This window comes from Chamaea fasciata, unplaced genomic scaffold (assembly GCF_029207755.1).
Source record: "Chamaea fasciata isolate MVZ Bird 193981 ecotype frontalis unplaced genomic scaffold, bChaFas1.0.hap1 SCAF_34, whole genome shotgun sequence".
In the NCBI taxonomy this organism is placed as follows: domain Eukaryota; kingdom Metazoa; phylum Chordata; class Aves; order Passeriformes; family Sylviidae; genus Chamaea; species Chamaea fasciata.
In genome coordinates, this window is record NW_027094119.1 from 932,458 (window position 1) to 1,002,500 (window position 70,043).

The following is a 70,043-nucleotide window of genomic DNA, read 5'->3' on the forward strand; positions in this document are numbered from 1 at the left end:
TATTGGTAGTCATCTGTACTACAATCATTGATCTTAACTTTAATTATTATTAATGCAAAAATATTTATGAACCAAAGCTATTCCCTTCCATTTCTCTGTCCCTTTCAAAGCTGCTAAGAGCTGGATAACTAAGCAAAGGAGTGCCCTCTGGGAAGTCAGCGGTGATTGCCTCATCCTCAAAGGGGAAATTGGAAATTCAGAGTAGGGCAAGAAGCTTAACTCCAGCTATTGAACAGCTGCCATAAAAGAAAGAGTTAAGTAGACAAGGGCACTTGTGTGGAGAAGAGGCAGCTGAAGAAAAGGTAAAAACCAGACAGCTGTGAATGCAGGCACTGAACAGAAAGCAATTATTCTTTTTTAGAAGAATATGGAAACATCAAACTAAACCAGCAGAATGAAGACCAGGATTCCTCGCAATGTGCAATGGGGACACTTTTGGACAATCCTATGTCCCAGGTGCACAGTTAGGGACTCTTCCAGAGCCAAAAGACTAGACTGGAAATCTCCTTAACCGGATTTAGCACACGCCTGCAGCTTCATTGTGTTCAGAGGAACACTCACCGTAAAGGTAAAATCCCCAGGAAGCCACACACAGCACACTGTGGAACAAGCAATTTCCTCTTAACCCATTTTAGTTCCTTTGCCAAGACCCAAAACCAGAAGAATGCCAGCAAAGTGGATTTTTCCCCTGATATACCTAATCTTTCTATCAATTAAATGTATTCCCAAATGCTTTAATGGACGGGTTTTAATTATTACTTCTACCACTTAAAAACCAGTCTCAATAATTTCCTTAAAAATCGCTGAAGCAAGGCACCGTTCAAATGAAGGATACAATTAAATGGGGCTATTGATAAAAATTTTCTCCATATTCAGAATTTTTCCTGTGATTTACATGCATTAGCAAAAGCAGTATCAACTCTTCCCTGCCAGAGTAGTTGAGCATCTTCCTGCTACTAATTCAGCACACATATTTCAGCCATTACCCAGGGAATGCAGTGATTAGGCAGCTTTCCAGTAAGCAGTCCTTAAAACAGTTCATAAAAATTCCATTTAGAAAAAGGTTTGTTTCCTGCTCGAGAATTTGATAAGATGTTGCAATTACTGCTTAGGGATATATTTCAAGTCCGCCAAGTGAGGTAAATTCCATTTCCACACACGCTATCATAGCGTTTGCAGGTTAAAATGCCATAAAGTAGTTCTTATGTACTCAGAAGATGGAATTAATTTGGGTGCTGCTCTTTTAGAAACACACGCTTAGAAAATCCTAAAAACTTGCAATGAAAAAAGTGAAAATACCCATAAAACAGGCCACAAAAGGCAGATTCTCAAGTAGAAATCTAGTGGCATTGTCTGAATCCCAACTTGCCCAGATCAAAAACTGTTCCTAGTAATGGAGAGAAAACAGCATCACAATCTATATATTCTTTTGACATCCCACCTGAGGTAAGACCCCTAGTTCAAAGGTCCCAGAATAACCAGAAACAGTCAGTTTTACAGGCTACAAGGAAATCAAAGAAATACTCAAATTTTGGCACAGTAATTCCTAAACTTAGAGCATCAGTTTGTTATCCATAAATGGAAAGCATTTAGCTTGTTTTAACAACTTCCTAAAAAAAACAAGATTCAATTGCAACATTTATTATCTAAAAGCGTTCTGGTCAAAATAAAAATGAAACTCAAAATTATGAACCCTTTTTATGAAAATAGCTGATACTTATTAAGCAATAAACTCTTGCTCTCTCCTGTTCTTATTTCCTCAAAAAAGCAACATAAACTAAAAGAATGTAATCTCATGTGTTCAGGCTCCATATATGTTGTTTTGAGAAAAGGCTTTATAACAGCTTCATTGAAGGCTCTTTAAGAAACTAAATCTTTCTAGTTTAATAGAGTGACAAGGTGTATATGAGGGCATCAAATGAAAAGGAAAATGAGCTGTCACAATAAAGTACTACTGAAAGCCTCAGCACAAACTGCATGACAAGCTAAAAGAAAAAGAATTATTTTGTTCCTTTTGCTTTAACCAAAGTCCTAACACATAGGACCTGCAAACCGCTGCCATTTTAGAGCCAATCTGTATTTTAAGTGGATGTAACTAGCCCTAGCAAACGTAGCAAAAAGTGAAATGTTCTCAAATTGGTCTTAGCATGTGCACTAATCCATCCACACCACATCAGACGTATCTTGTAGTTGATAATATTTTACATGCTTACAATAATTACTGTAATTCAGAACCTTGACACCCATTTTCCTAAGATAAATCAACGTAAGAAAAATTATTCAACCTCCCTTTTCTTCTAAGGGTAAATGCAAAGCAGTTTGAAGCTCACTGTAGGTTTAAATTTTAATCCAAGGGCTGATGGTCTGCAATATGATTACAGTCCTTCCAATGTCAAAAGTTAACAGAGGAGTGGAGTCTATTTCAAATGACTGGCTCTAAACATCTCATAATTACATTAGATAAATTACACTTTACACATAATTGCAACAAGTTTTTGCCGTATTAGGCACCGGTCTGAAACACTTGGCAGTTACACAGTGAAACACTATTCCTCTTGATGCATTTGGATGAGGTCCTTACCCTTCTACCATCACAGTCAGGGATCTGCCACTGGCATAAAATTCCAGATGGATAATGCCAGCAATCCTAACTACTTCACAAAACAACAGGTAAGGAGGGAAATTGATTAATATGCTGTTCTTATCCCCTTTCAACTGACAGAAGTTTTGCATGCTTAAAAAAAACAATCCGGTTTTTCCATGACATCATTCGGCTTGAATACTAATGCTTTTCCTTAATGCAACTACATGTACATGGATGTACAACTTCTCTTCACACAGAAGCAATGCCCAACTTTACATGTTTTTCTTTACTCTGTTTCCCCTGATTATAATTCTAAGATCCTTTCTGATTTTTACGCCATTTCCCTGTCTTAATTCTTCAGTGTTGTTAAATGAAGTGCCCCTCTCCATTCTGTGAAGATAGAGTGATTTACAGCAGCTGAGAATCAGGGGATTGTCCAGTAATTACAGCTTTTCTCAGTAAAGTAGTAGTATTGGATTCATTAACAGTGTTTGGATTCATTAACAATTAAAGTTTATTTCACTGAACAACAAGAACAAAGCTGGGTCAAGCTCCCTTGTTAGGCTTTGACACTTCCTTCAGGAAGACTACAATTCAACCCAGGGTTTCATTTTCTGTTTGGCTGCTTGTAAAATAGAAGGCATCTTGAAAACGATACTTCCATTTAGGGCTCTTACTGTGGACCTAACAGGCACTGTAAATGTGGAGTGGCTTTGTCTTAAACAGCCTAATCCTGCCCATTCCACAGAACAGGCATTTGGAGTACAGCGACGATGGGAGCATGAAAACGCAGCATTAACAACTTCTTCATTGCAAAGAGTAAGCGCAATCCAAGTCTTGCTGTTTCCTTGGTAAGACCATAAGAAATGAGGCAGGGAAAGTGAATGTTTTGGGCTTGCAAGCCATTTTCCTTGAGCTGGGACATCTGCTGATTGCAAGGGTGTTGGGGGTTAGGTTTGTTCTTTTTTTCTCTAAAGAATTTTTTCCCCACAAGTTACCAAGGAGACCAAGTGTTGGATACTTGAGAGTACTTAACCGAAACAAAGAGGTGGACAAAAAGTGGAAGGGGGAGATAACGCAGGTAAAAGACAAAGCTTGAGGCAGCTGCGTGCTTTTCTTCTTCCGGCGTTCAGGGAGACGCGTGTCTGCCGCTCCTCGAGGATCTCAGCTGCCGCAAAGCACGCCGAGCGGAGAACGGCTGTTGCTGGCTGGAGGAGTTTCACTGTGGCCAAAGGGATCCAGTCCTGGGAAATCTACTATCACCGGTTCGACCTGAATCCTGAGTTTTTCTCTGCCACTCGCGGAAGCTGGGCCGCTTTCTGCCTCGCCTTCGGCTTCTTCGGCGCTGCTCCTCTTGCTGCAGCGTGACCCTGCACCCCCTGCGCTGCCGGGACATCCTGCCCCTGCCTGCCGGGACACCCTGCCATCCCAGCTACCAGCCCGGGACTTTTCCACTGTTTCAGCTTGGTGCTCTGAGGATCCTGCAGAGACACCGAAACCAAACTGCCCTGGGTTTTGTGAAACAAAGCCCTCAAGGTTCTTGGTACTGTTGTCGTTTGTCATTAATGCTGTAGTTGTTTGGTGGGGGGGGAGGTTTTTTTTTTGTTTGTGTTTGTTTGCTTTGTATTACATACTAGTAAAGAACTGCTATTCCTATTTCCCAAATTTTTGCCAAAGAGCCTCTGATTGTAATTTTACCTAGCAGATACCTGTCTTCCTAAACCAAGACAGATTTTGGCGCCCAAGTGTGGGGCTTGAGGGCACTGAGAAAAGAAAAGGGAAGAGAAATAGCAGTTCTTAACTAACCTAGTACTTTCTTTTGTGTGCGTTGGATATAAAAACCTCATTAGGCTGCATCATGTGGTCTAACTTAGCCTGGTTTGGGTGGCATGTGGTTGTGGCTGTATTCCTTCCATTTGCAGGCCCTTATCTAAACATGGGCCCTATAACTAAGGCTACTGTGACTGTCATCCAGTTTATTTTATGGCTTAATAAGGTGAAGAACTCATGGATTTTTAATTTCCTCTGGAAGGCAGGCACATGGATTCAGGGCTATCGTACACTAACTGTGTGTTTTTGGAGTTACTTTAACAATGGTACCTACTGTGAGGAAATGACACCGGGGGAAGTTTCTTTTTCCCAACCCTTTACCCATCTCTTTGGGTCTGCCCCACCAGTTTTTGAAAGGTTTAAATCCTCTCTGAATGCTAATGATATCATACAATGGCTGGTGCTGCTAATATGCGTATTCTATTTAGCATTCAGAGATAAGGGAAGACTGACCTGGATAACCACCCTGATACCTACCCCACAGAACAGGGATGATACCCCAGAGCCTGACTCTGCCCCACAGCCTGCCTCAGAAAGGACCCACCCGGATTTGGTTGAGGTTCTGGTAAAAGAGATGGATGAGATGGGCCAAATGCTGAAGGAGTACATTTCCCCAGCTCATGAAAAACCCTCCCCCTGCCCCGAGAAGGCAGAGACTGATGGTGCAGCAGTGGAACCCACAGATGTTACAACTGTCCAGGTTCCAGCTGAACCACAAGGGCAGCCACAGCCAGCAGCAGTCGCCCCTGTGGAAACAAGGAAGTGTAAAGTGAAATCGTCAGATCCTGGTATTAAGGATAAGAAAGGAGGGTCCTCACAGTCCACAGAAGAGCCACAGGTTGAGATCATCACTGAGTCCCTGACATATGAAAGTCTACGTAATCTGCAAAAAGATATTGCACGACGAGGACGTGAGGCTTATACAGCCTGGCTACTTCGAGTCTGGGACCTTATGGGTACAGGTGTGCAACTGGATAGTGCTGAAGCAAGGAATTTGGGACCCTTGACCCAGGACTCAGGTATAAATCAGATATTTGTAAGAGAGCAAAGGCCCCTTCCCCTTTGGGAACGACTTCTAATGAGTGTGAGAGAGAGATTTGTCCACAAAGACAGAATGCAAGAGCACAACAATAGAATGCGATGGAAGACCCTTGAGGAAGGAATCCAACAGTTGAGAGAAGTGGCAGTATTGGAAGTACTTTTTGGGAGGACCGGACAGCATGATAATGACCCCGACAAGGTTAAATGCACAGGGCACATGTTGTGGAATCTGGCAACTCATGGACCATCCCAATACGCCACATTCATTGCAACAATTAATGCCGAGGATAACCGAGAGACAGTGGGTTCTGTTGCCAACAAGCTCAGAAATTATGAAAGTATGATCAGTGGCCCAATGCAGGCTCATGTCTCTGCAGGGGTGAAGGAACTCAAAGAGGAGATGAGGGAAATGAGAGAGGAGATGAGAAGGAACAGTTCCCATGTAGCATCGGTGCGAGTCACAGGCCCCAGAATCAGAGCCCAACATCCCCCAGGGAGAGAGAGAGGGTACACCCCTCGAGCTGACCTGTGGTTTTATTTGCGAGACCACGAGGAGGACATGGGAGCGTGGCATGGGAAACCTACTTCTGTCCTGGCAGCACGGGTACGTGAGCTCAAGGAGAGAAACGCTAACAGAGGGAGTTCCACTAGAATGAAGGTAGCCTCAGCCTCCCATGAGCAAGCTGCCAGGTATTATGGAGGTGGGAATGCTGTGTCAGATTCCCTCGAAGGAACCTCTACCATGTATGTCCAAGAAGGGAATAATAACCAGTGCTAGAGGGGCCCTGCCTCTAGCCAGGAAGAGGCACGGGAAAATCGGGTTTTTTGGACTGTGTGGATTCGATGGCCTGGCACATCAGAGCCACAAAAATATGAAGCTTTGGTAGATACTGGGTCGCAGTGTACTCTAATGCCATCGGGACATGTGGGGGCAGAACCGATTTCCATTGCCGGGGTGACGGGGGGATCACAGGAATTGACTCTGGTTGAAGCCGAGGTGAGCCTGACCGGGAAGGAGTGGCAGAAACTTCCGATTGTGACCGGCCCAGAGGCTCCATGTATTCTGGGCATAGACTTCCTCAGGAATGGATATTATAAAGACCCTAAAGGACTCAGATGGGCTTTTGGAATAGCTGCTGTGGAGACAGAGAACATTAAGCAGTTGAACACCTTGCCGGGACTATCAGAGAACCCATCTGCAGTGGGACTCCTGAAGGTAGAAGAACAACAAGTACCTGTTGCCACCTCGACAGTGCACCGTCGGCAGTATCGGACAAATCGGGACGCCGTGATCCCCATTCACAAGATGATCCGTGAGCTGGAGAGCCAAGGGGTGGTCAGCAAAACCCACTCACCCTTCAACAGCCCCATCTGGCCTGTGCGCAAGTCTGATGGAGAATGGAGACTGACTGTGGACTATCGTGCATTAAATGAAGTAACTCCACCGCTGAGCGCTGCTGTGCCGGACATGCTGGAACTTCAGTACGAGCTGGAGTCCAAGGCAGCGAGGTGGTATGCCACTATTGACATTGCCAATGCATTTTTCTCCATTCCTCTGGCTGCAGAATGCAGGCCTCAGTTTGCTTTCACCTGGAGGGGTGTGCAGTACACCTGGAACCGGCTGCCCCAGGGGTGGAAACACAGCCCCACCATCTGCCATGGGCTGATCCAGGCTGCACTGGAGAAGGGTGAGGCTCCAGAACATCTACAGTACATCGATGACATCATTGTGTGGGGAAAGACTGCAGCTGAAGTGTTCGAGAAAGGAGAGAGGATCATCCAGATTTTGCTGAAAGCCGGGTTTGCCATCAAGAAGAGCAAAGTCAAGGGACCTGCCAGAGAGATCCAGTTCCTGGGAGTAAAGTGGCAAGATGGACGGCGGCAGATCCCCACTGAGGTCATTGATAAGATCACAGCAATGTCTCCACCAACCAGCAAAAAGGAAACACAAGCTTTCCTAGGAGCCATAGGTTTTTGGAGGATGCACATTCCTGAGTACAGTCAGATCGTGAGCCCTCTCTACCTAGTTACCCGCAAGAAGAACAATTTCCACTGGGGCCCTGAACAGCAACAAGCCTTTGCCCAGATCAAGCAGGAGATTGCTCATGCAGTAGCCCTTGGCCCAGTCAGGACGGGACCAGATGTGAAGAATGTGCTTTATTCTGCAGCCGGGAACAACGGTTTGTCCTGAAGCCTTTGGCAGAAGGTGCCAGGGGAGACCCGAGGCCGACCACTGGGTTTTTGGAGTCGAAGTTACAGAGGATCTGAAGCCAACTACACTCCCACAGAGAAGGAGATCTTGGCCGCCTATGATGGAGTTCAAGCCGCCTCAGAAGTGATTGGCACAGAAGCACAACTCCTCTTGGCACCCCGACTACCAGTGCTGGGGTGGATGTTTAAAGGAAAGGCTCCCTCCACGCACCATGCCACTGATGCCACATGGAGCAAATGGACTGCCCTCATCACACAGCGTGCCGGTATTGGAAACCCAAATCGCCCTGGGATTTTGGAGATAATTACAAACTGGCCGGAAGGAGAAAACTTCGGTCTCAAGGACGAAGAGGAGCAGGAACAAGTGACACGAGCTGAAGAAACTCCTCCGTACAACCAACTGCCAGCAGAAGAAACACACTACGCTCTTTTCACTGATGGTTCCTGTCGCATCGTGGGAATGAACCGTAAGTGGAAAGCAGCCGTATGGAGCCCCACATGACAGGTTGCAGAAGCCACTGAAGGAGACGGGGGATCAAGTCAGCTTGCTGAACTCAAAGCTGTTCAATTAGCCCTTGACATTGCTGAAAGAGAGAAGTGGCCAAAGCTCTACCTCTACACTGATTCGTGGATGGTAGCCAATGCTCTGTGGGGCTGGCTGGAAAGGTGGAAAAAGGCCAACTGGCAGCGTAGAGGAAAACCAATCTGGGCTGCTGATGAATGGAAGGACGTTGCCACTCGTGTAGAGAAGCTGCCTGTGAAAGTCCGCCATGTAGATGCCCATGTTCCCAAGAGTCGGGCTAATGAGGAACACCAAAACAACAAGCAGGTAGATCAGGCTGCCAAGATAGAAGTGTCAAAGATAGATTTAGATTGGCAACACAAGGGAGAGTTGTTCCTAGCCCGATGGGCCCATGATGCCTCGGGTCATCAGGGCAGAGATGCCACCTATAAGTGGGCCCGAGACCGAGGGGTGGATTTAACCATGGACAGTATTTCTCAGGTTATCCATGACTGTGAGACATGTGCTGCAATCAAACAAGCCAAGCGGGTGAAGCCCTTATGGTATGGTGGGCGGTGGTCCAAATATAAATATGGGGAAGCCTGGCAGATTGACTACATCACCCTTCCCCAAACTCGCCAGGGCAAGCGTTATGTGCTAACCATAGTGGAAGCCACCACTGGATGGTTGGAGACCTACCCTGTGCCTCATGCTACTGCCCGGAACACCATCCTGGGCCTGGAAAAACAAGTCCTGTGGAGACATGGCACCCCTGAGAGAATCGAGTCGGACAATGGGACTCATTTCAAGAATAGTCTTATAAGCACCTGGGCTAGAGAACATGGCATTGAGTGGGTGTACCATATTCCTTATCATGCACCAGCGGCCGGGAAAGTTGAACGGTGCAATGGCCTGCTTAAAACTACCTTGAAAGCACTGGGTGGGGGAACCTTTAAGAATTGGGATACTAATTTAGCAAAGGCCACCTGGTTGGTGAACACTCGAGGTTCCACCAACCGAGCAGGTCCTGCCCAATCTGAGCCCTTGCAAAAGACAGACGGAGATAAGGTTCCAGTGGTACACATGAGAGGTATGCTGGGAAAAACTGTTTGGACTAATCCTGCCTCCAGCAAAGACAATCCCATCCGTGGGGTTGTCTTCGCTCAGGGACCAGGTTGCACCTGGTGGGTGATGCAAAAGGATGGAGAGACCCGATGCATACCTCAAGGGGACCTTGTTTTGGGGTGAACTACCCATGACAATGTGGCTGTATCCATATTTGCATATATATATGTATTTTTAACAGTTAAAACTCAATGTAATATGTTGGTATGGGAAAAAAATTCGGGGTGGATAATGTTGGGGGTTAGGTTTGTTCCTTTTTTTTCTCTAAAGAATTTTTTCCCCACAAGTTACCAAGGAGACCAAGTGTTGGATACTGGAGAGTACTTAACCGAAACAAAGAGGTGGACAAAAGGTGGAAGGGGGAGATAACGCAGGTAAAAGACAAAGCTTGAGGCAGCTGCGTGCTTTTCTTCTTCCGGCGTTCGGGGAGACGCGTGTCTGCCGCTCCTCGAGGAGCTCAGCTGCCGCAAAGCACGCCGAGCGGAGAACGGCTGTTGCTGGCTGGAGGAGTTTCACTGTGGCCAAAGGGATCCAGTCCTGGGAAATCTACTATCACCGGTTCGACCTGAATCCTGAGTTTTTCTCTGCCACTCGCAGAAGCTGGGCCGCTTTCTGCCTCGCCTTCGGCTTCTTCGGCGCTGCTCCTCTTGCTGCAGCGTGACCCTGCACCCCCTGCGCTGCCGGGACATCCTGCCCCTGCCTGCCGGGACACCCTGCCATCCCAGCGACCAGCCCGGGACTTTTCCACTGTTCCAGCTTGGTGCTCTGAGGATCCTGCAGGGACACCGAAACCAAACTGCCCTGGGTTTTGTGAAACAAAGCCCTCAAGGTTCCTGGTACTGTTGTCGTTTGTCACTAATGCTGTAGTTGTTTGGTGGGGGGGGAGTTTTTTTTTTGTTTGTGTTTGTTTGCTTTGTATTACATACTAGTAAAGAACTGCTATTCCTATTTCCCAAATTTTTGCCAAAGAGCCTCTGATTGTAATTTTACCTAGCAGATACCTGTCTTCCTAAACCAAGACACCAGGGCTCCTGCAGAGTGCGCTTTGCTTTGCTTTCATTCCTCCTGGAGGTAATTGGATCAATTATCTCTGACCCGAGCTGAGCTTGCTGTAAAGGGGCAGGAGGTTTGTGGAGCCCCAGGAATGGGGAATATTCCTGGGATACTCCAGGAAATGTTCCTGGGATGGCTCCAGGGAATCCTGGTGTGCCACAAAAAGCTCAGGAGCCTTTGACGTTTGTTTGGCTGCAGGGAGAGGAGTCCGTTAGAATCAAAAATGCTGCATTTGTAGAATTTGTAGAATGTAGAATATCCTGAATTTCATCGTTTCAATCTAAGCAGAACTCCCAGTCTTAAAGCTTGGTTTTAAAAGAGATTTTTGTGCAGTGGAGATCTCTTTGACGTGCCTGGAAAATTCTCATCTTCCCGAGGGACATTTTGGGTGAAAGTTCTGGATTCTGGAGGACAATGAGGGGACCCAAAGGAGCAGTTTGGGAGCTCCCTGTCCCCCTGAGCTGTCCTGGTCCTTTCTGGGCTCCTCGGGACCAGCCCTGAGGCTTTGATTGGACGCTTTCCTTGTGAATTTGGGGTGTTTTTTAAAGAAAACCTTTCGTTGGACACTGTCACCCGTGCTTTTTGGTTGTTGAGGGTTCTGATGTTGCCTTCGGAGGCTTTGGGAAGGGAACTTTATCCCAAAAAATCCTCCCTTTTCCAGGGACCTCTCACTAGAGGTCAGCACTGCCACGTTGCCGGCTCGGGAATGTTGGATGGTTGGGATTAAAACCACCGAGGCTGCAGCTGCTGGGGCTTGTTTGGGTGCCTGATGTGCACCAGCCTTGGTCCTGGCACGAGGTGTCCATCCTGGGGTGTCCATCCCTGGCAGTGTCCAAGGCCGGGCTGGACATTGGGGTTTGGAGCAACCTGGCGTGGTGGAAGGTGATTTTGAAGGTCCTTCCAGCCCAAACCAGTCTGTGATCCCATGGAATCGAGTCCAGTCTTTGGGAAAAGCACCTCAGTGCCTTCAATCAACTTCTCTTTGAATGTTTATTAATGGAAGGCAAAGCAAAGGGATGAGCTGGGAGGGAAAAAAGGGGAGGGGCATGGTCTGAGGGCTGAAGACATGGAGCTGTCAAAAGGGAGGAAGGGTTAAGGGAAAAGGGACGGACGGTGTAGCAAGGCAGGGAGAGGGTTGAAGGCACGGGAGCTTCCCACAGGCATCAGCTGCGTCAATCATCAGCTGTGCCTGGAGCTCCGGCTCCTCCGTCTCCAGGCGGTCTCATCTTCTGTGGCCCCTGAAGGTCTTCTAAGGCCACCGGTTCTTCTGAGCTAGCAGATGACTGCAGTTCTGCAACTCGCTCCTCGAACATCAGCTGGACAAAGAGGCTTATCTGGGAGGGGCTGTCGTCGTCTCTCAGGGCCTGAAGAGCTGGAAGAGACAGGCACAGAGCCCCGGTCAGAGCCCGGATGTGCGGGAGTCCAAGGAGACCCTCCTGCCAAGGGCCATCCGAGCCAGCTCCTGCCGTGGCCACCACAAGAGAGGAGAGAGAGGCCGACGGGATTCGCCGCAAGGTGCTAAACACGAATCGCCCCACCCGCGTCCCCGAAATCTCTCCGTGTTCTGCGCACGCCAGCCCTTGTCCGCACAGGGAGCCAGGCCCTCCGCAGCCAGGACAGGGATTGCAGCCCCCTGCGCGAGCATTGCGGCTCCCCCCGGCAGCCCCGCTGAGAACCCGCTGCCCTCACTCACCCTCGCTGAGGGCCTGGAGCTCTTCCTTCTGCCTCCTCAGGCGCACCCCGGCGATCCCTGGGAACACAGAGCCTGTCAGGGCCCCAGCGGCACGGCGCCCTGCCAGCGGCGCTGCCAGCCCTGTGGCCACACGGCCTCCTGCCCCGGCAGGGCTCGGCCCGGGCCCTTGCCGCATCCTGCCGCCCAAGGGCACGGCCGCAGAGGGCGGCAGCAGCCCCGAGGGCAGGCGCGGCTCCACGGCGCCGGGCGCGGATGCCGCTGCCGGGACGGGGGCTGGGGCTGGGGCTGGGGCTGGGAGGGAGCCCGGGCTCGTGGCTCACCGATGAGCTTGATGGCCGCCTCTCGCAGGGGCTCCTGTGGGTGCTCCAGGTAGGGCAGGGCCAGGCGCAGGTGTTCGGCCGCTCGGCTCCTGTCGTCTGCCAGCTGGAGAGAACGGCAGGAGAGAGGGAAGGGTTGGCGCGGGCTCAGCCCCTCGGCCGGGCGCTACCGGCGCCCAGCCCCGGCCTGCACTGCCCGCACAGCCCCGAGGCCCGGCCAGCGGGCGCCGGGCTCCGGAGGGGGCGGAGGGCCGGGCGCTGCCCGGGGAGCCGCGGTGCCGCCCCGCCCCGCGGCCCCGCTGGGCCGGCGCTCCGTCGGCGCCCGACTCGGGGCACAGGAGCCTGGAGAAGAGCCCGCGCGGCCCCACGGAAGGGAGCGGCGTGTGGGGCGCAGGCCGGAGCCCCTGCGTGCGGCGCTGGGCAGGGGCCACGGCTGCCAGCCCCGCACACCGAGCCCCGCCGTCAGGGGGCTTCTCCAAGGCCGTCCTTACCACGCACTCGGCGAACTTGAACATCTTCTCCGTCTTCAGCATGTGCTCGAGGTCGCTCCTCTTCAGGAAGCCCGCCGCACAATGCAGCGTTTCCCGAGAGGCCTGGAGAGCAGCAGAGACGGGAGCTGGCAGCGCAGCCCAGCCCAGGGCACGGGCCCTGCGTCCCTGCGCCAGGGCCAGCAGGAGGCTGCGAGCCGGGAGAGGTGCCCGGGCAGGAGGCAGCCGAGCCCCCTGTCAGGGATGCACCGGCATCACACAACGCCTCACCTTGGCCACGCGCTCGTTCACCTCGTGGCAGTGCAAGTAGAGTGGGAGCAGGCTCTGGCTCACAACTGTGTTCAGTGGCTCTTTGCCCTCATCCGCTACCAAGCCCATCACCTTTTGGAAAAGCTGAATGGAGAGCAGCTGCACCTGGCTGTTGTCCTGAAAGAAAGGAAGCGGAGGAGGCCTCAGCACCAATTTCTCCAGCCCAGCCGGGCAAAAGCCTAAAAATCCCCAGGGCACAAAGTTTCTGGGCAGCAGCTAATGCCCGTGGCACGCAGAGCCTTACGTTTCCAAAGAGCGACAGGAGGAGGTCGGCTAGCTTCAGGGCAGTGGTCCTGCCGATCACGGAGTCTTTCCGCTGGCACACATTGGTGAGTGCAGAGAGGGACATGGCGACCACCTCTCCGTCGGCATCCCCAAGCCGCTCCAGGAGGCTTGGAAGCAGGCTGCGTACACCTCCGGCCTGTATGGAACACAAGGCTGTGCTGGGAAGCCACCAACAGCTGCAGCGCCAACACCGCCCTGGCTCTGCTAGCCCACCCTGCCGCTGCTGGGCCCAGAGGCCAAAGGCCTGTCCCAAAGCACTCGAGCAGCTGGAGCAGGAGGCAGGAGAGCTGGGAGCAGCTGCCTCAGCTCCTGAAGCCCAGCCAGCCCAAGGGGCTGCTTTCCCCAGCGCAGCTTCAGCCGCTGCCCCCTTCTCACCATCGAGGGCTCCTCGCTGAGCCGCACAAGGCCTTTGAGCGCCAGGTGACGTCTCTGCCTGCACGTGCCCCGCAGGTGCCTTGACATCTCCTCCAGGACACGGCCTGCGCATTCCCTCAGGTCCAGGTACTCGATGACCTGAAAGGCACAGGGCAGTGACAGGTGACCCGAACAGCAGGAGCCCAGAAGCGCACAGGGCCGGGCCCAGGCAGCAGCAGCAGCAGCAGCACAGGGCTCGGGCACCGGCCCAGGCAGCTGCAGCTACGAGAGGGCAGAGGGCTGAGAGGCAGCTGAGCGAGGCAGCGCTGGCTCACCTCCACCAGGAATGCCAGGGAGGGCAGATCCCAGCGTGGCTCCTCCCTGCTTAGTGGCTGGAGTAGGTAGAAGCCAATGCGGGAACAGCTGTGGCCCAAGTGACGGCGCATCTCCCTGTCAGGGGGAAAAAGGCAGCAAGAGCCTGAGGTGGGGGGGACAGTCTTCTCCCAGGAGGTCTAACTCACAGGTCCGGTCTTTCCCCAGTATCCCTGGAGGGGGATGTGGGCGCTTTGGGAGGCGGCCCCTTCTGGGCACCCTCCTCTGCCAGCCTTTTCCAGTCGGCTTGGCCGGCCCTCGGTGACGAGGCCCTCGAGGCCATGAGCACAGGGACTGTGTGGGGCACAGGGGACAAATGTGGGAGAGAAGGGGTTCTCACCTGGCCAGCAGACCCACGGCATAGTGCTGGGTGTCAGCACAGAGCAGCGTGTCCCAGCCACGCTTGCGCTCCATAGCCATCATCTCTGTGTTCCACCACATTTGGCTGAACAGAGCCTTCATGGCCTGCACCGCAAACCTGTGTGCAGAGCAAAACCCAGGTCACACGGCGAGCGCTGGCGCCGGCCACAAGGACATTGAAAAGACAGGAGGACTGGCACCTGTTGGGGTTGCTGGGAAGGCCGTGTTCCTCCTGGCACGCTCTCCAGAAGTCAGCAACTTCCACTGGCATCTCTTGTGTGGTGATGACAATGTGGAAGAGGAGAGCAACAAACAGACGGGCTGAATGAAGGAGCACTGCCCTGTGGCATTTGGGCACCTGGACAGTCAGCCACAGCCCCAGAGTTGCCTGCAAAAGAAGCAGCCCGAGACAGAGCTCAGTGCTAAGATGTCCGTGTGGCAGGGCCCGAGGGGAGACGCAGGGGGAGCGACGGGCCTGGAGCCCCCTGAGCCTGCCCTAAGCCAGTGCCTGAGGCAGGGAGAGGACGGAGAGCTGATGGAGAGGCGACCAGGGAGCGAGCAGAGGCCGGTTCCAGAAGCTCACCGCCAGGGCAAAAACGTCCTCGTCGTCGCCATCGGAGGTGGTCGTTGTATGCAGAGGCCAATCCTCCATCACGCGGATGAGTGCTGGCAGCACCTTCTCCGCTGTCACAGCCGACGAGCCTATGGCTCTCCACATGCTTGCAGCAGCTCTGTGGGATTGGAGCTCTGTGTCAGGGCCGTCTCAGTCACAGTAGCATGCCCTGTGCAGCTGTGGAGGCCCAGGTGACAGAGCCCTGGTGCCCTGAGGGGCAGGGAGGGAGCATGGCAGCAGGCTGGTGGAACAGAGGGGCCCAAGGGTCCTGGACCGCTCCGCCTGTCTGGCAGAGCCCATTGGACAGGCTCTGCAGGGCAATGGGCCCTAAAGGCTGCTGAGCCCTGAGCTCTCAAGGCAGGTGGGCCCCATACCTGTCACACGTTGGGGCACAGCGCAGGAGGGTCAGCACAACGTCAGCAGGTTGCTCTTCGGCCAGCCTCAGAAAGTCCAAGCGCATCCTGGCATCCAAAGTGACACAGGCCGCCAGTCTCTGGTGAAGGTCCTTCACCATGGCTGGCACCTGGAGGATACATGGGGAAGACCTGGAGCGCTGTCCAAGGGAGCAGCTTTCCCCAAGAAGTGCTTCCCCTCCTGCCACACTCTCCTGGCCTCCAAGACTCAGGGTCTCCTTTGTGTTGGTGTTTCTGAAGACCACGGACTCAGTCACTGCCATGTCCGTATTTGCTGCGTCACTGATTGCAGCATCCAAGCGCTGAGTCAAATCTGGGCTGACATTGGGCTCTGCCTGGAGCTCAGTCGGCCTGCGGTCAGGCTCAGCTGTTGCACGGCTTCTGGTCATCCTACGTCGAATGGGCACGAGCCTCCGGAACATCTGCAGGAGAGCAAAGGACAGGGAAGAGAGACGCGTTCCATGGAGTGCTCCAAGCGCGGAGTTCGGCCGAGCAGTGACAGCAGGCCCAGCCCAGGCGGGGATGGCTGCACGTACCTTCAGTGATCTGCGGAAGCGGCCACGGGTGGGCTTCTTCTCCTGTGTCTGCTCCATGGTTGCATCTGGCAAAGAGCGAGCGTAGCCAGAGCTGAGGGGTTGCAGGAGAGGCCAGAGAAGCCAGCCCTGCTCTCCCCAGGCAGGGACAGCCCCGGGATGCCCCAGGGGATGGAGCACAGCTGCTGCAGGGGCAGCCTCGGCCCCTCTTCCATCCTGTCAGTGGGCGGAATGGGAACGGGGATGGGATGGGGCCAAGATGTCCGCAGCCATCGGCCTTGTGGCCCGGCTCTGCCACTCACCATCCTGCTGTGGCTGGAACTGCTCCAGCTCTTGAGGGGGTTGTGCTGGAGCATCTCCAGGGCTTGTATTTCTTCTCCTCCAGCAAACTGTGAAGAGGTCGCGAAATCTGCCCGCCATGTCAGTGTCTGGCCTCGAGGGCACCTTCAGACAGATGCCTCTGAGGAAACCAGGGAAAACCCTGAGGCAACAAGTCGTGCAGTTGTGCCTTGAAGGCACCTGCGGCAAAGAAGCCTCAGGAAGGCTGCAGGACAGCAAGTCCTGCACACTGGTCTTGAGGGCTCCTGCCACAACGACAGGAGACTCCTTGTGGTGCTTCAGGTCACCAGATCCTGTGGTCTGGCCGCGAGGGCACCGACCGCAGGGTTGGGAGATGCCTCGGGAAAGCTCCGAGTCACCAAGTCCCGCAGTCTGGCCGCGAGGTCAGCTGCAGGAGCAGCGCTTCGGAAAGGCTCCGGGTCGGGCACAAACGAGCGGGCTGTGTGGGAACTCCTCACAGCACCTCTCCGGCGCGTCCTGTCCCGTGGCGTGCTCCAAGCACTGTGGCGTGGCTGCGTTGTTGCCAGCACCTATGTCACCGCGTGTCACAAAGGCTCCTCAGACACGCTGTGCTGTTCCCTGCCACGGTGACCACGCTGCTGCACCATGTCACAAAGGGCCCATGCACACCCTGCCACCTGCCCCGGCCCTGCCCCCACTCCACCCAAAGTGGCCCAGGTCAGAAGGAATCCCTCGGCCCAAGTGTCTAAGAGAGCCCAACAGGACCTTGAATGATTTGATGGCTCGAGCCATCGGCAACCGCTGCCCTGCTCTGCGGGCTCAGGGCGGCAGAAGGAGCCCCCAGGGCTGCCGACGCAGCCGCAGCGGGAAGGGCACGGGGCCTGCCGCAGAAGCTGGCACGGCCTCCCTTCTCTCAGCTGATAATTGTCTTCAACCAAAGTCAGACTTTCACTTCAAAGCCAGCTCAGTGCAGGCATCCATCTTTCCATTTGTTGTGTTTCCAAAGCAAGGAAGGGGCATGAGTTTAGGAGGGGCTGGTTCAGCTCAGCCTTGCTGATAAAGCAATTTGGGTTTTCCCTCATCAATCTGTTTCATTAACTACAAATGCAGAATTGGAGAAGTTGTTGGATATTTTTGCGTTTTTCTGCAGCTGGCGGCAGGAGACTTTGCTCAGACTGCGGGTTGGGGCTGTCCAGCCTGGAGAAGAGAAAGACCTGGGGAGATTTCATTGGGGCCTTCCAAGACCACAAGGGAGCCTGAAAGAGCTGCAGAGGGACCTTGGACAAGGACCTGGAGTGCCAGGACAAGGGGGAATGGCTTTAAACTATGGGAGGAGCGATTTCGATGGGATCTTGGGAAGGAATTCCTCCCTGGGAGGGTGGGGAGGGCTGGGCTGGAATTCCCAGAGCAGCTGTGGCTGCCCCTGGATCCTTGGGAGTGTCCAAGGCCAGGTTGGAGCCCCTGGGACAGTGGGAGGTGTCCCTGCCCGTGGCAGGGTGGGGCTTGAAGGTCCTTCCATCCCAAATTCCATGATTCCAACCCAAAGATAACCTGGATTGGAGGCAGCAGTGCCTGGGGGCTAAAGCACCTTCCCAGCTGTTATCAGAACAGGAGTTGCAGACATTTTATCCCTGGGTTTTCTTCATTGTCCCTCAGCTGGGAGGTGATGGGAACGACCAGCAGGAGCTTCCCCAGGCCCTGGGACTGGGACACTGGGAAGGGGACACTGGGAATGGGACACTGGGAGTGGGAAACTTTGGGAATGGGATACTTTGGGAGTGGGACACTGGGACTGGAACACTGGGAATTGGACACTGGGAGTGGGACACTGGGAGTGGGACACTTTGGGAGTGGAACACTGGGAATGGGACACATTGGGACATTTTGGGAGTGGGGACACTGTGGGAATGAGACTCTTTGGGCATGGGACTCTTTGAGAATGGGACACTGGGAATGGGACTCTTTGGGAATGGGACACTAGGAATGGGACACTTTGGGAATGGGACACTGGGAATGGGACACTGGGAATGGGACACTGGGAATGGGACATTTTGGGACAGTTTGGGAAGGGGACTCTTTGGGAGTGGGACGCTTTGGGAGTGGCACTTTTACAACCACTATTGGCTTTGTGGTTGATCCTGAGACAACAGACCCAACCATAAATTGTCACTTCAGGGCCAGCATTTAGTGCCAGCTCAGGGAAATGCAGGGTGGTTGTGGCAGGTATTAAACACCCCCAATAAATCCTGGAGGAGGATCCCAGGGTAACCATGCCTGCTTGCAAAATCTGTTTGCAGAGCGCACAAAAGCAATGAGGAAAACATTGCAACAGCACAAAGGTTTTCTCACAGCTCCACCCAGGCTTCTGCCTCAGCAAAGCTGATTGTTGGTGCTTTTCTTCCAGCCCCAAACTGGGATTGAGCCAGGCCCTGCATCCATTGGGACTGGGATGCTGTGGCTGTAGGATAAACCCCCAGCCAAGCCCCGCAGGGAGCCATTTATCCTGTTTGGAGCCCGTTTATTTTTCCTCCTTCCCCTGAAGATGTGTGTGAGAAGCAGAGATTCAGCCAGGCCCTCTTCCCAGGCCCATGGGATGTGTGTTTCTTTCCCGTTTCCTGGAAGTGCTCGGTGTTTGGGGAAGGTTGCTGGGCCACGAGGAGCTGCTGGACACCATCCACAGCCCCTCTCAGGCATTTTCTGCTGGGTGGGACTCCCTGAAAATCCCTTCAGCTTTGTAGGGAAAGCACTTTTCCTACGGGGCACACAGGGTGTGAGGCTGGCTCTGGGAAAGAAATATTCCCAGGGAAGAAAGGCTGGGAACGTGCTGACGGCAGCACTGCTCTTTCAGGTGTCACTGTAAGAAGCTTCTAAAAAGCTCCATTTCTGCTTGGTGGGCAGAAAGTGCAGGAAAAAGTGCTGGGAATGTGTGGAGTAGGAGCTGAAATGATGTTGGGACAGCTCGGGCTGGAGGCAGGAATGCTCAGCAGGGAAGGAACAGGCAGCCTTAAAAGGAAGAGAAAGCTTGAACATGTGAATTCTAGACAAAAGAATTTATACAGAGCTGATGAATTATGACCGATTCGCAGCGTGTTTGGGCTCCTGAAGACACAGATTTGGGGTCCCTGACTGTCAGAGCTGTGCTGTGAATTTTGTGGTGGTGCCATCCCCTCCTCCCCAGCACCCCCAGAGCAGGGCTCAGCTGGGCCTCATCCCACCCCTTATCTCCGGTGCATCTGCTGGCTCCAATTCCCCGCAAGAATCAGATTTGAAGGAGTGACAAAAGCCCTCATCGGTTGTTTCTCCTCTTTTGGTGGGGATGTAAACTCAGAGAAGCCAAGGAAAAGAGCCCAGTGCTTCGCAGGGCTTGGGCAGAGTCCCAGGGGTGAATTCCCAAAGGAATGAGGAGTCTGTTCCCCAGCAGGCTCCATGTTCAGTTGGATCCAGGGAATTCAGCTGGACATCCTGGAGCTAAGGCCTGCCCCAAAGCTTTTCTTGCTGGGGTGGAACATAAGAAGTGTGAGTTCCCAGTTTGCCAGGCAGCTCAAACAAGGCAGCAAACACCCCACTGAAGGCTGGGATGTTCTGACTTGGCATGGCTCTCTAAAGCGGGATTTTTATCCGTTCCCTTTCCTGAGGTCACTTTTCTCTCCCCATTTTCCCCTCCCTATCGCTTTCCAGAGCCATACCCTTGGCACTGGTTGGCAAATGTCAGATATTTCGACTTGAGTTGTGTTTTCTATGAATGTTTTGTGATGTGGATCTCAAATTTCCAGGAAAAAAAACACCAACAAACAAACAAACAAACAAACAAACAAACTCAACAACAACAACAACAACAACAAAACAGTATTTACCTTCCAGATAAGGAAAAAAAAAAAAGAAAAATTCATTCCTTTTTTCTTCAGTTTCTTCTCATCTGACTTCATCTCCTGGTTTCCATGCCGGGAGTGGTGGAGGCCCCAGCCCTGAAAGTGTTTCACAATCCTGTGGATGTGCTGGGTTAACAGCTGGGCTGATGCTCCTGGAGGTCTTTTCCAACTTTAGGGATTCTGGGATGATTCTAAAAGGACAAAGAACTGGTGGTTCCAAAGGGTTTCAGCTCCTCTGGGTGTAAGCAAAGCAGATTCCACAGGAGATGTGCATGGCCAGGTCAGCCTGGTGGGATTTCCTTCCCCATCCAAGGGGAAACTGGTTCCTATGTGCAATCACAGTCATTTACATGTTAATATCTTTGGGAATGTTGTTCCCAACGGAAGCAGGGAGAGGTAAAATCCCTTGCGGCCTTCCCAAGTCTCTGGGATCCATTCCTCGTGCTGGTGGTCAGGGGTGGGTGGAATTCAGGATTTGCCCAAATGGAAGAACTAAAAACAGAAAGAAACCAAGTTGTGAGGGAAAGCTTCTCACAATTTCCACTAAAACAATCCGAGAACTTGCTTTACTCATTTCCTTCTGCTCAAACCAGGTTCTTGTCAATGAATCCTGTTCTTTTTCCTCCTTCTCAAGGAGCATGTGGAGCCCAGGCCCAGCTGTGACTCAGGTGAAAGCACAGCACCATTTTTCCTGCCTCGGGGGAAGAAGGTGAGTCCTGGAGGTCCCCTAAGAAATGACCAAATTTTGCAAGCCAAGGAAGCTGGGATGAATCTTTCCTTGAAACTCTGGGCTGGGAATAATTCCCTTCGCATTTCCTGAGTGGGGATGAGCTGGTTGTGGTGCCAGGAAAGGCCTGGGGAATATCTCAGATACTCACCTGTAGGATTTGTGTTTTATACACTTGGCATTTGTGGGGAACAGCAAGGTGAACACACTCGTTTCCTTCTCTCAGGCCGTGAATAACACTGAGGAAATTGTTTGCACTTGGAAACCACAAGGTGGGGAGCTCAGGGACATCAAAATGCAAAGAATTGTAATCTGTGGGTGAAACTCTGAAATCGAGTGTTGAGCAAGATGCTTCTAAAGGAAACAATATATTTTCAGAATTAGATCACTAGTGATTTTTTTCTGCTGTGCAAAATAATTTCTCATTCACTCTTTGAAGGAAATAAAGAAGAAAATTGCATTTCACCTCCCTCTCCAGCTCCTTACTTTAATGTATACCTAGGCAGAATTTCTTGTCCTCTAATTTGAATTATCAGTTTGTGAAATGGTTTTTTCCTCCCCTCTTCCAGCTTGTTTCCAATTCTTTGCCTATAAGGAAATGATTGTGCTCCCCCTTTCCCACCCTTTTCTCATCCAAATTAGAGCTTTTTGTCATTTTTTTCCCCCATGGTATCACTTTCTTGGGTTATGAAGCAAAGCCTCATGCTCTGAGATAAACCTGGATACGTGGAGATGACTCAGGATTATTGGAATAATTGTGACTTTTCTTTTTGGGTTTTATTTTAAACCATCTCAACCCAATGAGAATATTTAACACAACCATGTCAGCTACAGGGGTAGAATTTAATTGAATTTCCTCAGATCCAAGGCCTTGCAGAGCTGCTGAGAAGGAATTCCACAGAGGGGAGGAATTAATCTAAAAGTGAGGGATCAGGTGTATCAGCAAAGGAATTCAAGTTGAGGAAACAAGGGGAGCACTGAATCAAGTTGTCTGCTTGGGAAATTCTCCAGGCTGCAGCAGAGAGAAGGAAAGAAACCCAGCCCACCTCAGCCAGGTCTTGGAAAATCTCCAGCAAAGTTCAGGCACTGGAGGGCAGAGGAAATGCCTGAGGAGGAACTTCTGGATGTGCAGAAAATGCTCAGCCCTGGGCGCGGGAGAAGCAGGAGCCTGCCTGGAGCTCTGCCCTTGGGATAAAGAACTGAGGGAGAGAACACAGAGCTCAGAGGGGACAGCAGGAGCCTGCAGTGAGGAGCTGCTGGGCTGTCCCACAGCCCTGGATTTGGGAACAGGATGGTTTCTGTGTCAGCCCTGCCACGTGGGGAGCAGTTCCCTGTCCCATCCATTCTGTGCTCCCAGAGGATGAGGAGCCCTGGTGACAACCAGCTCTCCTCGGCCCTCAGCCAGAGAAGGGAAGCAGAGCCCTTGCCCAGGCTGGGAACTTCCTTCACTCTCAGCCTGGGTGACACCAACCTCCAGCATCTGATTCAGGATCAAAGCTTCCTCCTGCAATTCCAGCCCTTAGCGACGCAATCCTTCGTGTCCATCCCGCTGGAAGAAACAGTAGAGTTTGAAGGAGTTTAAATCTTTTCAGAATGCATCTTTTCAAAGGTGAACTACCCAGGAAAGGCTTTGCTTCAGTGGCTCTCAGGCAGCTGCAGTTGTTCAGGATTTCCACCAAATAACCTGGAAGATCCTCCAGGAGTTTGTGTATCCTGAGGAAAACAGGCACAACAGGAAAGTTTGTGCATGGAGCCAAGTTCAGGTGTTACCTAGAAATTCAATTCTGGTCCCCAGAGCCCAAAGCTCTGAATTCCCAGGATCACAGAACCCCAAACTGGTTTGGGTGGGAAGTGACCTTCAAACCATTCACCACACCTTCCACTGGACCAGGCTGCTCCAAACCCTGTCCAACCTGACCTGGAACATTAAAAAAAAAATAAAAATAAAAAATAAAAAATTCCTCCTGGAAGTCCTGGCTCAGCTGAGAAGCTGCACATCATTATTGGTGCTCCTGCACTCTCCCAGGGGGTGTTTTTCACTCCATTCCCTGAGCTGGCTGCTGGAGAAGGAGCCTGGCACCAGCTGCCCTCGGGAAAAGCTGTGAATTTTGGGGAGGATGCAGAACAGCATTTAACAGTGTGGGACAGCCATAAACCCACCCTGCTGGTGTGACTCAGCAGAGGCAGGAGCTGTTTGCTTTGGCACAGGAGCTTCCTCAGGCCAGGATCTTTGCTCTCACTGAGATTTGTGGGGCAGAAAAGCTCCCTCAGCCTCTTCCCAGCACTCTGAAGACATCAGACTTGTCTTGGGATGGTGCATAAACGCCCAATAACATTCGAGTGACACAGAGAGGTTCATAATAACCCATTCCTCAGCACATGGAGTGATTCAGAACTGTTTGCATGCCTGTGTGGGACAGATCCTTCATCCTCTGAGGGGAAAACGTGAGATTTTTCCTCCAGAAAGTGGATAATGGGGTACTGATGGTGGAGTCCATTTAATCACGTGAAATACAGCTCCTGCTTGGCTGCAGTTTTGAAGCACCTTCCCAAAGACAGCAATAACTCTGAGGAGCTGAACCCTGAGACTCATCCTTGTCTCCTGGGAGTTTTTACTGCCCTCAGTGTTCCCTGCACCTGCACTGCAAGGAGGGCAGGATTTTATGGCCCCTCGAAAGTCCTGTACACAGCTTTTCCTGCATTTACTGCTGCTAAACACAGCCTTTGTGGGATCATATGGCACTTTAAGTGCTCTGATTTACAGAGAGGCAGCAACTCCATCTGTAACAAACATCCTAAAGCTGAGTTTAAGAGCGATCCACTGTATTTATTTGGCACATAAACACTCCCCTGCAAGGCATGTGCCTGAACTCACAGGAACATCACGGGCACAGCAAGGTCACAGCCAAGGTGAAGGTGACAGGGGAGAAAGGCAAATCTTGGGAATTAGCAAATGGAAAACCGTCCTTTTCTCCTGGTAAATATTCTGGATACGTGGCTTAAATTTCTTACTCAGATAAAGAGCCTGGTGGTACACAGAACAAGAAAAAGACAACCCCAGGCTCGGTTTAGCTTTAGCTTTCCAAAGTTATCCGTTTTATCTGTGGACAGAAATTGTTTCCCTGGAATTAGGAAACTCCAGGTGGCTCTGTGAGGTCAATTATCTTTGAGCTCCCTCAAGTGGCACTGAAACCTTGGGGTTTGTCACAGAAATCCTTGAGTTTCTTACAAAAAATCCTCGAGTTTGTCATAGAAATCCTCGAGTTTGTCATAGAGATCCTCAAGTTTTTTACAAAAATCCTCAGGTTTGTCATAGAAATCTTGGAGTTCGCAACAGAAATCCTCGAGTTTGTCACTGCAATCCTCAACTTTGTCACAGAAACCCTCGAGTTTTGTACAAAACCCCTCGAGTTTGTCACTGAAATCCTTGAGCTGGTCCCTGAAACTTCCCAATTTGTTGCACAACTCCTTTCCTAACGAAGCCCTGTCATTCGAGCCCGTGTTTTTCACAGCAGCTGTAGCAAACAGAGATGCTTGGGTTTCCAGGAATCGAAACCACTTCAGAGCAGTTGAAGGCGATCCATTTAATAACACAGTTCTCTTCTGACACATCTCTGAAAAGACACGGATCAAGGGAAATGAAGCGTTTTATGTCCAAGAGGAGTTTGCAGCTGATTCCCAACATGATACCTGCGTGTTGTGAGAAGTTGTTTTGACTTTTTTTTCTTTTTCTGTGGTTCCTTCTCAAATTCATGCCTGAGTCGCTGGAAAGTGAACGTGTTGTTCAACATCTCAGGTAAAACTCAGCCCTTTGCTTTCTACACCTTGAAGAGGTAAATAAATCCTCTGGCTTCAGTCCAGAAGTTTTTTAACGTGGTTTTGCCTCGTTAAAAGCACATTTTATTTAAGAAGAACATCTTTTAATCAGAAAGCAATTGATGGGCACACAGGATTCAGGTCGTTTTTGGTGCAAGGAGATGAAATTTGATAGCAGACTGGAGCTTTTCACAGTAAAAAAAAAAAAAAAAAAAAAAAAAAAGTAGTAGGTTTTTCAAGGGTTTGAATAATATGGCAAGAACCTTTTGGAGGAAAGAGCTCAAGAACAAAATGACTTTGGAGAAGAGAAAACTTCCAGTGTTTGAAGGAGCTACAGGGAAACTGGAGTGGGAGTGTTCATCAGGGACTGCCAGGACAGGAGGGAATTCATTTCCACTGTGTAAAAAATGAGCTCCACTCTCTTTTCAAATGTTTATGAGTTGAATAAAAATTAAAGACAGACAATTAGGAGACATAAGAGGAAACGTTTCAGCTGGGGTGCCTCACCAGAAAGCAACGCCCTTCTCTTTTCAATGGCTGTGTTTTTAAGGATTGCTGTTTGACATATTCAATAGATATTAAAACCTTTTGTTTGCTTGTTTTAAGTTTTCCTAATTATCTTATTTGATCGATTTGTTTGTGGGCGTTTTTCTTGTGTTTGGTAACGTGGGTTTTGGCTGGTTTTATTTTGATAAAGAAACTAGAAATCCAGCAGCTTTTATGTAGGGTGATGACCTCTCCCTCATAATTGTTGGCTTGGTCAGTCTCAGATGTCACAAAGAAAAAAATGAATTTTTCTGCTATTCACACTCTGTCCCAATCAGAAAATACACTCATCACCTTTCTAAACATTGACATTTATCTTGACATTGACACTTCTGGGAGGAATGACAGGTTAGTCTTTACAAACAAACTCTGGGTCTGCTGGTGGATAAAACCAGCACTGAGAGAGAAAAGAAACAATGGGAAGGATCCCACTGATTGATGAATGGAAAAGAAGACGTTTGCCTTCACAAACAAACGGTAGGTTTGCTGATAAATGAAAATGGATGTTGAAAGATGAAAGAAACAATGGGGAAACCCCATAAATTCCATAAAAATTCAAAGTTTAAAGGGGGTTGTACGTTAAGGAGGAATTTTGGGTATTGGGCACTCTGGGAAGTATGTAACTCTCAAGCACCTCAGGCAACAGGGGAAGAGAGGGAAACGGGGCCAGGAAATTGGGATAAATAGGAGGCTGCGTCCTCCAAAATTTCACAGACCTCAGGGGAAATGCCCCATGGCCTCTCCCTTTATTCTTTTATTATTAATTATCATTTATAAAGTAAAAGCACTCCTCTGGCTCCTTTTCGCACATAAACCTGTGTCGTTTGCGGGTTAATTTTCCTAGCACTGACATTCACGCTTACACTGACACTGACATATTTTTAATATTTATTTCACGTTCCTATTTCCCAGAGTTCCCCCCCCCGCCCTCAGGCCTCAGTCCGGCGTTGCCGTGGCAACGGGGGGTCACGTGCCGGGCGGGTCACGTGCCGGGCGGGTGACGTGCCGGGCGGGTGACGTGCCGGGCGGGTCACGTGCCGGGCGGGTCACGTGCCGGGCGGGTCACGTGCCGGGCGGGTCACGTGCCGGGGCTCACGCGCGGCGGGCGCGATGGCGGACGAGGAGCAGCGGGCGCTGCTCGGCGCTGAGGGCGGCGATGGCGGCGGCTCCCCGGGCCCTCCCCGCGCTGCCCGCCGCCTGCGATCCCCGCCGCCTCCCGCACCGCCTGCTCGTGCTGGCCCTCATGCGCTTCCTCGGCTTCGGTGCGGGCGGCGCGCGGGGGATCCGTGTGGGGGCCGTGTGAGGGGGGGGCGGGTGTGGGAGCCGGCGCGGAGCCCTGAGCCGTCCCCTTCTCCCCGCAGGCAGCTGCTACGACAACCCGGCCGCTCTGCAAACGCAGGTTCAGCGGGTGAGTCGCTCTCGGGGCGGGGCTTTAAAACAACAGGAGGAGTGATTCTTTCCGTGGGTGTGGGCTAACGGGACAGGGGGGGAGGCTTCCAACTAGGAGAGATGGGATTTTGGGAAGGAATTCCTGGCTGGGAGGGAAACAAAAAAAAAACAAACCCCCAAAAACAAACAAAAACCCCAACAACAACAAAAAAACAAACCACTATTTACCTTCCAGATAAGGAAAAAAAAAAAAAAAAAAAGGAAAAATTCATTCCTTTTTTCTTCAGTTTCTTCTAATCTGACTTCATCTCCTGGTTCCCATGCAGGGAGTGGTGGAGTCCCCAGCCCTGAAAGTGTTTCACAATCCTGTGGATGTGCTGGGTTAACAGCTGGGCTGATGCTCCTGGAGGTCTTTTCCAACTTTAGGGATTCTGGGGTGATTCTAAAAGGACAAAGAACTGGTGGTTCCAAAGGGTTTCAGCTCCTCTGGCTGTAACCCAAGCAGATTCCACAGGAGATGTGCATGGCCAGGTCAGCCTGGTGGGATTTCCTTCCCCATCCAAGGGGAAACTGGTTCCTATGTGCAGTCACAGTCATTTACATCTTAGTATCTTTGGGAATGTTGTTCCCAGTGGAAGCAGGGAGAGGTAAAATCCCTTGTGGCCTTCCCAAGTCTCTGGGATCCATTCCTCGTGCTGGTGGTCAGGGGTGGGTGGAATTCAGGATTTGCCCAAATGGAAGAACTAAAAATAGAAAGAAACCAAGTTGTGAGGGAAAGCTTCTCACAATTTCCACTAAAACAATCCGAGAACTTGCTTTACTCATTTCCTTCTGCTCAAACCAGGTTCTTGTCAATGAATCCTGTTCTTTTTCCTCCTTCTCAAGGAGCATGTGGAGCCCAGGCCCAGCTGTGACTCAGGTGAAAGCACAGCACCATTTTTCCTGCCTCGGGGGAAGAAGGTGAGTCCTGGAGGTCCCCTAAGAAATGACCAAATTTTGCAAGCCAAGGAAGCTGGGATGAATCTTTCCTTGAAACTCTGGGCTGGGAATAATTCCCTTCACATTTCCTGAGTGGGGATGAGCTGGTTGTGGTGCCAGGAAAGGCCAGGGGAATATCTCAGATACTCACCTGTATCTGAGGATTTGTGTTTTATTCACTTGGCATTTGTGGGGAACAGCAAGGCGAACACACTCGTTTCCTTCTCTCAGGCCGTGAATAACACTGAGGAAATTGTTTGCACTTGGAAACCACAAGGTGGGGAGCTCAGGGACATCAAAATGCAAAGAATTGTAATCTGTGGGTGAAACTCTGAAATCGAGTGTTGAGCAAGATGCTTCTAAAGGAAACAGTATATTTTCAGAATTAGATCACTAGGGATTTTTTTTTTCTGCTGTGCAAAATAATTTCTCATTCACTCTTTGAAGGAAATAAGTTGCAGTAATTACTGCAATAATTACAATTTTCCACAAAATCTCCGTAATAACTCTTAGTCTATCTCTTCGTAGTTCTGAGTGAGCTTCAGCTTCAGTTCGTTATCACCTGGTGTGATCTTCCAGATTCCTTCTGGGGCTTTCTTCACTCGGGAGTGATGGATCCAGGCTTTCTGTTCTTTGATCTTGATTGCAGTGAAGGTAGTAAGAAGCACCTGGAATGGTCCTTCTCACTGTGGTTCCAAGGTCTTTTCTGCAAAAGACTTAACATATACATACTGGCTTATCTAATTCTCGGTTTTGAGCTTCGGCCACGTATTTCTCAATTTCTCGAAGTTGTTTATTTAGGGCCTTTATATACTCATGTAGGGTTTCTTCCCCTACTTGCATGGGTGTTGTTCTTTTTTGAACTGCATATGGCCTTCTATACAGTATTTCAAAAGGGCTTAGTTTCTTTTTTTGCCCTTGGTTTTGTTCGAATTTGCAATAGTGCCAATGGGAAAGCCTGGGGCCAGGGCAAATTTACTCCTTGCCCCAATCTCACAATTTGTTGTTTAATCAAGTGGTTCATTTTTTCCACTTGACCACTAGATTGAGGGTGGTATGGGGTATGCAATTCACAATCTATTCCCAGGTGATTACTTATTTGCTGCACAGTTTTTGAAATAAAGTGTGGCCCTCTATCTGATGATATGGTGGCTGGAACTCTAAACTTTGGTATTATTTCTTGTAACAGTGCTTGTTTACCTCTCGGGCCTTAGCTGTCCGGCCGGAAAAGGCTTCTGGCCATCCTGAGAAGGTATCAGCTAACACCAATAGGTAACGATGTCCTCCCTTCCTGGGCAGCTCTGTAAAGTCAATTTGCCATTGTTGCCCAGGTCCACAGCCTTTCCCAATTTGTCCCACTTTAGGCTTTGGAGTATTTTTGAGATTAGTTGGGAGGCAAAGGCTACACTGATGAGTTACTTGTATCACTGTGCCCTGCAATTTCCTGGCCATGATCTTTTCTTTGAAATGGTTAGACAGGGCATCCATTCGCCAGTGTGTTTTCTCATGCTCCGTCTGTACTAATGCCCACAACAAATAGGAGGGTACTACAAGTTTCCCTTCTTCTGTTACAGCCCATCCCTCCTGGTTATAACTTGCCTTTTCTGCCTTAATGAGTTTTTTATCCTCTTTATTGTATATTGGCTTACCCTCAATAGAAATTTTTCCATCTGGAATTAATGCTGCTTCAATTGTCTCATTAGGTATCTCACTTTTTGCTGCTTCTTTTGCCTCTCTATCTGCCAGCATGATCCCCTCTTCCAATTCCGAGCTCACCTTCTGGTGTGCCTTGATATGCATGATGACTGCCTTCTCAGGTAGTTGTACTGCCTCCAACAGTCTCAATATTTCTTGTGCGTGTTTAATATTCTTCTTTTGTGAGTTTAGCAGTCCTCTCTTTCTCCAAGTGGCTCCGTGGGCATGCACAACTCCAAATGCATACCTTGAGTCTCTCTGCTTGAGGTAACTGCATACTCAGCATGCTTTTTCCTACTGTTGACATAGCTGCTCCCATCAGTAAAGCAGGTCTGGGCATTTTCAAGTGGGCTATCTTTCAGATCCGGGCGACTGGAGTAGGTGGCGTCAATGGTCTCCAAGCAATCATGGATCGCTGGTTCTCCCATGCTTCCGCTGAGGAAGGAAGCTGGGTTCACAGTGTTAGTTACCACAATCTCAGCATCATCCTGTTCCACCAGTATAGCTTGGTGCTTCAGGAATTTCTGTGGGGAGAGCCAATGCCCCCCTTTCGCTTCCAGGACTGTACACACTTTGTGAGACACTAGCACCGTCGTCTTCTGGCCCAGGGTGAACTTGCGTGCCTCTTGGATGTTCACTGCCACTGCTGCAACGGCTCTGAGGCACCCTGGCCACCCCTTAGCTGCCGTATCCAGCTGCTTAGAGAGGTAGGCAACTACCCTTCAATACGGGCCCAGGTTTTGTGCTAGTATCCCTAAAGCGATCCTTTGCTTCTCGTGAGAAAACAAAAAGAATGGCCTACTTACATCTGGAAGTCCCAAGGCTGGTGCTGACATGAGGGCTTTCTTTAGCTGGTCGAAGGCTCGAGCCGCTTCTTTGGTCCACTGAAGATCTCTGCTTCCTTCCGTGATCAAGGCATACAGAGGTTTAACAAGTAATCCATAATTATAAATCCACAGTCTGCACCATCCTGTGATGCCTGAGAAGGTTCTCAGTTCTTTCACTGTCTGAGGCTTTGGGGTCTGGCATATTGCCTCTTTGCGATCTTGCCCTAAGGTTCTCCGTCCAGCACTCACTTCATAGCCCAGGTAAATTACTGTTTGTCTCACCATTTGGGCTTTCTTCTGGGACACCCGATACCCCTGCAGGCCCAAGAAGTTGAGGAGGCTTACCGTCCAGTCCACACATGTTTCCTGGGTCTGGGTGGCTATTAGGAGGTTATCCACATACTGGAGCAACTGTCCTTCTCCTGGTGGAGGTTCCCAAGACTCCAAATCTTTTGCAAGCTGTTCCCCAAATATGGTGGGGGAGTTTTTGTACTTTTGAGGCAAACACACCATGTGAGCTGAGTTTTTCGTCTACTTTTGGGGTTCTCCCGCTCAAATGCAAAGATTTTCTGGCCGGCTTCATGGAGAGGGAGGCAAAAGAAAGCATCTTTCAAATCTAAACCAGTAAACCAGGTTAGTTCAGGGATTAAACGAGTTAAAAAGGTGTAAGGGTTAGCAGCTACTGGATACGAGTCTTCAGTTATCCTATTAACAGCCTTTAAGTCTTGTACTAGCTTGTATGATCTCTTAGGCTTCTTCACTGGCAAGAGAGGAGTGTTAAAATCAGACTGACACTCTTTTAGTAGTCTTATCTTCAAATGTTTTCAATAATTGGACTAATCCCTTCTCTGTCTTCCTTCTTTAGGGGCTATTGTTTAACTTTTACTGGCTGCCTTCTTTCTTTAAGTTTGACCTATACGGATAGTGCATTCTTTGCCCTGCTTGGTATGTCAGAAGCCCACACCCCAGGAAACACTTGATTTATTATTTTTTTGAAATTCTCTTCTTCATTGGCAACTTCAGTTTCTTTGGTTATCATCATTAAGCTTAACAGTTCTACATATTGTTGATCTTTTACCTCCAAAATAATTTTCCAATTCTTAAATACTATTTTTGTCTCCAGCTGCTCTAGCACATCTCTGCCCAAAAGTGCAGATGGAGCTTTAGGCATATATGAAAATCAATGAATTCTTCATTGTTTTTCAATTTATACTTCAATGGTTTGCAAAAAAAATAAGCTTTTTCAGATTGGCCAGTTGCTCCTTTTACCATAACATAGTCGTTGTTTACAGGTATTAGGGCCTTATTCAGCACTGAAAATGTTGCCCCTGTGTCTATTAAGAATTCTCTTTTTTTTTTTTTTTTTAATGCTTTTTGATCTTATTCTAATTCTTAAGTTTCACTTGGTATTATTCTGGTACAAAAATATGCTGGCCACACTCAACTTTAGGAATTTGTACTGGTTTCTTTAAGATCTTTGAAATTTCGTTTTCCAGCAACTCAAATATTTTACTGCTGCGCGGGCTTATGGTTCCACTCTTAGGTACTAGCCACTTGTACCCTTATCGGACCCACGAGCCTTGACAGAGTGCACCACGAAGCACAGTCCACTGCTTACAGTAGCAGCCCCTCCTTGGGCAGGGGAACTCTTTTGAACCAGCTTCCCAATTCTTGTGCCTCCTATTCCTGGGCATATATCAAAATCAACACAAGAGAGAAAAAACAACAAAACGAAACAAAAACCAGTTTGTTGACTTTAAAAAGGAAAAAGTTAGCTGTACTTTCAGCTGTTGAGGAAAGAATTATGGTTAAAAAGCAAAAAAGGAAAAATCAAAACAAGGCTCGAGGCATAAAAAGCAAAACAGATGTTTTCAAACTAAGGCTCGAAGCATTACCTGTTGAGACAAGAACTTATGGTTAAGAAAAGGATAAACATCTTTTTATTAAAGCAAACAAACGAAAAGCAAAACCAGACAAACGAAAACTTTTCCAATCAGTCAGGCACAGTTTTAGGCTCTCAAAGGAAGCAGCCAAGGTGGTGGGGAGATCCTCTATGACTCTGAATACATTCTTAAAATCCTACAGACTTCGGCCGGGACACAGCACAGACCCTCCTGCAGGAAAGGGGGGGCGGGGCTCGATCCCACACTCCCCCTTCGCTCTTCTGCAGTTGCAGCCGAGGACTACAGCACTTTGAAGATATTATCACACACTCTGGCAATTGCAAACTTCCACTTGCCAAAAATCCCTCGGCGTTTTACAAAGAGCTGGGAAACATAGCCTTAGGCTGTGAGTTCAGCCTGTTGTCTGACTACCAAGGTGACACTAAGTACCCTTGATCACCAGCTATGTCAGGCATAGATAGAAAGAGAGGGAAAAAAAATCTCCTTGCCTGTTTTGTTCCTTTTTTTTTCCTTTTTTTTTTTTTTTTTTTTTTTCTCTACAAACAGTTTATTCACTCACGGGGCTTTTCTACTGAACAACAAACTAATTGAAGTCACACTATCAGTTAAACGATCAAAACTAGCACACAGCCTTCCCGTGAGACGCCACAGCCTTCCCAAATCCCTTCTCCTTCTCAGACAGAGGTATCTCTCCGCCAATGAGCGGGGGTTTTAAAATCTCTTCCATGTTGCAGAATTTCCAAAAACACAGAGATTAGAGATTAGTAGCAGATTCCAAAATTACACAAACAGAAACGACTGCTCTACAAGCTTTCACAAACCGCAGCACAAACGGTACAAAATTGATTCACGATCACACAACCTCGGGATCGCCAAGCAGACACAGATCTGCCCGCAATACACACACACACATCCGGTGCGCGGGCCCACGACTCAAAACGGGACCCTTTGCATCTCAAAACTCAGGCTAGCCCCTCAGATTATGCATTACCAAGGTGCACCTTTAAACTACAAGCCGAAACCGGAGCTAGTACTGCTTTAGAACCAACAAGACCCTAGACCAGCGGCTCTGCTGCCGCCGTTGCTGCCCCGCCACTCGGGATGCAGCCACCAACTGCCAGGTTCTTTACCTGGAAACAAAACAACCATCTACGATACTCCGCGGAGTTTTTCCAAAACTCATTCAGGCCTCTGCTTTGCATAAGACGTCTCTTATGACTTACAAGCTGCCTCTATTCAAAGGTACCTGTCTTCAGTATTTGTTCTTGACTTTATTTTTTAAACATACCTTTTTGTCCGTAGTTCCAGCAGGCTCTGGTCTGTCTCCGGGGGCGTCAGGGGGTCGCAGGAGCCTTCTACCCAGAAAATCCTGGGGGGCACCCAAAAGGGTCCTAGACCCCGATGGCCCCCTCAGCGAGAGAGAGCAGGCTCCTGCCTGGCTCGCCATAATGAATTATTAAAAAAATATGAATATCGCCCTAATGCCGATATCCAACTATGACGGACAAAAGACTCTCTAAGAGTTTAAAGTTAGAAAGTGTATGTTTAACTACGATGCCGGGCAGCCTGCGGGATAGCTCCCAAACACACGCGCGCTCACAGAAGATCACAGGGTCTTTTTATCTACAGAAGTATTGAATACCCAAAACACAAATGTATATTCATGACTTTAGTGCATCCCATTCCCCGCTTCGTATGGTAATTAGCCAAAAGCTATTAAGCATGCGTGGTTTGTTCTTTGAAATGGGTCGGTGGTCTTTTTTATGGGGCGGGGTCTCAAAATGATGAAGTAAGTGAGTCTTCTTTGCTTTGACTTTTTAACCTTTTAGTGTTGCGTGACAACTGAATCCTGTTTTCCCAGGAGTATTTGATTTATGAATTCATTGTCCTTCTTGAAGCCTATTGATTAGTCAGAATACACAAACATAAGTTGACAGGCCCCATGATTTATCAGTTCCTTAAATCCGGCTTCTGCTTATCAAAAGGGAAGTGTATCTGTCTTACTTCAGCAATATCTGGTTCAACTAAAATCTTTAATTCTTCAAAATTAATGTTTCAGGAATGGAGCTGGAGCACCGGGAGAGGCTGAGGGATGTGAAGGGGCTCAGGAGGGACCTCCGTGGTCTCTACAGCTCCCTGACAGGAGGGGCAGCCAGGTGAGGGTCAGGCTCTGCTCTCGGGTGACATGGTGAGGCAGAAAGGCTCCCAGAGGAGGTTTAGGTTGGATCTGAGGGAAAATTCCTCCTGGAAAAGGCAGTCTTGGCCCAGGCTGCCCAGAGTAGGGGGACTCCCCATCCCTGGGGGGGTTTCACAGCTGTGTGGATGTGGCACTTGGGGACGTGGCCAGGGGTGACCACAGCCTTTTCCAACCTCAGCCATCCCCTGATCCCTTTGGGACCAAACACCAAAAACTCCGGGTTAAATTGTGCCTCCCCACCCCGGGGGGCTTTCCTTGGCCTCTCCCCCCAGCCTGCATCCTGCCTGCCCTGCTCTTCCCTCCCTGGAATCCTCCCCCTTTTCCTCTCCCCAGGTGCCGGACGGAGCGCCCCCTTCCCCCCGGCAGGACTCTGGGGTGAGTGGTGACCCCCCCCGGACACTCCCTGACCCCCGTGTCCCCATCCCTGCACCCCAGACCCCCCCTCACCTCAAACCTCACTCCCCCCATCCCCCCCCCGCTCGCCGGGGCAGCGGAGAACGCGGGGGCGGGCGGGATTTGGGGGGGCCGAGCTGGGAGGGGTGGGGGACAGGGCAGGGGGGCGCCGGGGAGGTGAGGGGGGCAGAGCAGGGGGGCATTGAGGGGGTCAGGAGGGGCCTGGGGGGGGCAGGGGGTGCTGGGAGGTATGGGGGGGGGCACTGGGGGGCTGGGCACAGTGGGGACGGGGGAGGCACAGCGGGGACAGGGGGGCACTGCCCGTGTCCCCCCATCCTGTTCAGGTCCTGTCTCCCCCCCACGCCCCCGGGTCCCACCCAGGAGGGGAAGCAGCATCTTATCTTATCTTATCTTATCTTATCTTATCTTATCTTATCTTATCTTATCTTATCCTATCCTATCCTATCCTATCCTATCCTATCCTATCCTATCCTATCCTATCCTATCCTATCTAATGTAGTCTAATCGCCCATCTCTACGAAAGATTTAAAGGGGTCGACCACAAAGTCCATGACATCCATGTTGGGCAGCGAGGCCTGGATGTTTTCAGCCCCTTGCTCCAGGAGGCTGCAGCTGGGGAGGAGATTCTCCGGTGTCTCCTCGTTCCAGGCAACCTCCAGGAAAGCCATGGCCGTCAGGTTTTCATCCAAGCCCGGCGTGGTGAGGCCGGGCTCGGCGGGGATTTGCTGCTGCTCTTGCTCCCCTGCCGGGCACAGGGGCAACACTTCAGCCAGGGTGGAAGGTGGCAGCTCCAAGTTGTCGAGAGCGAGGAAATCTTGCTCCAGGGAGGGGATGAGCAGAGCCTCCCAGTCAATGCTGCCCATCAGTGCGGTCAGCTCGTGCGGCTCCTCGGGGTCGCCCGGGGCATCGCTGGGCAGGCAAGAAGCCTCGGCCACCAGGGCTGTGGGGCAGGGCTCTGGGAACTGCTCCGGGAACTGTTCTGGGAACTGCTCTGGGACCTGTTCTGGGAACTGTTCTGGAAACTGCTCTGGGACCTGCTGCAGGAGCTGCTGCGGGAACTGCTGCCCCTCCTCGTTCCCCACGGGATCGCTGTAGAGGTTGCTCCCAAACTCCTCGAACTCTTGGAGCGGCTGCTGCAGCTCCGCGCCCACCTCGAGGCTGCCATGGGCCGGGCTGGGCGCACGCTGAGCTGCTGGCTGGGCTCGCTTGCTGGAGGCTGGCGGGATTTGCTCTGGAAACGCCCCGCGGCCCTCGGAGCTGCTGCTCTTGGGCCACTTGGTGTATTGAGGGTGAAACTTCCAATAGGCGCCTCTGCCCGGCTCCCCCTTGTCCCAGGGAACTTTGACGAAGCGCTTGTTGACGCACAGGTTGTCCTGGATGGCGCTCTAGATGCAAAAGAGAACAAACCCCAGGGTTGAAGTCCTGCCAACGGCTCCTACCTGCCAGCTGGGATGAGCGCGGCAGAAGTAGCTGAAGTTGTCGCGGATCCACTTGCAGATGGCGGCCAGGGTGAGCTTGGGCTTCCCGCTGGCTTCCACGGCCATGCAGATGAGGGTGGCGTAGGAATAGGGCGGCCTGACGTGCGGGTTGGTTTTGTAGTCGACGTCCTCGGCGGGCGGAGGGGACCTGGGCACGGTCTGGGGCAGGGACGCAGTCACCTCGCCTGCGCTGGAGGCGGAGGAGGAGGACGTGGCCGTGCTGGGAATGTCGAGGAAGTCGCAGAGCTCCTCGGAGGTCAGGGGAAAACCCGGGCTCTGGAAGTCCACCAAGCTCACCAGGTTCTCCCAGATGCTGCAGCGATCATTGGGATCCTCGGAGATGGGAGGCAGGCCGAGGTCGGCGCCCGTGAGATTGACCAGCCACAGCAGGTTGGGCTCCTCGCGGCGCTGCTGCTGCTGCTGCTGCTCCTGGCTGGAGCTGGATTGCTCCTGAGCCTCGAGCACGGGGCTGGGGCTCGCCATGGCCTCGGCGCCGGGCAGGGCTCACGTGGAGGCAGAAAATGCATGGGGCAGATGCTGCAGGGAGAAGAGGCAGAGGGTTGAGGTTCAGCGAGGAGCAGCACCCGGACAGCGCCGGGTGTCCCCGGTGCCGCTGGGTGGCACGCGTCCCCGGGGCGCTGGGCGCGGGAGCCACAACGTCTGCCCTGGGAGGGGCTTTAGCAGCCTCGAGCCTCGGGGAAATTCCCTTGAAGCCTCGCGTCCCCGGGCCCCCCAAAGCCAACCCCGCCCAGTGCCTGGCGAGGTTTTGGCCGCAGAAAGAACGAAAGAAAATCAACATCCCCTCCCCGCCCTCAAACAACACGAATCCAGTCCTGCCCTCCCACCAAGCAAGGCGGTTTCTCACACCTGCCACAGGTCAGGACGGCACCTCAGAGTCCGACACCTCCACCCTACGGACCCTAAACCACTCGTCCATCCTCTCCCGCCCCATCCTATCCCATCCCCGCTCCCTTCGCTCTGCTGCTGTTCGCCATTCCTCCTGCCCCCGGTCCCCCAAACTAACCCGGAGCAGGGATCCACCCCAAGCGCGGCGTCCCTCGGAGCGACCCGGCGGCTTCAGCCTTGGGGAAATGCCGTGCGGGGGACGCGGCCTTGGCTCCGGCCTTGCAAAGCCGGGATGCCGGCGCTGCTTTTGGGCCAGGAGACCGAGAAACAGAGAGAGCCAGAGCGCGGCCGGAGTGCAGCAGCTGCCGCTGTGTGGGCGGGAGCGGCTCTGGGGCAACGGCAGCGCTGCCGAGCCTTGGGCTCGAGGGGGACGCTGCCACCAACGGGCATTTCCCCGCCCGGCCGCTGAACGGGCTCCTCTGGCGCCGTGCGGGGCTGAGCCCAGCCCCCGCCGCTTCCCGCAGCCCCTCGAGGGCAGCCCCCCGCGCCCCCCGTGCCCCCCGAGGCCCAGCCCCGCGGGCTGTCGTGGGTCAGGAGAGGGACAGTGGGTTTTGGAAGTGCAGGAGGGCACAAGACATGAGAAAAACAATGTGTGGGGGAAAAAAGAAAAACCCCCCAAAAAAAGGGGGCAAAAGCAGGGCGGTGCCCAGGGAGGCGCCGTGCCCAGAGCCGGCAGCCCCCAAAGTTGTGTTCTGACCCCCAAAGCCGTGTCCTGCCCCCCAGGGCTGTGTCCTGACCCCCCCCGCCAGAGCTGTGTACTGGCCCCCCCAATCTTGTGTCTTGCCCCCATGTCTGTGTCCTGGCCCCCCAGGGTTGTGTCCTCCCCCCACCCAAGAGTGTGTCCTGACACCCCCCAAGGCCGTGTCCTGCCCCCCAGGGCTGTGTCCTGCCCCCCAATGTTGTGTCCTGCCCCCCAAGTCTGTGTCCCGCCCCCCAAGGCCGTGTCCTGCCCCCCAGGACAGCTCTGCCGGCTGGAGCTGTGGAGCTGCTGCAGTGGGGATACAAAATCCGGGCTCTTGAGCTTTTTTCCTCCCGTTACCTTCAGTGTGGGAGCCGCCCCTGCTGCCCTTTGTGGACTCGATCTTTCCTGAGCTAGCTCTCCTCGAGGGAAACTTTTCGACAGTTTTTCTTTTTTCCCGAAACAACAAAAAATATTCCTTTCCCATGACAACAGGTGTCGTTTGCAATTTCTGTCACTCAGCCAACGGGAGAGGTGTCAGCCCTATGGGCCAGTAACGTGGGGGATTTTTAGCTCAGAGTGTTATAAAAGGGCTGAAAGAATTGTAAAATAAAACCTCCTGACTGGAGTCAAGCATCTTTATTTTGTGTCCAATCTCCACAGCCGTTCATTGGGATGCTGGATCCCTGGAGGGTTCTGAGGGAACACGGAGCTGAGAAGGAAAGTGCAGACACCAGGGCGGGTGGGGCCGTGCCAGAAAATTTGGGAATTTTGGGGAAAATTGGGAATTTTGGAAGTAAAATTTGGGGATTTTGGGGAAAATGGGGAATTTTGGGGGATATTCAAGAATTTTGGGGAAAATTTGGCAATTTTGGGGGTAAAATTTTGGGATTTTTTTTCATTTTTTCCTCCTTTTTTGTCACTTCCTGTTTGCTCCTCCTTGGCCACGCCCCCTCCAGTGCTCAGCCAATCGCTGCTCTCGCTGCTGCGCCGGGTGGGCGTGGCCGACCCTCAGCGCTTCCAGGTGGGCGTGGCCTCCATGGACTCCGCCCAGGCCGCCATCTTGCTCCCGATGTTGCATGACGTCACCAGCAGCCAATAAAAACAAAGAAATAAAAAGTGGGTGTGGCTTGTTCTATGGTGGGCGGGGCTTGACATTATTGGGATTTTCCCCCAAAATCCTTTAAAATTTTGGGGATTTTTTGGATTTTTTGTGCGCAACATAGAAAATTTCGATGAAATTCCGAAGAGTTTTTCAAAAAAATTCCTGGAATTCACCCAGATCCTGAAATTTCACCCGAAATTCCCGAATTCAACCCCAAACCCCCCCAAAATTCCCAAAATTCCCCCAAATCCGTGAAAAGTCCAAAAATAATCCCCCCAAAATTTCCAAGTTCTGTCAAAAAAATTCCCCAAATTTCCTGCCCGATTCCCAAATTTTCCTCCCAAAATCTCCCAAAATTTCCCCCCCAAATTCCCAAATTTCCCCCTAAAAACCCCAGAATTTTCCCCTCAAATTTTCCTGCCAAAATTCCCAATTTTTTTCCCAGAATTCCCAAATTTTCCCCCCAAATTCCCAAATTTATCCCTGAAAATTCCCGGATTTTCCTCCCAAAACTCCCAAATTTTCTCCCCAAACTCACTTTTTTCCCCGAAATTTCCCCCCAAAACTCCCAAATTTCTCCCGAATTCCCAAAATTTTCCCCAAATTTTCAAATTTATCCCTGAAAATTCTCGGATTTTCCTCCCAAAACTGTCAAATTTTCTCTCCAAGCTCACTTTTCTCCCCAAAATTCCAAAATTTCCCCCAAACACCCCAAATTTTCCCCGAATTCCCAAATTTCACCCTAAAAATCCCCAAATTTTCCTCCCCAAATTCCCAAAATTTCTCCCCAAACATTCCCAAGTTTTCCTCCCAAAACTTCCCCAAATTTTCCCACCCAATTCCCAAATTTTCCTCCCAAAATTCCCGATTTTTTTTCCCACGTTTCCTCCCCAAATCCCCAATAAAACCTTCACAACTCCATTTCCGGCCATGTGGGCGTGGTTTATTGACGCTGTGGGGGGAGCTTGATGCTGATTGGGCCGTAGGGGCGGGGCTGCTCCACTTGCAGCCAATGGGCGGCACAGAGGTCTGGGGGAAAGGGAGCGGGGCTTCAGTGGGCAGAAAATAAGTGGGAAGAGAAGTAGGAGGAGCTTAAGGGGGTGGGGTTATAGCAGGGATAATAAAAGTGGGTGGGGCTTGTGTGAGTGGGGCTTAAAGTGGAAATAGGCGAGGCTTAAAGGTAAAGGGGTGGGGCTTAAATGGGTGTGGCAAAACGGGAGTGGGCGTAAAATCGGGTTGAGGAAAGTGGGCGGGGCTTCAGTGGGCGGGGCTTGAATGACAAGTGGGCGTGGCGTAAAGTGGGTGGGGGATAATGTGGAGGGAAATGAAGAGGTGGGGCTTAAAGCATGGTTTAAGGGGAAGTGGGCGTGGTTTAGGAGAAAGGGGCGTGGCCGAAGCCCACCCAAGCTCGGCCACCAGGGGGCATGGCCAATCCGGCTGAGGATGGCGCCAAGCTCCGCCCCTTCCGGGGGCTGGGCGAGGTCAAGGAGCAGCCTGGGAGGGGGAGGAGGAGAAATTTGAGGAAAAATTCCCAAAATTCCCTGAAAAATTGCCAAAAGTTCCAAAAAAATTCCCCCCAAAATTAAAACATTGTAATAGAAAAAATCGGGAAAATCAGGCAAAGTTTGGTGGAATTTTGGCCAAAATTTAATAAAAATTTAATTCAAATTTCATTAAATTTCAATAATTTGTTTTTTAAAATTTGTTAAAAATTGATCCAAAGTTCTGACTCAAAAAATCGCGAAAAATTTCTCCAAAAACACCAGAATTGAACTTGACGAAAATCATCCCAAAAAAGTTTAACAAAACATTCCCTAAAATATTCCTGGAAAATCAGGAAAAAATTCCCGAATTTTTCCCCGATTTTTCCCAAACTTTTGATGGTTTTGCAATGAATTTTTGAAGAATTTTGATTAAATTTTTTTACCAAATTTCTACAAATTTTTTTCTTCACAATTTTTCCCCAAATTTTCCCGTTTTTTTCCCAAAATTTTGATGAATTTTGGACAAATTTTAAAACAATTTTGACAAAATTCCAACAAATTTTCACCGACCCCCCCAAAAGATCTCAAAAAAATCCCAAAATTCTCCCCCATATCCCAAGAAACTTGGAACTATCCCCAAAAATCCCACAAATTTCCCAAAATTCCCAAATTTCGCCCTCAAAATTTCAGGATTTCACCTGCTGAGATCGAGCGTCGGTGGCTCCGGAACTTCTGGAAAGACCTCGGGGGGCGGGGCCGGAAGGGGCGGGATGGTAATGAGGGAGAGAAGTCGTGACATCATCAGGACACGCCCCCTTCTTGACATTCTCACCCTGAGCTCATTTTGTGTTTAAACGGTGTCATGTCCTTTTTAAACCACGCCCACATCGGGTTTTCACGCCACCAACTTCCTGTTGAAGCTCCTCCCACTCATTAGGGACAATTAAAATTGCCAGAATCTCAACGTCCGGATTTCTCCGCCCACTTCCGGTTTAAAGCCCCACCCATTTCCTGTTTACACTTACACACTTCCGGTTTAAGCCCCGCTCACCCGGCCGCCATTTGGGTTTTTTCTTTCTGTATCTCAATTTTCCTTTAAAGTTTTCCAAATTTTTTTTGTGGAATTTCTCCCCATTTTTGGTTTTTGGTCCCACCCCGACTCGAGTTCTGCTTAGGCCCCGCCCACTTCCGGTTTAAGCCCCACCCGCTGTTGGCCGCCATGTTGGTTTTTTCACCGTTTTATTTTATACATTCTGTCTGGAATTTCTCAATATTTTTACGATTCCTTTGGGAATTTCGCCCCATCTTTGGTCTTGGCCTCGCCCCCGAGTCTCGTTTGGGGCTCTGGCTCCTCCCACTTCCGTTTTAGGCCCCGCCTCTACGTGGGCTCCTCCTCCAGCGGCTCCAGCGAAAGCTCTGAGGAGGGGGAGAGGCAGAATTAGCGAAAAATTCCCAAAAAATCCCAAAATTTCCCCAAAATTTTCTCAAAATCCCTCAAATTTCCAGACATTTTCCTGATTTTCCTGAAATCCCCCAAAATTTTCCCCCAAAATCCCCAAAAAAACCCCAAATCACCAAATTTCACCAAATTCCCAAAAATCTCCCAAAATCCATAAAAATTCTCCAAAATTTCCCCCAAATCCTCCAAATTTCCCCGGAAATTCCCAATTTTCTTGAAAATTTCCCAAAATCCCTCAAAATTGTTCCAAAATTTTCCAAAAAATCTCCAAAATTTCCCCAAAATGTCCCAATTCCCAAAAATTCCTCAAATAATCTCCCCAAATCTATTAAAATTCCCCCAAATCTTCCAAATTTCCCCAAAAATCCCCAATTTTCCCTAAAATTTCCCCAAATTACCTAAAACCACCAAAATTCCCCCAAATTATCCCAAAATTCCCCAAATTTTTCCCGAAATTCCTGATTTTTCCCCAAATTTTTCCCTAAATTTTCTCAATTTTGGACCCGAATTTTCCCAAATTTTCTGAAATTTTTCCCAAATTTCACCAGTTTTGACCCAAATTTCCCAAATTTTGGCCCAAATTTCCCAGAATTCCCTATTTTCCAAAAAAACCCTTTCCAAATTTCTCCATTTTTGACCCGAGTTTCCCAAATTTCCACCAAAATTTCCCAAAAGCTCCCAAAATCCTCTAAAACTTCCCATTTCCCCCCAAATTTCTCCAAATTTCCACCAAAATTTCCAGAATTTTTCAGAAATTTCCCAGTTTTTGGCCCAAATTTTCCAAAATTTACAATTTTCCCCCAAAATTTCTCCAAATTTCTCCAATTTTACCCCAATTTTTCCCAAAATTACCCCAAATCCTCTAAAATTTCCCATGTTCCCCCGAAATTTCCCAAATTTCCACCCAAATTTCTCCAATTTCCCCATTTTTTGCCCAAATCTGAGGGATTTCCCCCCATTTCCTCACGTGTGGGGAGGGGCAGCTCCAGCTCCGGCGCCTCCTTTGCGGCAGGAGGGGAGGGGAAAGAAAAAGTCACAGAAATCGTCAAAATTGACCCAAAATTGACCCAAAATGAACCAAAATGTACCAAAAATGATGAAAAGACACAAAGTCGTTCAAAATTGACCCAAAATTGACCCAAAATGGCCGAAAAATGACCCAAAAATATTCAAAAATGAGTCAAAATTGTCCAAAATTGACCCAAAAGGAGCCAAAACCACCCAAAATGATAAAAAAGATCAAAAATGTCAAAAATGTCCAAAATTTGGCCCAAAAGGAGCCAAAAATAAGAACATCAAGGTTTGAGAAGCTTGACATAGAAAGAACAGCTGAGAGAAATGTTCTTGCTCAGCTGTCAGAAGAGAAGGCTCAGGGAAAGCTTTACCACCATATCCCAGTATTTAAAGGGTGGCTACAGAGAAGGTGGAAAATCCTTTTTTTTATATGGACTCCCATGGAAAAGACAAAGGATAATGGATTCAAATCACTTCTGGGGAGATTCCAGTTAGACACAGGAGTAAAATGCTTCGCAATAGGAAAAATCAGCCATTGGAAAAATCTCCCCAAGAAAGTGGTGGATTCCCCAGCACTGGGCAATTTTAAGATTCAGCTGGACAGGGTGCTGGGTCACCTCGTCTAGATGTTTTAAGCTACAAGAAAGCCTAAATTTTTTTAATTTATTTTTTTAAAAGAGATTTGAATGACAGAGAAGTACTTCTTAGTGCCTTATTTCTTAGTTCTTCCTAGGCATGAAGATTACTGGGCTAATCTTAGGGACAGAGGGACAAGGGGCAGGGAGATGATGAAGGCGGTATGATCATGATTGCCCTGTCTCCTCGCAATCTCCCACATAACAAGTGTGCCTACTCTGATATGCAATGCTGAGTGCTTTGGCAAGTGGATTTCTTGAAATCCCACCACATCCCACCAAATCCCACCTAATTTTCCTTCTCCTTGTAAGAGCAACCTCTGATCCACCCAGCTTCTGCTCAGGCTAGAGCTAGGGGCTGGAGGTTCATGTAAGCCAGGAGAAGCCTTTCCTCTGACTTTAGTAGGTGGTATCTAAAGCACTGAGAGAAAACTCAGCAGTCCTCAGATGTGTTTTTCACTTTTGAGAATGCTTAGTTTAGCAGACAGGATCCTAGACTTAAATACAGATGATTTAGACTGAAACACTGTCACAGCCAGATGCCAAATGACTTAAGGCAAAATAGCCGTGCTTCAGCTACTTCTCTGTGAACAGAGATAATTATTCCCTGCTGTACAGAACATGTAACAATAAAATCCATCAGTGATTTTCTGCACTTCAATAATAAGTACAACAATTTAGGCACTAAAATAGATCAGATTAATTTAGTTTTTGGTGAAAGCTTAATTGCACGGCATTGGGAACACCTGAGATCACGTCTGACTAGCAGCATAAACCTGCAGCAGTCTTGAGGATGAAGTGTATTTTCCCATGAAGATAGAGACATGGAGGTGGGAAACAAAAGTTGAAGAAAAGGGAAAAACACCTTGTACAGAAGAGAAAGAGGAAAAAAGGACAAAGGAAAATGAGAATAGGTTGGAAATGGGAGATGAAGTGATGTACGTTCTCGGCTGCAGGGCAAAATTCAAATACTTTAAAATACAAATGCATCAATTTTATGTATCAAATCTCAGCTTTTTGCATAGCTCCCACAGCCATTTCCTGAACTTGTATGAAATAAACTTGTGTTACTGGTTCAGCTGTGGGTAATTATGCCCACAAGAATGCTCAGAGGCCTGGAGCGCCTCAGCTATAGGGTCAGGCTGGGAACTGGAGTTGTTCATCCTGGAGAAGTCTCTGGGGAGACCTCAGAGCACCTTCCAGTACCTAAAGGTACAAGAGAGTTGAAGAGGGACTTTTTACAAGGGCACGTTGCGATCGGACTCGGGAAAATGGCTTCAAACTGAGAGAGGACGGGTTTAGATTAGATATTGGGAAGAAACCCTTTGCGAAGTGCTGGCACAGGTTGCCTAGAGAAGTTGTGGATGCCCCATTCCTGGAAGGGCTCAAGGCCAGGCCGAACGGAGCTTGAAGTAACCTGGATTAGTAGAAGACCCCTCCGACCTTCCTCCCTCCTCCCGGGCCGCGATGGCGGCGCAGCGAGCGGCCGGGCAGCACACGCCCCGCTCCGCCCCTGAGGGTCGGGGTCCCGCCTGGGCGGGGCGGGATGGGCGGCCCGGACCCGCCGGCCCCGGCTGGAGACGGGCCTGGCCTCCGGGGGCGGCTGCTTCCTCTCTTCCCGCCCGTGCGCCTCGAGTGAGCGGCCGGCCCTGCTGCCCGCGTGGGGCGGCGCGGACGGCGGGGAGGAGACCGGGGTGAGCGCTGCTCTGCGGGGATACAGGGGCAGGGGCCGGCCCGGGGTGAGCGCTGCTCTGCGGGGATACAGGGGCAGGGGCCGGCCCGGGGTGAGCGCTGCTCTGCGGGGATACAGGGGCAGGGGCCGGCCCGGGGTGAGCGCTGCTCTGCGGGGATACAGGGGCAGGGGCCGGCCCGGGGTGAGCGCTGCTCTGCGGGGATACAGGGGCAGGGGCCGGCCCGGGGTGAGCGCTGCTCTGCGGGGATACAGGGGCAGGGGCCGGCCCGGGGTGAGCGCTGCTCTGCGGGGATACAGGGGCAGGGGCCGGCCCGGGGTGAGCGCTGCTCTGCGGGGATACAGGGGCAGGGGCCGGCCCGGGGTGAGCGCTGCTCTGCGGGGATACAGGGGCAGGGGCCGGCCCGGGGTGAGCGCTGCTCTGCGGGGATACAGGGGCAGGGGCCGGCCCGGGGTGAGCGCTGCTCTGCGGGGATACAGGGGCAGGGGCCAGCCCGGGGTGAGCGCTGCTCTGCGGGGATACAGGGGCAGGGGCCGGCCCGGGGTGAGCGCTGCTCTGCGGGGATACAGGGGCAGGGGCCGGCCCGGGGTGAGCGCTGCTCTGCGGGGATACAGGGGCAGGGGCCGGCCCGGGGTGAGCCCTGCTCTGCGGGGATACAGGGGCAGGGGCCGGCCCGGGGTGAGCGCTGCTCTGCGGGGATACAGGGGCAGGGGCCGGCCCGGGGTGAGCGCTGCTCTGCGGGGATACAGGGGCAGGGGCCGGCCCGGGGTGAGCGCTGCTCTGCGGGGATACAGGGGCAGGGGCCGGCCCGGGGTGAGCGCTGCTCTGCGGGGATACAGGGGCAGAGGCCGGCCCGGGGTGAGCGCTGCTCTGCGGGGATACAGGGGCAGGGGCCGGCCCGGGGTGAGCGCTGCTCTGCGGGGATGCAGGGGCAGGGGCCGGCCCGGGGTGAGCGCTGCTCTGCGGGGAGAGAGGGGCGGGCGGTGGTCTCTTCGCTTTCCCCCGGGAAAGGAGCCGGGGCCGGCCCGGGGTGTGCGCTTTGCTGAAGGGAGAGAGGACCGGAGGTGGCGCGGTGGCTGCGAGCTTGGCTGGAGGCCGTGGGACGGGGCTGTCTAATTTTATTCTGAGTTATTCAAAATGACTTAATTTTAATAGCACCTGTTTAATTAGTTGCCGTTGTTGAAAGCGCGTTACTGGTGGAGTTGGTTCGCAGCGTCGCTTCGAAGACTACTCTGCTTTATTAGCAGCTTCGTTTTGGTTTGTTTTCTCCTATACTTTTCACTTAAAACAATTATATTGCGTCTTAGCATTTGGAAGGCAGGTGCTGAAGACACCTTTCAGCAGAGCCCAGGGCACTGCTTCCCCTCGGGCAGTGCCTCCCCTCAGGCTCCCGGGCATGAGGAGCCCAGGAGTGCAGCCTGTGCTTTTCGTTACTAAAAACTTCTTTAACAGAAGCACAGCGAGGTGTCTCCTCCAGTAACACAGTGAGCTTCACCTGCAGGTGTTGATGGTCACTCCCGTTTGTCGGTGTGATCCTCTCCTAAAGGAATTTTCATCAATCTGCAGTATTCATTGTTGAGTTCTTTAATGCAGAAAGTGTTTTGCTGTGCAAATAGAAGAAATAGATGGTAGAGAATTAGCCTTCCAAAGTGAATGCTTAAATATATCTTCAGAATATGACCCAAAAATGCTTTCATTTGTGTGCCTACCTGAATTAATCTTTAAATCCATGCTTTTGCAGTTACCTGGCTGACAGCCACCTTTGGTTATACTCTAATGGTAACCTTTACATGATGGCAGAACCACTTAATCTTCAACATAATGAAGTTGCAGATGCAGATTTAAGCAGCAGGGTCACAGGTACAAACTTACTGTTGAAAGCTTTTAGTTTTGAGGCTGAGTTTCTGAAATATCTAACAAAATCCAATATTTTGTAATCAAACAGTAGAGGGTGTTTTTGGCAAATGTAGAAACAGTACAGAAAGTTTTAACAGCAGCACAAGTGCAATAACGAGAGACTTTGTCCTAAGCTTGACAGAGGTATCTTGATTTTATTCTTCTGTGATTGTGTATATGCTTTATTACTGATGCACATCATTAGTATGAGTATAGCTTATAAATACAGCTACTAATTATCCAAACTTCTGTATGCTGAAATGTCTCAGAAACTAAAAAAACCCACCAGGATAATTGAAGTGTTAGGGAATTTGGACTGATAAGTGGGAGTTGGAGTTCCTTCAGCAATGTTTCTTGCTTCTTAAGTGCCTCAGTACTGTCTGATCCATGGTCTCTTACTCCAAGCTGGGGAGAGGGGAAGGCTTCACTTTGGGAGATCTGAACTAGCTTTATGTAAAAACACCTTAGGTCTGGAGAGCTCATGGAGTTTGATTTCATGTCAGGCAAGAGTTGTAGTTCAGGCAGAGTTTACAGGATTAACTTGCTTCCAGGTGGGGAAAAAAAAGGCCACGTAAGCTTTGTGCTGTCTCAGTGGAGACCTTCGACAGGCCTGCCAGGCTGGGACAAGATGTGAATGGCATGTGTAGCCTAGAACAGAAACAAATTCTTTGTAGCTGGATGAGTTGCCCACTTATAAAGAGAGTTCCTACTATACTGATATGCAGGCTTAGCTGAATGTCTTCTACAAATTGTTTGGTAAAGAAAAAGTCAGAGGGTTTATAAGGCACTCACTGGAAAGTCAGAATCTCTGCTTTCAGAGTGTTTTGTTTCTCAGTCTTGAGTGATAAGCACAAAAGGTGAAACTGTTGTTTTAGTAATACCACTGATTGCATTACTGAACAAATGTGGTATCAGAATGAAAACAAGTGACTTCCAGAGTGTGTCATGGTCCAGGCATCTCCATTCACTCAAATGGGCTGGCAGAATAGTAGGAGTAGCCAAGAGCCTTGTTTCTTCCTGCAAATATTCCTTAACATAGGCATGTGTTAGCGTTGTTAATCAGATCCCTTTTGCAAATACTTCTGCTTCTAGGAAGTTCTATGGAAGACAGAACTGGTAGAGAGAACTGCATAGCTGCATCTGATAAAGAAAATACTGTGAGTTATTTCACTTTATAGTTGCCCCAAGTGTTCTGAGCATTTCTAGATAGAAGGAATTACCAGCATGTATTTCTCCTTCTAGAACTTAGAAGTTTTGTCTCCTTTTGTTGTCATATTTTTGTGTATTAGAATATTTCTACCCCAACGGGCAGCTTCTTTCCAGTAAGAATGACTTCGAGTTTTTCTTCCACAGGTGTCACATTCTAATTGGATAAATGGGAAGCCAAAGAAATGGCAATATTCCAAGGGTGCCTTTTCTGTTCGCTGTGATAAGAGTTTCTTGAGTTTATTAGTACCACCCCGTAAAGGGGGCACTTGCCGTCGTCGTGGTCTGTTTGGTAAGTGCTGTCCTGTAGTCTGTGACATACTGTACATTTATCAGTGAAACTAGATCAGGTTTGCTCAGGAATGTCTTTAAATGGATGTATATTTTTAACTCTCAGACACAAGTACAGACTGTTCAGAACATAGTTGGAGTAACAGAACTGACAAGCAGAAGACAGCATTTCCTTATCAAAAGTGGTGGGTTTTTTTCCTTGAAAAAAGAAGGAATTTGGGACATTTGGGGCAACAATGTCTGATAGCTGTATGTGAATACAAATGCCTATTTTTATTTGCTTAGAATTGCAGGGAAGTTGTTTTTGTAAAGCAGTTATTTAAACAGTTGTTCCTTCCAACACGTGTTTTGCTCAGACTTCTCATCTTTTTTGTTTGTTCTAGGGAAGTTCAGATGTTCACAGTGTCTGCAAACATACTATTGCTCTGCAGATTGTCAGAAAAAAGACTGGCCAACACACAGAGTAGTTTGTGATCCCATTAAACAGAAGTAAGTTTGTTGGAAATTCTGCCAAATAATCTTCACAGAAAGACCACGTCCTTCCCACTACAACATAAATGACCATGGGAAGGCACTGTTACAGTAAAATGTCCTGCTTATTCTTAGGCTAGAACTGCATTATCTTATGCCTGTCATTATTACATATTACCTTATTTGTAATTCTGCATTATAGTGAATGAGGAATAAGGGGTGGCAAAAATCACATACTATGAACACAGCCTTTTATCTATTTGCAAGTAGATTGTATTATTGATGCTACCTGTCAGTCTTTGGTTCTTCAAGTTGACATGTTTTTCTTTGATTACAGTTTAAGTAATAGCAAATCCAAGACAGAAGTTTGTCTTAAGGTATGGAATACGATTTTGACTATGTCTTGAATGGATCTGCTGTGAGTGAGTGACAGTGTGCTTCATTTAACCTGTATGGGAAATGAACAAGTTCCTCCTTTTAGAAAGATCAGTGCTTCAAACTAAAAGTTACTGGGGGACGCATTCAGAAAATTGTTACTTCTAGAGCTCTTAGAAGCACTTAGAATACAGATGTATTGTGTCCAATTCAGAAAACTTCTGGTGTCTTGTTTCTGTGACAAAATCATGAGCTGACCTAGAGCCTTGGACATTTATTAGAGAAATACATTGAATGTATTTTACAGTAACAGATGCAGGTAAGCTGTTGTTCTTTGCTGTGGAAGGAACTAGATGACACAGTTCTCCTTTGTAATGTGTTGAAATCTCTTGATCTTACTTTGAGCCAAACATTTCTTCCAGTTTTCCTATGAACTCTTCTGCAGGATTTGATTTTTCTTTGTGTTTTCTTGGGATCACATCTATGAAGGTGAATAAGTTTGCAAACCTCCAACTAGCCTGTAGAACTCCTTTGTCATGTACTTCTTTGAAGTAGCTTATTCATCTGTTTAACTTTTTGAAGGAATTTAGAAAGGAAGCTACATGTCATGGGACTTCTGTTAGCTCATCCTGTTAGTTCCTGTTGTGTGTGTGCTTGTGACTGGGTTCTAATGAAACTGATCAACTGATGGTGAGGGCCCTTTTACCAAATGGTTGCACAATATGAATAAAAAATTTGCAGTCACTTTATTTTCAAAGAATGAAAGGGGCTTTTTTATCTTGTTCACCTTTTGAAGCTCTCAAAAGTTCTGTAGAAGAGAGCTCAGATTGCATGTTGAATGATATTAAGGTGGGTTACATTAAATTAGACTTTTTAAAAATGGATGCCAGCAGATAAAGCAGCAGCTCTAATCTACTCTGGGGTGTTAAGGTTACAGGAAAGCAGGTGGAATTCTTTTCTTCTCATTTATGAGAGTGTTATAACTAGGAATTTTAGCTGAGTTGTCCTGTAAAACAGGTGGGAGGAGGTGAATGTGTGAGTCTCCAGGAGAATGTGTGAGTCTTGTTCTTCATTGATGTTCAGTGTATCTTTGCAGAGTTTCTTGAACTTCCTTACTCTAAGGAGCTACAGCTGAACAGCTTCATATTAAACATAACTTGTACTTGTTTTAAATAGGGTAGTTCAACTTCTGGGGATTCTTTATTTTTACCTTAATTTGCCAGTTCTTTGGAAGAGAGTGCAGAAGGTAGTTGAATTGATTGCACTTCAAGCCCCACTTGAAGCAGCTTTAATATGCAAGGCAATATTTCTGAAGGCCTTAATTATTTAGTCACTTAGGGGGAAATAATCTACTATCCCCTCTTGTTCCAATTATAATTATTTCCAGTCCATTAAGTATTTCTTTTCCCATTATGTTCCAAAAGGAGAAGGATGTGATGTAGGCATTGCCAGCTTTGTTTTCCACAGCTCATGAGAAAGCGCTATTCACTAACTGGTGTTGATATATTACAGGAGGAAGTGAGGTTGAGTTTTACTGTAGATGATGTTCTTCCAGATTCTCGTAAGTGCTTGATTGTGTGGGTAAAAATCCTACCACAATAAACAGCCCTCCCCAACACCTGTAAAAGATGAGTGCTTTTTCTTTTGCCCTCCTCCCTCTTGTCCCTTTCCCAACCACTCCCTTGACTTTTTTTTTTCAATTCTACTTTATTTCACCTTTCCATAAAATGTCAGTGCCTGAAATACCTTGCTAAGCTTACATGAAACGTGAGAAACTCCACTACAAAAATGCAAACATCAGAAAACTAAAAAAATCAAAGCAACATAATGGTATTGAAAGTTAGGACTACGGCTTCATGCATCAGGTATGGAGTATGTAATAGCTGAGAAACCCGAATTTGCAAAGACATCTCAACTAAATCATTCCGTACTCAGTATTGTAAATAATGAAGTAAGTTACGAATCCGTGTGTCTGAAAAGCTATGATCAGTTTTTCAGCCCACAGTCTTTAGGGGCTGCAGGTGAATGTTGATTGTTACTGCTTTGCTCATTTTATGAAGTCAGACAGTCTTGGAGCTGTGAATGTGCTCAGAGAACTCAAGTAGTTGAGCTGCTCTGAAATTACCTTTGTTTTGCATTTTAAACACTAAGTGCTGAACAAATAAGTAGAACATGCTCACCTTGTGATAGGGATATAGATCTGGCTCAGGGGGTGGTTCTGAAGTGAAACTAGCTGATGGCTATTTTGTATGATAAATCATTTATTCTTGTATCTGTATTTTAGAAGACTGCCTAAATAAAGTTCCCTTAGAAATGAAGCCTCCTTTAACTTCAGGATGTGATGCCAAAGGAGACTCTCCAAACGGTAAGCAAGCAAATCAAACTGAACTTGGGGAATTTTAAGTCCTTCTGGGCTGCATAATATTCTAGCTGCTCACTAGCATCACTTCAGACTTAAAAATGTTGGCTAATGGAGCTTCCTTCAGGTCACTACTGGCATTAGCTCATATATATTTATATAGTACATAACATTTGTATAGTGGTTATTATGTGAGCATTAATTTCATAATAGGACAGGAGCTATCAAAATCCAAAGTATCAATAGAAAGAATAAACTATTCCAGTATGTTTATATTTTCAAAGTCAGCTAGCTTTTGATTGGCAACCTTTTTTTCTTTTTTATGTGCAGTATCAGAAAACCATTCGAAGGGAAGTGCAAAAAAATTCCCCGAGGATGAAGACTCCTCTCACTGTGCTGATTCAGTTGCCAAGTTTGTCTCTTTAAGTATCGGAGATGAATTTTCTGGTGTGGTTTCTCACATTAAAACTCCTGACACCTTTTTTTGTCAGCGGATGCAAAATGCCCGTAAGTGATGGGTTGGAAATGGGATGTAGAATTCCTAGTATGGCATTTTTCTCTTTGGTACGCAGTGGCTGGAGGAAGGTGATTTTTTCATCTGTGTCCATGTGCAGCCTTTTAATTCTGGGTAATCAGTAGCAAATTGTGTCCTTTGGGAAGAAGTGGCCTACCTCATCATCTGCCTGTTGTTGGAAGAGCTGTCTTCCTTGGTTTCTTCTTGGCATGCCTCCACTAGCTTGCTTTCAATTTGCACTGGCATCAACTTTGTCACTTTGCTGAAAAAATCCATCACTGGTTTTCCCTGTCTGTTCCCTGACACACATGAGGGCTCTCTCTTGGATGTTAATGATTGAGGAGCCCTAGTCTGATCAATGCTAAACATTTGAAATAATCTCCATTAGATTACAAGATGTTCTTCCAGGCTTTGAGCTTAATTATTTTATAATGATTGCAAGACAGGCTGTGTTCCAAACCCTATGTGTTTTAACATCAGGTCAACTTGCTGAGCTTGAAGCATCTCTTAATGAATACTGTGACAAATTTCCCAGTAGTCCATCTTTCCGTCCTGCTGCTGGCAATGTGTGCTGTGCCCAGTTCACAGGTAAAAATGGAGTGCAAATACTAAGTTATGTCACTTAAATTTATTACCAAAAAGATGCATTTTGTAATTATGTTCAGAAATGTTTCATATAGAGTTTTTTGGTTTTGGTTTTTGGCTGTGGATAATGCTTGGTAGTGATTTAAAAACGATATCTGTAAAGTACCAAATTTAAAATGTCCCTTTATTGAGCAAACTCTTAATACTGGATTCAGATTATTTAGAATAGAATGGAAAATTTGTGGTTTTTTATGTTGCTAAGTACTATTTCCCCAGGGTTGGAAATAATATATCTTTGACATTTCAGTCCCCAAAAGAAGCACAGAACAAATGGGATTATATGTAATGATGCTGCTCTGATAGACTGCTTCTCAAAATGCTACTTAGCCAACACCTGGTAGTCCTGAGCTGTTCTGGGATGGATGTATTTTTATATTGGCCTGTCAAAAAAAGTAAAATTGTGTTCTCAGACATTACATCTGTATCTTCCTTTCTAGAAGACAACCTTTGGTATCGTGCTGCTGTTACAGCTTATGCTTCTGAAGACACAGTTTTAGTGGACTATATGGATTATGGTAATTCTGACTCTCTTCCACTGACCAGACTTCGTCCTATAATTCCAAGCTTAATGGACTTGCCAGCTCAAGCCATAAGATGTAGCCTGGCAGGTATGAAAGTTTCAAACTAGACAGGGGAACAACAAGTGGTATTACATAACCATCACACCTGTAGTTATCTCACATTGAAACATGGGGAAGGTTGGAGGTAATGGTAGGCATTATTTCCAGAATTCTTAACTTTTATGGCATATCTACGAGATGCGACAAATATTTCAGAATGTCCTTGCAGTTGTTGTACCTGTCCACACATTGATGAGAGTTGGACTGGCCTCAAACCTTTCCATACTATGCGACTTTCTAGATGTAAAGCCACCCTTGGGATCATGGACCTCAGAAGGTATTTCTTACATGAAAAGGCTGGTGAAAGACAAAGTGTTGACAGTAAAAGTAGTGGATAAAGAGAGTTCTGGATCTGTGGTGGAGCTTACAGATGCATCAGGTACCCCAGCAGTAAATATATCAAGCCTTCTCATCAAGGAAGGCTGGGCAGCTGAGAAACTGAGCATGGCCCTACCAGCAGCCAGAGGGAGTGATGATGAGCAAGCCCATGGTGAATATGAACACATCTTGCTGCACTGGCATTATTTAACCTCCTGCTAGAGTGGGCACAGAGAATGCAAGCTCTTGTCTAGTAAACTTTTCAGTCTGGCTCATCAAGTCCAGCCTTCACAAGTCCATAAGCTTCTTTCAGGTGCCTGAGTATAATATACAGTGTCAATTTCTGTGACCAGTCTTTCTAGTAATCTTTTTTGCTCTTCCTCCTTAGATTGTTTCCAGTAGCCTTGGTGACAGTAGTTTCCCTCTTCTATGCTCCCTACCCAGTTTGCAGGAACCAAGGTTCTCCAGTGTCCCTCTTGCCCAGGCTGCTGCCAGCTAGTCTTTACCTTTCTGTGTGGTTACTCTTCCCTCTTATCTATGGCTTGCTCTTTTTGATAATGAAGAAATGCATCAAACAGCTGGCATGCTTTTCTTACTTGGTTTTAGTCTGCAAAGAGGCTCTCACTGGTAATTAGTCTGTTGGACAGTTTATAACAAGAAATTCGAGGATGGGAATAAGCATTTGGGATTATTTTTTTTTTCCTGTAAAAGTTACTTTAATTTCTTTTAATTCTGTGCTTTTCTCTGTCCTCTCTAGAGGACACAACGAACAAAGGAATGTGCAAGTGGATTAAATTAACTCTTAACCAAACACTCAGTGTCATAGTATGTACAATGTACAATCCTGGAGAATTCTACTGTAAGATTTCAATCAGCCATGGTAAGTTTATTCAGCTTAATTCTTTCTGATTTGTCATTTATTATAGTTCTAATGAACTACTATGTCAAGTCAGCTTACAGCATGAAGGCTTTCCTCTGGAGTTTTTATCTAAGAATACAAGTGGAGTGACAAAGAAATTGGATCATGGTATTGAAATCTGAAAATATTGAAGATAAGCAGTAGAGGAGAGTGAAAGAGTTACCATAACCTAGCCAAAGGATATCTTAAATTGTATTTCACTGAAAGAGTGGCCAGGCATTGGAATAAGTTTTCCAGGAAGGTGGTAGAGTTCTTGCCTCTGGAAGTGTGCAAGAGGCATCTGGATATGGTACTTAGGGGTGATAATGGTGGTGCTGACTTAATGGTTGGACTAAATGATCTTGAAGGTCTTTTCCACCCTTCATGATTTATTGATTCTGTTAATAAAAGCAAGTAAGAGAAATGTTCCCTATGCCAAGACAGTGTTTACTGGAGCTCTCTTCTAGTACGCTCTTGTAATTTATAAAAACTTAAAGAGATCTAATAATGAAAGTGCAGCCATTGAGATGTGACTTCCTATTGGATTAGTTAAAAAGGAATCTTGTTTCTCTATCAGAAGCCTATATAAAGACTTCTGATTGCCACTGGCCTTTTAAGTGCTAGAAAAGGAATGTGACAAAATTCAGTGGCTGAAGAGGGAGCTAAAGGCATTCAAACAAAAAATATGGGGTAGCTCTTAAAAAGTCAGGGATGTTTGTTCATTGGCTTACATAGTCAAGGAATGCATTTGAAAGTTAACAAGGAAACTGTAGAGTGAACAGCATTGATAAAATTTAAGTCAGCTCATTTCACTGATCTCATCTTGTTTTTTCAGAGTTACTTGCTCTAAACTCACTTAACAAATCGTTGTCTGAATACTGTCAGAAAACACCTCCAGATGTTTTTGAGCCTGAGATTGGAGACCTTTGCTGTGCTTTCTACTCTGGCAAGTAACAGACTTAAAATGCTTTTGTTTTTATAGGGTGAGCATGAAAAATTAGCTGATAGTTTACATTGGCAGAGGACAGCAAAGAATTTTTTTTATTTACTAACAAGTGAAGGCTGGTAAACTTAGCAAATTTGTGAAGTAATTATTAATCTTTTCTTTAATCTTTTCTAAAATTAGAGGATGGTAACTGGTACCGTGGGGTGGTGCAAGATGTCACTTCAGATGGGAGTGTTCGAGTAAGCTTTGTGGACTATGGCAATACTGAGGAGGTACTACTGGATAATATCCGCCTGATCTCATCCTCGTTCCTGAAACTTCCATTTCAAGCCATTAAATGCTGGCTCTCAGGTGAATCCTGTGAACTTTCTCTTACAAGGGCTCTTGCTTTTAGAGACTTGCTGCTTTGGGGGAAGGAGGTGGTGACAGGGAATACTCTGCAGAGCTCTGTAATTCTGTAGTTTTGGATTTGTTTGTTTGCTTTCACTTCTCTGAACTCCTGCCAGTTCTCTGGAGTGATCTCCATGGATTTCACTTACTGCTTCACTGGTCAAAGGGTGCTTGTTTAGCACTGCGTCATCCTGTAGTGCTTTCTGGTTTTTGGTTGTTGCCCTGCTAGGAGTAAATGTGCTTTTGTTCAACTTTACTTCTCAAAATTTTTGAAGGCAAGGGAGCTAATCTGTTTTAATGAAGCAAGTTGGCCTTTCAGTTCTCTTTCATTTGGCACTGTACTTGTATTTGTACTTGTATTTGGCTGTTTCTCAATGCTCTGCAAATTCCTTTTCCACACCATTCAAAATTCTGCAGAATTTTTCTTTCTTTCTGATGTAGTCTGCTTGGTTTAAAAATGAAAAATGTGGAAACAGGAATAAGCTCAAAACCTCATTTTGTTCAAGTGTCTTTTGCAGTTCCCCCACCCACCCACTCTTAAAACACATAGGTTTTGTCTGCTTCTTTGATAAAAAGGGCTGATTATACTGATTCAAAAACAGTTTTACTGGTGTTGTTTGTGCTAAGGATTTACTTGGTTGAATCATAAAATATAGAAGATGAAACTTTGGAGTCCTGAGGAAATGTTGGCATTTAGAAAAAAGGAGGAGGAGGGAGAGCAGTTAACAGGATGAAGGACAATGTGTTGCCCTAGGGTAGTAAAAGTGGCCTTGATATTTCAGGGTATGCTCTAAAGAAATTTTTTAAAGGAAATTATAATGCTGAGGAAAATTAATATTAATGAAGGGAGATATTTTAACAGTTATTTTACTTCCTAGGTATAAAGCCTGGAAATAGCAAATGGAATCCAGAAGCTACAAAAAGATTTCATATGTACACTTCAGGTTTAGAGCTTCAAGCCACAGTAACTTCTGTTTCTGAGGATGGAGCAGGTGTAGTGCTTACTGACAATTCCACAGATTGTCCAAAAACGATCAATGAGATACTAACTTCAGAAAATCTGGTTGTAAAAGAAGTTCTACATGATAAAAATAAGTTCCCAGACAAGTCTGTTGACCAAAAAGGTAATTAAAGGAATGTTAACTTTTACATTTAAAAAGAATTTTCAGTATTCCAGCCTTTAACTGTTATTTTCTTTTTTAACTACAATTAATATCAATGCATAGTTTTGGTTATATTGTCAGTTTTTACAGTTGAACACCAGCTGCCTTGCAGGTGGCATTACAGACAAAAAGAGAAAGGTAAAAATAGCTGTGTTTGTCTCAAATGAAGGTTGTTTGACTCTGTGGGAATCAGAGAATTAGAAGTTTTCTATGACTGAACCTTTTCTCATGTTTGCTTTTCAGGATCTTATTTTTTCTGAGGTGTTTTTTACTTGAGCTATTTTTATATGCCAACAGTTTATGAGCAGCAAAGTTAGGATAATTTATCTTGGTTTAGATTTGTCTTCCTGAAGGGAAGATAATGTATTTGTGTCTGAAATTGAAAAACTTATTCTAAATATCAAATAACACTTCCTTAAAATGTATGTATGCTTGGTGGACAGTGATAACACTGCATTTTCTTGCTATTTCTATTAGCAACCTCAGTTGGGCACTGGAAGTCAATTGAATTGGCTGTAGATGAAACCATGTCTGTCTGGGTAACAGAAGTTGTAAGCCCAAATTTGTTCTATGCTGTACCAGCTCCAAATAAAGGTAAGAAAAAGTGTTCATTGCTCCTAGTAGCAGTAAGAAGTCACTGTTACAAGCTAGTTAATAAAATGAATGTGTGTGGTGAACTGAACCGTGTGGAAATGTATCTTGGGCAGGAGGAAAATATAAAAAATTTATATTTTATATCAAAGGTGGGAGCAGGGGGGCTTAAGTATGCTCTTCATTGTACTGAGATGTGGTTAGTGAATGTGGGTTTTTTCTCTAGGTCAAAAGAAGCTCCTTAAGGAGCTGATTTCACTGGAAGACTATTGTAGATCTTGTAACAAAGAGCCCTTCCTACCAAAACTGGGTGAAGCCTGTTGTGCTCAGTTTTCAGGTGAGACAATCGTTTGTCCTTCCATTTCCTTGGCCAGTGTAAAACACAGCTTTCATTTTTGCTTTAGACAAAGGAAAAACAACTTGAAAGTGCTTATGGATCTCTTAACTGTGCTTCTTGTCAATTGGCCTTTTATATATCCACCACAGTATTTAAAAATTTCTGGAAAACTCTATGGTTTCTTATTCTCAGGATAAACTGTGTTTATAAGATGATTCTTCAGACATGACCATTCTTGTCCCAATCTTTTCAGGCAATGGCAATTGGTACAGGGCTGTTGTTCTGGAAGTTTCCCAAGCTGCAGTGAAAGTACTGTATGGAGACTATGGCAGCACAGAAATTTTACCCCTTTCAAAGGTGCTGCCAATCACAGATTCCTATTTGAAGCTGCCTTTTCAGACAATTACATGTTCACTTGCAGGTAAAAAAGCCTCCCCAAAATAAGCAAAAAAAAACCCACCCCAAAAACCCCTGACTGGTTTTCTTGAACATTATAAATTTCATATAATTATAACATAATAATAATAACATTATAAATTATACCACCAGAACAGGTGGTGGTGTTCATTCCTTAATACTGGTAAACAAAATGATGATCTTCTGAAATTGTATATTGGTAAACATGGTAAAAGCTGGTTTAGAAAACATGATTTTAGTTCATCATGTCTAGAATTTAAGCTATTTGTATTAGGAAAATTTAGCATCATATTTTCCAAAACATGTACGTACGATTCAAGTTAGAGCTTAAAGGAATTATTTATACAACAAACTTGATTTTCCTTTTTTTGCAGGAATAGAGAAAGCTGAGTGGTCTCCATTAGTGCTTGACAAGTTGAAAAAACTATTATTGAAGCAATATGTCACAATTACAGTGAAAGGGATTAATGGAAATGTTAACTTAGTCACAGTGGAGAAACAGTTTGACCATGGTTCTGTGAATGTAGCTGACAAACTGCTAAAGGAGGGTTTGGTCAGGTCCTGCAGTGCTGAAAACTCGCACCCTGCACATCAAGGTACATACTTTAGCTTGATTACTTCAGTTTACTTATTCTGAAGGGCTTGTAAGCACAGGGGGTGGCTAAATGACTTTCTCTTCTAAAAATCCTGGACAATGCTACATGTTACCTCTTAAATTAGGGAAGGAATGTACCTGTGTATTTTGCTCATTCAATTTGGTTTTTGTAGGTAACGGAGGCGAGACCAGCTGCTGCTGCACGGAATTAAAAGTGCAAGTAAGATTCACTCCAAGCAATACTTTCTTTTTAATGTTTCCAGAGTTCAAAAGAAACCCTGTGGAGGAAGAAAATGGGAGTAGGAGGAGTAATAGCTACTGAAACATGGAAGTTTCATGAAATGTATCCTGACACTTTTTCTCAGGGTTTTTTTATATACAGTAGTAATTAGAGCACTCTGAAGCTGCTTGATTCCTGATAGCCACAAAAGGGATCCCAGAGCTGCAGCAGCCCAAGCTCCTCTCCCCTTTGCTGCGTGACTTCCTGAGCTGCTGCCTGCAGAGAGATGAGGCGCGGCGCTGGTCTGCCAAGGAGCTGCTGCAGGTAAAATGCCAAGGGGCTGCAGGGGAAACAGTGTCCCAGGGACGGGCTCCTCCTGCACTGAAGTGCAAGGCATCAGGGGAGCCTCCTCCTCCTCACCTCCACTCTTGGTGCTGTTCAAATGAGAACAGTCAGGAATCCTAGACTGGGCTGGGCTGGCAAGGGCCTGTAAGGGTCATCTGCTCCAAGTGCCCTGCAATATGACCAGGGACCTCTTTCAAGAGATCAGGATGCTCAGACCGGAGATATTTCCAGGCCTGGGGCACTTAGCAGCTCTTGCAGTAAGCTGTGCCACTGTTGTCCCACTGTTGCTCCTTAGACCTACTCTGACTCAATCCCCTTTTCATTGAAAAAAAGATTACCCTGCCTTTGGGGCTCTTAGCTTGGAAAGTAATGGTTCATTCTTGGCTTTTTTGTTTTCCTTTGTGCAGCATCCATTTGTAACATCGGCCAAGCCTACATCCAGCCTGGTGCCACTCATCCTTACATTTAAGAAGTGGAAGGAGTTGACAGGAATGGACCAGTCACTTAAAAACTTTTTCCTCCATCACCAGCATCGTAGAGGATTGTAGAGTAGGATTGTAGCTAGGATTGTAGAGTAGGATTTTAGCCTAGGATTGTAGGGTAGTATTTTGGCCTAGGATTGTAAATAAAGTTTCTGAAACCTCAAGTCATTTTGAAGATTCTCCTCCTTCTGAGCCTGTGAGAATGCTCAACATTTCCTTCTGAGCTGTCCATTTTTGCCTAGAGGTGGAAAGTGACATTGATGCCTTCTTTGGTACGGTTTGAAGGGGGGGAAGGCTCTTCTTTCGTCATGCTCTCCAGACCGCAGTGCCTTTGGAATATGGCCCACTGGCTGGGTTTACCCAGCTGTGGCACTTGTGTTTGAGGCAGGAAGGGCGGTGGCATTTGCAGGCAGAACCAAAGGACGAGTGGGGCAGCCCAAATACCCTGTGCAGATGCAGGCCTTGAGCTCTGACTCGAGAGCATTTGGGTTCCTGCCACTTGCATTTGTATCCCTAAGTGCAATCTCTTTGTCTGGGGGAGAGTTTTGCCCAAGTGAGACAGCAGAAAGATCAGGGAGGCTGCTGGGAAAGGCGCAGAGCTGGTGCAGAGCTGTCAGTGGCTGCCAGGTGAGCCCAGGCCCCGCCTTGCCCAGGCTGGAGCCCCAGCAGAGCCCTGGCAGAGCCCGGAGCAGCCTGAGCCTGGGCAGAGGCAGCTGCAAGGAGGCCCTTGGAGCTGCAAGAGGCAGCAGCCCGGCCCTGGGTGCCTCTTGGGGGCCCCGGGCGAATCCTGCGCTCTCAGAGCCCAGCTGGCAGCCGGCTGCTCCCGAGGGGAAGCGTGGCCGTGCTGGGCACAGCACAGACCGGTGGCATCGGCCGTCCGGAGCGTGCACAGGAGCAGAGAAAGGCAAACCACAGCCGAGGGCTGCAGGCCTGGCTGAGGATTGCCACCCTTGTGCCGGCTGCCCTGTAACTCCTGGCCAAGGTGAGCAGTGTGTGCAGCGCTCTGGGCACAGGGGAGGGAGCCGGGCCGTGCCGAGCCGAGCCGTGCCGCGCTGAGCCGAGGTGTGCCGCGCTGAGCCGAGCTGAGTCGTGCCGAGCCGAGCCGCGGCCATTGCCCTCCGGCCGTTGTGGCCACAGTCGGCGATGGACGCCATGGCGGAGCTGCCGCTGCCCGCCGGGCTCAGCGCCGGCACCTTCCCCGCCAAGCTGTGGCGCCTGGCGAACAGCCCCCGCGTCCGCTCCGTGCGCTGGGACAGCCAGGCCCGGGGGCTGCTCATCGAGCGCTCCCTCTTGGAGCGGGAGCCGCTCGGCCCGGGCGGCTCCCGGGGGCCGGCCCCGCACACCTTCCGGGCCACGCGGTTGCGCACCTTCCTGCGCCAGCTCAACCGCTACGGCTGCCGCTAGGTGCCGGGCCGGCCTGGCGATGCCGGCGTCTGGCGCCACTACACCAACCCCTGGTTTCGCCGCGACCGCCCCGACCTCCTGCTCCGCATCAGGCGCCGGAGTGCGGCCAACAGGCAGCGGCCGGCGGCGGGGCGGGAGGGGCGCAGGTGCCCGCCCTGCGGCTCCCAGCAGCTCCCCAGGGCGCGGCCGCCGCTGCCGCCCGGGCACCTGCCCCGCGGCTTCCTTCTGCTGCACAGGGAGCGGGTGCTGCCGGACGGCCGGGAACTGCGCTGTCCCCGGCTCGGCCCGTTCCAGCAGCCGCCCAGGGAGCTCCACAGGCATCAGGAGATGATCATCCCTGAGTGACTCCCCTGTTTTCCCTTGAGCCCAGGGACATTTCTGTTGAATGATCAATAAACCCCTTCAGCAAACCCAGAGTTGTGTCCCTCTGTGTGTGTGTGCGTGTGTGTGTGTGTGTGTGGACGTGTCTAGATGTCTACTGTCTTAGTATTTGGCTTGCCAGGGCATTGCAGAGACCCTCTGTGGGGACAAGGGCCCTTGGGGAGCTGTGGGCAGGTCCCAGCCTGGGGCAGTTAGAGCCTTGTTGGGGATGGGATCCCTGGGAGTCTTTGTGCGGGGCAGCTGTGCAGAGAGGGAGCCAGGTACTCTGAGATGGCAGAGTGGCTGCAGGTGTGACAGGGCGAGAGGCAAGGCAGGGTATGCTCCCATCTGGAATCTGCTCTGGGGCTGGAGACAGAAGCAGTTTGGTGTCTGCAGGGTTGAGAAATGGGGTGCTGTGGATGTGGCAAGTGCTACAGCTGAGTAATTCTCAAAGCTTCAGCTGTGTCTGCAGGTGTTCACCATTCCCCATTGCCTGGAGATCCCAGTTATGCGGCTGATCCTATTAGCCATGACCCCATTGTTCTTCCACATTCCACTTTGGGGCTGGGTTCAGCTCTAGAGTGTCCTGCAGGGAAAGCTCCCGGAGGGGAGGAGCACTGGGAGATGCGGGGATCTGGGGGACTGTTGGAGGATGGATAGTGTTGGAGTAGGGATCCACTTGCCTTCAGCTCCCTGCCAAATCCCTTGGCCCCCAGAGGTACTTGGGCCCTACAGGGGCAGGCGGCCCGTGCAGGAAGTCGGCGAGATGCCAGGGCCGCAGGAGGGATGGACTCTGTGCCAGGGCTGGGCTCATAGCCAGGGCTGAGGGCTGTGCTAAACTGGGTTTTGGCCTGAGGCATGTACAGGAGGGGGCAGGGAGAAGTTCTGGAGGGGATTAAGGTGCTCCCGCTCTGGTGCCACCTCAGCCAGAGCTGCCCAGTGTGATAGGAAGATGAAGGTGGCTCTGCTCAGCATGGCCCTGCTCCTCCCCATCCTGCTGTGCCTCCCAGTACAGGCCAAGATGAGGCCCAATATCACTATGTCCCTATATCCTACCCTATGTAGCCTACCATCCCATCCTTTTGGCCTCCTCAGACATCTCCTCTCCAGGTTCTCCTCTTGGTTGGATTCCCTCCCACTGATCATTCCCAAGTCTTTTTCCCCCCTTTTCCCCCTCAGTCCTTTGCCTATCTCCCTGTCCACGGCAGCACCGTCTCCTGATGCCATTCCTGGACTCCTCACCTACTCCCAAACCATCTCCCAGCCTCTCTGGTTTTGTCCTCATCTATCCTGTTTCTTCTGTCTCCATCAAGCCCCTCCCTTGCAATCCCATGTCCCTACAATGGAATTCCTTTCTTCTCCCCTGTATCCAACAGGGCCCCTTCCACACCCTCAGCCCAGTCCCTTGGGCTCTTCAGGTCACCCCACTTCAGTGTCTTTCATCTCCTTGGAGGCTCTCAACCCCCATCCCATTGTCTGCACCTCCACCCTGATCCATGCACCCGTGTCCCCCCACAGCCCTACAAGGCCCAATCCAGCCCAGACCTTTGCAATCCTTTCCAGGCACTCCTGAAAAGGGCTGAAAATGATCACTGGATGAGGAGCGGGGTGCTGGGATTGGAGGGCATCCCCTCTAGGAATGGAGGGGCAGTTTGGTCCTATTGTCCCTTGCTGACACTAGGGTCATCCCAGGGACCTGCAAGGTCTCCTGGTCCCTCTGGAGATTGATTTAGACAATGTTGAAATAGTGAAAACACTGCTTGTGGATATCATGAATTCTGCCGGCCTCAGACCCTACCCCCACAGGGCCACCACACTGCAGGTCATCCCAGTCTGTCCTACACGGCCCAGTGCACCCCTGCTGATCGCCTAGACACCAGCCCTGCCCCATGGAATTTTCCCAGGGAACCCCCTTTCCCAGGGCCCCTGTTGCCTTCTCGCCCCTGTCACCCCAGGACCCCACTGGATGACTCAGGACGCAGCCCCTGCCCCATCTGTGCCTCTCGGTCAGGACCCCACAACTTCTGGGCAGGAACACAGCAGCTCCTGCACCCCCCCATTGCTCCCCGCAGGCTTCTTCCCAGGTACCCCCTTGCTTTCCCCTGCCTCCCAGTCCATCCCAGTGGCCCCAATGTGTCTCTAACGCTGCCTTTGTCCCTTGCCCCCCCGCAGCTGAAAAGCTGTCAGGGTCCGCAAATATATGCGGGGAACCTGATGATTCGTTTTAGGGATCTCAAGGCGCAAAAGACACAGCGGGGGACAACTCAGTTTGCTCAATCCAAAATGCATTTTTATTTAGTGCCCAGAAGTGCGATAGAGGGGATTTGAAGGGAAATAAAGGATAGTGAGGAAAGAGAAAGTGGGGGTGGGTTATAGCTACCAACGGAGAGATGAAATCCTCGTGGTCCAGCCAACAGACCCGTCTTCTTCTGTGGGGAGATCTCAAAGTCTGTGATTAACTCAGGGGTCCTTATAGTCCTCTTTGAAGCGACAGGCAGTTGGCCAAACAGGTGGGGGAAATCATTACAGTGTGTTCGTTTTGAGAACTCAGAACAAGTCGGTCGTCAGCAGGTACAGTGTCAACCAGTACGAGTCAGCAGGCGCGGTCACTTCACCGTGACTTGCCCATTGTTTCTGCTCAGGTTCTGATGTTTCAATACGCATGCTGGGTTTTTCCATCGAACACACCGGCAGGCAGCACTTGGCCAACATCTCACCTCAGCCAGGCCAGAACTCCTATGTTGAGATTTTAAAGTCCCTTTTAGGGGTTTCAGTCTCTGTCCTTGACGATGGTTGTGAGGCAGACGAGGGATCTTCGGACCGTCTCTTACACCACCCCGTGACTCACGATTGTCGTCAAGAGAGCTCCTTCAGCAGGATTTCGTAGTCTTGCGAAGTCTTCAGGACTCGTCCACGTTGGTAGCATATCCCAGAAAACAGAGACAGTAGAGAGAGTGACAGAGAAAGAGAGAGAAAGAGAGGAAAAGGAAAAATAGGGAAAGGAAATAAAAGAGAAACAGAATCAATCAATATTGATTAGAACAATTTCTGAAAATAATAATTAGCAAAAGTACAATCAATAATAATTTAAAACAATTTTTAAAAACCATTTTTTTCAAATATTCAAAACAAATCACAAAAATCCAACATCAAATCATCCAAACATCAAATCATAAAAATCAAAACTAATCATAAAAACTAATTTTCACCTAAATATAATCTATTTATAGTTTATAATGATGGATTGTGTACATTCATTATAGACATCAATTGCGTTAACCATTTCATCAATCTCCAATTCATAATGAATAAGATTGCTAAGAAAACAAAACCAATCAAAACTAAAATCAAAAGAACAACAATGGGATGACACACTTTGTTCAGGATACCTGTGGCAGTAGGTGACCACCCAAAAAGGGTATCCCACCACCTGTGTTCAGCATCTTTTCTTACCCTTTCCATGACATAATGTATTTTTCTCACATTGTGATGAATAGTTACCAGGGTTTTCTGTCTGTTTTTCTTGATCTTTTCCAAAACTTCAATTAAGTCCTGATGAAGCAACAATTGCTTCACCAAAATAAGATTCATCCCAACAGGGGGAGGCAATAATTTGTGCATCACTGTATAATCAGATTGTAAAAGGTAATAAGAGGTAACTGGGGCTATGTAAGGAAAATCACATCCTATAATTTTGATAAAGTTACAAACACAGTAATTTGAGTGATTTTTAGTATCCACCACTACATTTTCTAAACTACAACACCACAAGCAGTTCTAGAGCATGCACACCCATTGCCCATATATATTAGCACCGTTACAAATGTCTGGTTAGGGTGAATTTCAAAGTGGCAGATATTTTGTTCTGTGTCCAGACAAATATCTTGAGCGATAATTGCATTAACAGTATCAGGTGCACTGAGGCATTACGTATGGTTATTATAATTGAGGCGGCAACTGACAGCATAACACAAAAACTGTGACTGTGTTTGTACTGGGGTTGTAAGTAAAATTCACTAAAATCCACCAGGATTGGAAATCTCTTTCAAAATCATTGGCATTGTCCCAAACTATTTTCCAAATTTCAGCAGGAAAAGTGCCTTCCTCTCCTTCTCTTATAATTGAGGCGGCAACTGACTGCATCCATAGCTGTGCCTGGATACAGCTGAGAGCCAAAGAGACATTGCTTTGTGTGGCACCAAGTGTATCGATTATCCATTTGTGATCATTCACATTTGTCTTTTCCCAGTTTGGTAATATGTTTGATAGCAACCACTGATGTGTCCCCAAAGCCAAGAAGGATGACTGCAATGGTTGTTATAATTTGGCCAAATCCCTAGTTGTAGCAGCCAATTTGTTCATTAATACTTCTGAGAATTCCCAATTTCAAATATTTATCATGTTTTATATGGCCTTCATGTCCCTCGAAGTTCTCCTGTGAAAAGTAAGCACAACAGAATCTGCCACCAGAAGGCAGAAAGTTAGAATGATGGGCTTGCTCTTCAGGTCACCAAAAGGGGCACAAGGCCTTGTCCACGCATGGACACGAGGGTAGGGAGGGACCCACTACCGTCTCGGAAGGGCGACACTGCTCTTCAGGCCACAAATTGTGCACCCGAAGCCTTGTCCACGGGCTATAGTTGGACAAAGTCAGGAGAGCGGAGAGGGCTGCCTGCTAACTTAGAATACCCTCAGCTGTGACCTTGCCCGCGACTGTGTAATAGGGCACGAGCAGTAGGGAGGGACTGACTACTGTCTCGGAAGGGCAAACTGCTCTTCAGATTGAAAAGTGTACACCTCTACCTTTGTCCACGGGGTACAGTTGGAAACAATCAGTAGCTTTTGAGGGACAGCTACTGTCTCTGATCTCCCTCAAGGCACAGTAACATCGTGGCGGGAAATGGTGCAATCACTTGTGTTACGGTGCATATCAACTGCCACTCAGACTAACGATTTAGATCTTATAGTTAGGCCAGCTGATAGTCCTATCAAAGCCCAGACTGTAAGCAAGGAAGAATTCCATCTGGCTAGTTTGGAATTCTTGAATTCTGAACATGTATATGTAGATGGGTTTCATCATGAAAAAGTCTGGGAGGGACTAGCTGAGTTCCCAGAACCTTATGAAACTCGAGTTATCAGAGAGAATAAGGGAGATGGGACTGAGTGTGCAGGAAAAGGGCGTGAAGAGCAGGATACATCTGCAGCTCTTCCTGGGAAGAACACAGCGGATGGGCCTTCAGTACCACCTATGGTTTCTATTTCGGATACCATTCCGCCTTGTCCGTGTTGTTCAACCCGGTTCACGAGAATGCTAGGCCTTATTGAACACCTAAAAAGGGCTCATGGACATAAAAACATCATGTTCCAGTGCTCAAAATGTGGGAAACAAAACACCAAGTACCACAGTATTGCATGTCACATGCCACGTTGTGTCGGCAAAAGAGATGTGGTTCAAATGGGTGATTGGAGGTGTGAAGTATGCCAACAACAATTTAACACCAAAAGTGGCCTCAGTCAACATAAGAGGCACGCTCACCCAAAGGTGAGGAATGAGGAAAGGATTTCCTCTGGTAAGGGAGCCACCTCTGCGAAGGGAGGCCGTAAGAGGGTGTGGACTGAAGAGGAAGAATCCCTCCTAAGACAATTAGTGGTGACCTATGCCGATGAAAAGAATATTAATCAGAAAATAGCCGAACATATTCCATCTAAAACGGTCAAACAAATTAGCGATAAAAGACGCACCTTGAATAATTCCTCCAAAAAACGTAAAGTTCATAATGATGCTGAGAAAGAGGAGATTGATGGTGCTCCTAAGAGATCTATATTTGGCTTATCTGGAGAAGGTAAACTGAAACAACATTACTTAAATGTAATCAATTTGGAATTGGCTGATGGCAGGTTCCCTAATTACCAGGAGGCGGTTCAAAAAATATTAGATGGGCTAGATCCGCAGAAAGTGGTTAATGAGGTTTATGAAGATTTTATTGAAAGAGGTTTTGGTAAGCTTAGCCAGAAAAGCAACACCAAGCAAAGGAAGAAGAGTAAGAAAACATCTAGAGTGAAGGAAAGGAAAAAATCCAAGAATAAAACCAATTGGATGTGTAAGAAGACGTTGAGAAAGGCCAAGTACTTAAGGTATCAGAAACTATTCCAGGACCATAGAGGAAGGCTAGCGCGCCTCATCATGGACGATACGGAGGCTTTGAAATGCCCTATTCCATCTGAGGTTGTCCACCAAACCTTTAAAGAAAGATGGGAAACATCCGTAGAGTTTAAAGGCCTCGAGGATTTTCCACCATACCATGAGGCTTTTAACTATGCTTTTGAGACTCTAATCACTAAGAAAGAGATTGACAAGAACTTGAAAGAAATGCGTAGAGTCTCTGCTCCCGGGCCAGATGGGATTACGGTGGGAATGCTTAATAAGACAGATCCCGAGTTTTCCCTGTTGAAAGAGATCTTCAACATATGGCTGTTTACTGGAACATACCCTGATGCACTTCGGGAATGCACAACGGTTCTATTACCTAAATCCACCGAGGTAAGCAAACTTAAAAACATCAATAACTGGAGACCCATTACCATCGCCTCCACTATTTGGAGGTTGTTCTCCAAAATTGTTACCGCTAGGGTAACCAGTGCATGCCCCATCCACCCAAGGCAAAAGGAGTTTACCCGTGCATCAGGTTGTTCAGAGAATCTTAAGCTATTACAGCTTTTGATGAAGCATTGTAAACGGGAGAAGCGAGAACTAGGGGTGGTTTTTGTGGACATTGCCAAGGCATTTGACACCGTATCTCATCAACACACCATTACAGGATTGATGCAGAGGGGAGTTGATCCACACGTGGTTCAGCTCATCGAGGAAATGTATAAGAACATTACCACCTGTATTGATTTGAAAGGAACAAAAACCAATCCTATTAAGATCCTAAGAGGCGTTAAACAGGGTGATCCGATGTCACCCTTGTTGTTTAATCTGGCGCTAGACCCTCTTTTATGTAAACTGGAAAGGACCGGTGTGGGGTTCCATCAGGATGGGTTCAAGTTAACAGCAATGGCGTTCGCCGACGACTTGGTGTTGCTTAGTGATTCATGGGAAGGAATGTGCTCGAACATAAAAATACTGGAGACCTTTTGTGAACATACTGGTCTCCTGACGCAGGGTGAGAAATGCCACGGCTTTTACATCAAGCCTACTAAGGACTCTTATACCATCAATAACTGCCCTGCTTGGAAAATCAATGGCACCCCCCTTAATATGATTCATCCAGGAGAGTCCGAGAAATACCTGGGGGTTATGATTGACCCATGGACTGGCTTTGCTGATTCCAACCTCTTCGGTAAATTGGAAAAATGGTTAAATCGGATTTCGGAGGCACCACTTAAACCTCTTCAGAGGATGGACATTTTGAGAACGTATACCATCCCGAGACTTATGTATCTCGCTGACCACACCGAGCTTAGATCATGGCTCCTCGCGACCCTTGACTTGCTGATTAGGAATAAGGTCAAGGAGTGGCTTCACCTGCCACAATGCACTTGCGATGCCATCTTTTACGCGGCATTTAAGGATGGAGGGTTAGGGCTACTCAAATTGGCAGCGCTCATTCCAAGTATTCAGGCGCGTAGACTGCACAGACTTGTGCACTCAGCGGATACGACTCTACATGAGTTTTTGAGAAGGGAACAAGTCGAGAAAGTGTACGAGAAATTATGGATACAAGCAGGAGGGGAGAAAGAGTCTATCCCATCAATTTGGGAGCCTATTCCGAGTAATGGAACTTTCAAACCAGGAGCAGTGGTGGGGTCTGAATGGGAGGTGCCTTTCCATAAAATCCAATATCCTAAGCCATGCGACTGGCGAAAGATTGAGTTCAATCGCTGGAAGACACTAAGTGTCCAAGGGCATGGTATCCAGAATTTCGAAAATGACACCATCAGTAATGCGTGGGTGAGGCATTATCGGGGCATACCACACCGCCAATTGTTAACTGCATTGCA

At 48.5% G+C, this 70,043-nt stretch overlaps 2 protein-coding genes across 2 annotated transcripts; one reads left to right on the plus strand and one right to left on the minus strand.

Moving 5' to 3' along the window:
- Positions 1-35,245: 35,245 nt before the first annotated feature.
- LOC136303440 (forkhead box protein J1-like) lies at positions 35,246-36,706 on the minus strand. The gene is made up of 3 exons (XM_066207109.1): positions 36,185-36,706; positions 35,780-36,130; positions 35,246-35,707 (listed from the first exon to the last, which is right to left on the minus strand). The coding sequence occupies exons 1-3, from the start codon at positions 36,704-36,706 to the stop codon at positions 35,246-35,248; spliced, it is 1,335 nt and encodes a 444-aa protein (XP_066063206.1).
- A 7,169-nt stretch (positions 36,707-43,875) lies between these two features.
- On the plus strand, positions 43,876-60,391 carry LOC136303455 (tudor domain-containing protein 1-like). Its single transcript, XM_066207114.1, has 22 exons — positions 43,876-45,199; positions 46,938-47,056; positions 48,185-48,249; positions 48,446-48,590; positions 48,973-49,078; positions 49,398-49,437; positions 50,948-50,996; positions 51,720-51,800; positions 52,125-52,301; positions 52,789-52,896; positions 53,391-53,561; positions 53,815-54,063; positions 54,649-54,771; positions 55,625-55,735; positions 55,916-56,086; positions 57,004-57,249; positions 57,766-57,882; positions 58,106-58,216; positions 58,470-58,637; positions 59,008-59,229; positions 59,402-59,772; positions 60,201-60,391. The coding sequence occupies exons 1-21, from the start codon at positions 44,973-44,975 to the stop codon at positions 59,548-59,550; spliced, it is 2,955 nt and encodes a 984-aa protein (XP_066063211.1). The 5' UTR covers positions 43,876-44,972; the 3' UTR covers positions 59,551-59,772; positions 60,201-60,391.
- Positions 60,392-70,043: the final 9,652 nt, after the last annotated feature.

Excerpts from the sequence above, each read along its gene's own strand:
- LOC136303455 (XM_066207114.1), top strand. The coding sequence starts at position 44,973 with ATGGCGGCGCAGCGAGCGGCCGGGCAGCACACGCCCCGCTCCGCCCCT. Across the intron at positions 45,200-46,937 it reads ACGGCGGGGAGGAGACCGGG|TTACCTGGCTGACAGCCACC; the intron begins GTGAGCGCTGCT and ends ATGCTTTTGCAG. Across the intron at positions 55,736-55,915 it reads TTGCTGTGCTTTCTACTCTG|AGGATGGTAACTGGTACCGT; the intron begins GCAAGTAACAGA and ends TTCTAAAATTAG.
- LOC136303440 (XM_066207109.1), bottom strand. The coding sequence starts at position 36,706 with ATGGCGAGCCCCAGCCCCGTGCTCGAGGCTCAGGAGCAATCCAGCTCC. Across the intron at positions 36,131-36,184 it reads GCGCTCATCCCAGCTGGCAG|AGCGCCATCCAGGACAACCT; the intron begins GTAGGAGCCGTT and ends TTTTGCATCTAG. Across the intron at positions 35,708-35,779 it reads CGCAGCAGCTCCTGCAGCAG|TTCCCAGAGCCCTGCCCCAC; the intron begins GTCCCAGAGCAG and ends TTCCCGGAGCAG.